Source organism: Salvelinus fontinalis, chromosome 29 (genome assembly GCF_029448725.1).
Source record: "Salvelinus fontinalis isolate EN_2023a chromosome 29, ASM2944872v1, whole genome shotgun sequence".
Taxonomy (NCBI): domain Eukaryota; kingdom Metazoa; phylum Chordata; class Actinopteri; order Salmoniformes; family Salmonidae; genus Salvelinus; species Salvelinus fontinalis.
The window spans coordinates 6,028,795-6,100,883 of record NC_074693.1 but is presented as its reverse complement, the minus strand read 5'-3'; the positions used below and the strand labels follow the sequence as shown (position 1 = coordinate 6,100,883).

At 46.1% G+C, this 72,089-nt stretch overlaps 2 protein-coding genes across 2 annotated transcripts; both read left to right on the top strand.

The window, feature by feature from the left end:
* Window positions 1-24,602: 24,602 nt before the first annotated feature.
* On the top strand, window positions 24,603-52,171 carry fhdc2 (FH2 domain containing 2). Its single transcript, XM_055888112.1, has 12 exons — window positions 24,603-24,773; window positions 27,747-28,769; window positions 29,584-29,645; window positions 36,683-36,785; window positions 37,786-37,871; window positions 38,117-38,217; window positions 38,882-38,952; window positions 39,187-39,294; window positions 40,362-40,432; window positions 46,622-46,739; window positions 46,966-47,130; window positions 48,735-52,171. The coding sequence occupies exons 2-12, from the start codon at window positions 28,302-28,304 to the stop codon at window positions 50,874-50,876; spliced, it is 3,495 nt and encodes a 1,164-aa protein (XP_055744087.1). The 5' UTR covers window positions 24,603-24,773; window positions 27,747-28,301; the 3' UTR covers window positions 50,877-52,171.
* Window positions 52,172-60,723: 8,552 nt separating this feature from the next.
* LOC129827347 (rho-related GTP-binding protein RhoG-like) lies at window positions 60,724-66,327 on the top strand. Its single transcript, XM_055888111.1, has 3 exons — window positions 60,724-60,800; window positions 63,959-64,128; window positions 64,220-66,327. Exons 2-3 carry the CDS (start codon window positions 64,000-64,002, stop codon window positions 64,664-64,666), a joined length of 576 nt encoding a protein of 191 aa, XP_055744086.1. The 5' UTR covers window positions 60,724-60,800; window positions 63,959-63,999; the 3' UTR covers window positions 64,667-66,327.
* Window positions 66,328-72,089: the final 5,762 nt, after the last annotated feature.

The following is a 72,089-nucleotide window of genomic DNA, read 5'->3' as shown; positions in this document are numbered from 1 at the left end:
GTGTGCATAAGTGTGTGTGTGTCTGAAACAACATTCAGGTGTGGGATCATCAACAACAGGATGACAGAGATCAACACCTCGACTCCCCACTGACTTCCTCTCCTCTACCACACCCAGAGCTGGGGGGCAGTGTGTGTGTGTGTGTATGTGTGTGACAGGAGGCATGCATTTGGTCTCCTCTTTTCGTTTTTATCCCCTGTATACCTGATGTTTGCTCTTTACTGATTAATCTGTCCGACAGCTGAAAGTATCCCACAGCTCCTATTAATACCCACAGCTCCTATTAATACCCACCCCTCCTATCCATACCCACAGCCCCTATTAATACCCACAGCCCCTATCCATACCCACAGCCCCTATCCATACCCACAGCCCCTATCCATACCCACAGCCCCTATCCATACCCACACCTCCTATTAATACCCACAGCTCCTATTAATACCCACAGCTCCTATCCATACCCACAGCTCCTATCCATACCCACAGCTCCTATTAATACCTACACCTCCTATCCATACCCACACCTCCTATTAATACCTACACCTCCTATCCATACCCACAGCTCCTATTAATACCTACACCTCCTATCCATACCCACACCTCCTATTAATACCTACACCTCCTATCCATACCTACAGCTCCTATTAATACCTACAGCTCCTATTAATACCTACACCTCCTATCCATACCCACACCTTCTATTAATACCCACAGCTCCTATTAATACCAACAGCTCCTATTAATACCTACACCTCCTATTAATACCTACAGTCCAATCCATACCCACACCTCCTATCCATACCCACACCTCCTATTAATACCCACAGCTCCTATTAATACCCACAGCTCCTATCCATACCCACAGCTCCTATTAATACCTACACCTCCTATCCATACCCACAGCTCCTATTAATACCTACACCTCCTATCCATACCTACAGCTCCTATTAATACCTACACCTCCTATCCATACCCACAGCTCCTATTAATACCCACAGCTCCTATCAATACCTACAGCTCCTATCAATACCTACAGCTCCTATCAATACCTACAGTCCAATCCATACCCACACCTCCTATCCATACCCACAGCTCCTATCAATACCTACAGCTCCTATCAATACCTACAGCTCCTATCAATACCTACAGCTCCTATTAATACCTACAGCTCCTATTAATACCCACAGCTCCTATTAATATCTACAGCTCCTATCAATACCTACAGCTCCTATCAATACCTACAGCTCCTATCAATACCCACAGCTCCTATTAATATCTACAGCTCCTATTAATACCCACAGCTCCTATTAATATCTACAGCTCCTATTAATACCTACAGCTCCTATTAATACCTACAGCTCCTATCAATACCTACAGCTCCTATTAATACCTACAGCTCCTATTAATACCTACACCTCCTATTAATACCCACACCTCCTATCCATACCCACAGCTCCTATTAATACCTACACCTCATATCCATACCCACACCTCCTATCCATACCCACACCTCATATCCATACCCACACCTCATATCCATACCCACAGCCCCTATCCATACCCACACCTCCTATTAATACCCACACCTCCTATTAATACCCACACCTCCTATTAATACCCACACCTCCTATCCATACCCACACTTCCTATCCATACCCACACCTCCTATCCATGCCCACACCTCCTATCCATACCCACACCTCCTATTAATACCCACAGTCTCTATCCATACCCACACCTCCTATCCATACCCACACCTCCTATCCATACCCACACCTCCTATCCATACCCACACCTCCTATCAATACCCACACCTCCTATTAATACCCACAGCCCCTATCCATACCCACACCTCCTATCCATACCCACACCTCCTATCCATACCTACACCTCCTATTAATACCCACAGTCTCTATCCATACCCACACCTCCTATTAATACCCACACCTCTTATCAATACCCACACCTCCTATTAATACCCACACCTCCTATCAATACCCACACCTCCTATTAATACCCACACCTCCTATCCATACCCACACCTCCTATTAATACCCACAGTCTCTATCCATACCCACACCTCCTATTAATACCCACAGCCCCTATCCATACCCACACCTCCTATCCATACCCACACCTCCTATTAATACCCACAGTCTCTATCCATACCCACACCTCCTATCCATACCCACACCTCCTATCCATACCCACAGCCCCTATCCATACCCACACCTCCTATCCATACCCACACCTCCTATCCATACCTACACCTCCTATTAATACCCACAGTCTCTATCCATACCCACACCTCCTATTAATACCCACACCTCCTATCCATACCCACACCTCCTATCAATACCCACACCTCCTATTAATACCCACACCTCCTATCCATACCTACACCTCCTATCCATACCCACACCTCCTATCCATACCCACACCTCCTATTAATACCCACAGTCTCTATCCATACCCACACCTCCTATTAATACCCACACCTCCTATCCATACCCACACCTCCTATCAATACCTACACCTCCTATCCATACCCACAGTCTCTATCCATACCCACACCTCCTATTAATACCTACACCTCCTATCAATACCTACACCTCCTATCCATACCCACAGTCTCTATCCATACCTACACCTCCTATCCATACCCACACCTCCTATTAATACCTACACCTCCTATCCATACCCACAGTCTCTATCCATACCTACACCTCCTATCCATACCCACACCTCCTATCAATACCCACACCTCCTATTAATACCCACACCTCCTATCAATACCCACACCTCCTATTAATACCCACACCTCCTATCAATACCCACACCTCCTATCAATACCCACACCTCCTATTAATACCCACAGCTCCTATCCATACCTACACCTCCTATCCATACCCACACCTCCTATCCATACCCACAGTCCCTATCCATACCCACAGCCACATATTACGAATCAGGTTTGAGGAGTTAGCAAGGTAACTTTGGTTGGTAAACTATGAGTTCAAATGACTGAGCCGCGAGTTGAGGACCAATGAATTGACTGAGCCGCGAGTTGAGGAGCAATGAAATGACTGAGCCGCGAGTTGAGGACCAATGAAATGACTGAGCCGCGAGTTGAGGACCAATGAAATGACTGAGCCGCGAGTTGAGGACCAATGAAATCAGATTCCTTCCCTGTGGCAAAGATTGCATCATCATCCCCTTCCTTTGAGGAAGACAACTGAATATTTTATTAATCAAATGTTGCTAAAAACATATTACAATATATTAAAATACCTATCACATTAAACATTTAGTAATGATAGGATGCATTTGAAAGTTAATGCGTATTAAACTGTCTTAATACAGTTATTTTATTGATAGGAGTGGGGGGGGGGGGGGGGTGTTTGTGCGTTGATCAGCACACCAGAGCACATCCTGTTGCTCACAGCTGCATTGGAGTCAGACAGGCTGTCTAGATGAAGACACCACGGTGTCATCACAACTGCTGTTTTCCTCCTCATGCTACCTAGCAGTAGTCACGAGCAGCCACTTTGGAATGGCATATCACATTGAACAACAAAGGAGCTGATTGGTTGACGCTGCCATTCCAAAATGGCTGCTGTAGCTTCTGCTAACTAGCATGAGGATGAAAAGGGCAGTTTCCTGGAAAATCTAGCAGTCGTTCAAATCTTCTTGATGTAACAGATAATGGGACATTTCTCATCCCTGGATTCAAGTTTTTCAAGCCATATCTTGCACCAGTGCCGTGGTGTCTTAATTGAAACAGAAAGCCTGTCCGATCACAGTGCAGATGTAAGATTAGGGTTGGAATCTATTCTGGCTAAATTTGCAAGATAACTTTAGCGGAAGCTGCATGATCAAATATCCACCGTAGTATTGACGAAGCCTGACCTGGAATGTGAAGCTAACTGAAGCTGGCTAAAATCCTGAGTAGATGTAGCTTCCATTGTAGTATACCCCTTAGGTTAAACCCTTTAACCCTAAACAGAGATAACCCTTGACCTCTAACCTTAACCTCGGGGCTCTTTAAATGGGACTTTGGCCTCCTGGGAATCTCACCTCATATCTCATAGAGGATATCTCTCTCTCTCTCTCTCTCTCTCTCTCTCTCTCTCTCTCTCTCTCTCTCTCTCTCTCTCTCTCTCTCTCTCTTTCTTACTTTCTATCTTTTCTATCTCTCTCTCTCTCTCTCCATCTCTTTCTTCCTTACTTTCTCTCTTTTTCTCTCTCTCTCTCTCTCTCTCTCTCCTTCTCTCTCTCTATTACCCCCCCCCCCCCCCCCTCTCTATCTCTCTCTCAATTCAATTCAATTGACTTTATTGACATGGTAAGTTCATTACAACTTACATTGTCAAAGTATACATATCGAAAAATACAAATCAAATATATATGTATAAATATTACAAAATATATATATATATTTATATATAAATAAATGGTGGGACCAACAGCAATAATAATAGTAGCAGTGGACATGGGATTACCATTAACAACAACTACAACAACAATATTAATCAGAACAACAAAACATTACAGCAACAGTAGTAGACCAGTGTCATCATGACTAAGAAGACACATGACCTGGTGTGATAGACAAGATGGGAAATATCTCTCTCTGTCTCCCTCTCATCTCTCTCTCTCTGCTATCACTGTTCTTAATCCTTTAACTCTGTGTCTCTGCTTTCCTTAGAGCCCATCTTGAGTTTTCACAACAAAGAGCCGAGGGGCCCGCTAGAATATACACGCGATGGCTAAACTGAGACACATGGATGTGTTTACCGGCCTGGTCTGAGCCAGGTGATACGTGTTGTTGACTTTATCACTTTGTTTATTTTCTTGGTCTCAAGCAGAGGAGGAAAAAGGATACTGTTTTGCTTTGACCAAACTATGTATTCTTTGACTTAATTCTGTCCTATTCCGGTCTCCTCGTGTCTTATAAATATATTATTTATATTTCATAGAAATTTAACAGATTATACTACACAACACTACACTACAAATGCACTACAAACACACCACACTCTAAAAACACTACACTACACCACAATACACTACACTACACTAGACTACACTACAAACACACTACACTACACTACACTACAAACACACTACACTACACTACACTACACTACAAACACACTACACTAGACCACACTACAAACACACTACACTACATAACAAACACACTACACCACACTACAAACACACTACACTACAAACACCCTACACTACAAACACACTACACTACACCACACTACACTACACTACACTACACTACAAACACCCTACACTACAAACACACTACACTACACCACACTACACTACACTACACTACACTACACTACACTACAAACACACTACACTACACTACACTACACTACAAACACACTACACTACACTACACTACACTACAAACACACTACACTACAAACACCCTACACTACAAACACACTACACTACACCACACTACACTACACTACAAACACACTACACTACAAACACACTACACTACAAACACACTACACTACAAACACACTACACTACACTACACTACACTACAAACACACTACACTACAAACACACTACACTACAAACACAATACAATACACTACACGACCAACACACTACACTACACACTGCACACTATACTACGCTACACTACAAACACAATACACTACACTACACTACACTACACTATAAACACACTACACTACAAACACACTACACTACAAACACATTACACTACACTACACACCACGCTACACTACACCACACTACACCACACTACACACTACACTACAAACACATAGCACTAAAAATACTACACTACACTACAAACACACTACACTATGAACACACTAAACTACACTACACTACAAACACACTACACTACACTACAAACACACTACACTACACTACACTACACTACAAACACACTACACTACACTACACTACACTACAAACACACTACACTACACTACACTACACTACAAACACACTACACTACAAACACACTACACTATGAACACACTACACTACAAACACACTACACTACAAACATACTACACTATGAACACACTACACTACAAACACACTACACTACAAACACACTACACTACAAACACACTACACTACACTACACTACACTACACTACAAACACACTACACTACACTACACTACACTACACTACACTACAAACACACTACACTACACTACACTACAAACACACTACACTACACTACACTACACTACACTACAAACACACTACACTACACTACACTACACTACACTACACTACACTACAAACACACTACACTACACTACACTACACTACACTACAAACACACTACACTACACTACACTACACTACAAACACACTACACTACACTACACTACACTACAAACACACTACACTACACTACACTACACTACAAACACACTACACTACACTACACTACACTACAAACACACTACACTAGACCACACTACAAACACACTACACTACATAACAAACACACTACACCACACTACAAACACACTACACTACAAACACCCTACACTACAAACACACTACACTACACCACACTACACTACACTACACTACACTACAAACACCCTACACTACAAACACACTACACTACACCACACTACACTACACTACACTACACTACACTACACTACAAACACACTACACTACACTACACTACACTACAAACACACTACACTACACTACACTACACTACAAACACACTACACTACAAACACCCTACACTACAAACACACTACACTACACCACACTACACTACACTACAAACACACTACACTACAAACACACTACACTACAAACACACTACACTACAAACACACTACACTACACTACACTACACTACAAACACACTACACTACAAACACACTACACTACAAACACAATACAATACACTACACGACCAACACACTACACTACACACTGCACACTATACTACGCTACACTACAAACACAATACACTACACTACACTACACTACACTATAAACACACTACACTACAAACACACTACACTACAAACACATTACACTACACTACACACCACGCTACACTACACCACACTACACCACACTACACACTACACTACAAACACATAGCACTAAAAATACTACACTACACTACAAACACACTACACTATGAACACACTAAACTACACTACACTACAAACACACTACACTACACTACAAACACACTACACTACACTACACTACACTACAAACACACTACACTACACTACACTACACTACAAACACACTACACTACACTACACTACACTACAAACACACTACACTACAAACACACTACACTATGAACACACTACACTACAAACACACTACACTACAAACATACTACACTATGAACACACTACACTACAAACACACTACACTACAAACACACTACACTACAAACACACTACACTACACTACACTACACTACACTACAAACACACTACACTACACTACACTACACTACACTACACTACAAACACACTACACTACACTACACTACAAACACACTACACTACACTACACTACACTACACTACAAACACACTACACTACACTACACTACACTACACTACACTACACTACAAACACACTACACTACACTACACTACACTACAAACACACTACACTACACTACACTACACTACAAACACACTACACTACACTACACTACACTACAAACACACTACACTACACTACACTACACTACAAACACACTACACTACACTACACTACACTACAAACACACTACACTACACTACACTACACTACAAACACACTACACTACACTACACTACACTACAAACACACTACACTACACTACACTACACTACAAACACACTACACTACACTACACTACACTACAAACACACTACACTACACTACACTACACTACAAACACACTACACTACACTACACTACACTACACTACAAACACACTACACTACAAACACACTACACTACACTACAAACACACTACACTACAAACACACTACACTACACTACAAACACACTACACTACACTACACTACACTACAAACACACTACACTACACTACACTACACTACAAACACACTACACTACAAACACACTACACTACACTACACTACACTACACTACACTACAAACACACTACACTACAAACACACTACACTACAAACACACTACACTACACTATAAACACACTACACTACAAACACACTACACTACACTATAAACACACTACACTACAAACACACTACACTACACTACAAACACACTACACTACACTACACTACACTACAAACACACTACACTACACTACAAACACACTACACTACACTACAAACACACTACACTACACTACAAACACACTACACTACAAACACACTACACTACAAACACACTACACTACAAACACACTACACTATGAACACACTACACTACACTACAAACACACTACACTACACTATAAACACACTACACTACAAACACACTACACTACACTACACTACACTACAAACACACTACACTACAAACACACTACACTACAAACACACTACACTACAAACACAATACACTACAAACACACTACACTATGAACACACTACACTACACACTGCACACTATACTACGCTACACTACAAACACACTACACACTACACTACACTACAATACACTACAAACACACTACACACTACACTACACTACAATACACTACAAACACACTACACTACACTACACTAAATCACACTACACTACACACTAAACTGCAATCACACTACACTACAATACACTACACTACAAACACATAACCCAAAAAACAAACTACACTACAAACACATTACACTACACTACACACCACGCTACACTACACCACACTACACCACACTACACACTACACTACAAACACATAGCACTAAAAACACTACACTACACCACACAACAGACTACACTACACTACACTACACTACACTATAAACACACTACACTACACAACAAACACACTACACTACAAAAACACTACACTACAAACACACTACACTACACCACACTACAAACACACTACACTACACAACAAACACACTACACTACACTACAATACACTACAAACACACTACACTACACAACAAACACACTACACTACACAACAAACACACTACACTACACTACAAACACACTACACTACAAACACACTACACTACAAAAACACTACACTACAAAAACACTACACTACAAACACACTACACTACACTACTCTACACTGCAAACACACTACACTACACTGCAAACACACTACACTATACTACCCTGCAAACACACTACACTACAAACACACACTACACTACACTACACTACAAACACACCACACTACACTACACATTACACTACACCACACTATACACACACTACACTACAAGCTACACTACAAACACGTTACACTACACACACTACACTATACACACACTACACTACAAACTACAGTACACATACACTACACTACACTACACACACACAGTAGAGGAGGAAACGCCCTTACTGTGAGGTAGGGTAGAGAAGGTGGACTGGAGACCCCCATACTGTGAGGTAGGGTAGAGAAGGTGGACTGGAGACCCCCATACTGTGAGGTAGGGTAGAGAAGGTGGAATGGAGACCCCCATACTGTGAGGTAGGGTAGAGAAGGTGGACTGGAGACCCCCATACTGTGAGGTAGGGTAGAGAAGGTGGAATGGAGACCCACATACTGTGAGGTAGGGTAGAGAAGATGGACTGGAGACCCCCATACTGTGAGGTTGGGTAGAGATATATAAATATCAACCAGCAGAGATATACTGTATAAATAACAACCAGCAGAGATATATAAATATCAACCATCAGAGATATACTGTATAAATAACAACCAGCAGAGATATACTGTATAAATAACAACCAGCAGAGATATATAAATAACAACCAGCAGAGATATACTGTATAAATAACAACCAGCAGAGATATACTGTATAAATAACAACCAGCAGAGATATATAAATAACAACCAGCAGAGATATACTGTATAAATAACAACCAGCAGAGATATACTGTATAAATAACAACCAGCAGAGATATATAAATATCAACCATCAGAGATATACTGTATAAATAACAACCAGCAGAGATATATAAATATCAACCATCAGAGATATACTGTATAAATAACAACCATCAGAGATATACTGTATAAATAACAACCAGCAGAGATATATAAATAACAACCAGCAGAGATATACTGTATAAATAACAACCAGCAGAGATATATAAATAACAACCAGCAGAGATATACTGTATAAATAACAACCAGCAGAGATATACTGTATAAATAACAACCAGCAGAGATATATAAATAACAACCAGCAGAGATATATAAATAACAACCAGCAGAGATATACTGTATAAATAACAACCAGCAGAGATATACTGTATAAATAACAACCAGCAGAGATATATAAATAACAACCAGCAGAGATATACTGTATAAATAACAACCAGCAGAGATATATAAATAACAACCAGCAGAGATATATAAATAACAACCAGCAGAGATATACTGTATAAATAACAACCAGCAGAGATATACTGTATAAATAACAACCAGCAGAGATATACTGTATAAATAACAACCAGCAGAGATATACTGTATAAATAACAACCAGCAGAGATATACTGTATAAATAACAACCAGCAGAGATATACTGTATAAATATCAACCAGCAGAGATATACTGTATAAATAACAACCAGCAGAGATATACTGTATAAATAACAACCAGCAGAGATATACTGTATAAATAACAACCAGCAGAGATATACTGTATAAATATCAACCAGCAGAGATATACTGTATAAATAACAACCATCAGAGATATACTGTATAAATAACAACCAGCAGAGATATACTGTATAAATAACAACCAGCAGAGATATACTGTATAAATATCAACCAGCAGAGATATACTGTATAAATAACAACCATCAGAGATATACTGTATAAATAACAACCAGCAGAGATATACTGTATAAATAACAACCAGCAGAGATATACTGTATAAATATCAACCAGCAGAGATATACTGTATAAATAACAACCATCAGAGATATACTGTATAAATAACAACCAGCAGAGATATACTGTATAAATAACAACCAGCAGAGATATACTGTATAAATAACAACCAGCAGAGATATATAAATATCAACCAGCAGAGATATATAAATATCAACCAGCAGAGATATATAAATAACAACCATCAGAGATATACTGTATAAATAACAACCAGCAGAGATATACTGTATAAATAACAACCATCAGAGATATACTGTATAAATAACAACCAGCAGAGATATACTGTATAAATAACAACCAGCAGAGATATATAAATAACAACCAGCAGAGATATATTGTCACGTTCCTGACCTGTTTTATGTTATTTTTGTATGTGTTTAGTTGGTCAGGGCGTGAGTTGGGGTGGGCATTCTATGTTTTGTGTTTCTATGTTTAGGTCACTTGTAATTAGCCTTATATGGTTCTCAATCAGGGACAGGTGTTTGACGTTTTCCTCTGATTGAGAACCATATATAGGTTGGCTGTTCACACTGTTTGTTTGTGGGTGATTGTCTTCCGTGTCTGTGTCTACGCACCACACGGGACTGTTTCGGTTTGTTCGTTCATGTATGTAGTCTGTTCCTGTTCGTGCGTTCTTCGTCTATTTGTAAGTTCTCAAGTCAGGTCTGTCTACATCGTTTATTTGTTTTGTAGTTGATTCAAGTGTTTTCCGTGTTTTCGTTTTCGTCTGTAAATAAATCATTATGGATTCCATATACGCTGCATTTTGGTCCTCCGATCCTTCTCTCCTCTCCTCGTCCGAGGAGGAGGAAGAACTAGACACCCGTTACATATATAAATAAAAACCAGCAGAGATATACTGTATAAATAACAACCAGCAGAGATATATAAATAACAACCAGCAGAGATATATAAATAACAACCATCAGAGATATACTGTATAAATAACAACCAGCAGAGATATACTATATAAATATCAACCAGCAGAGATACAGTACCAGTCAAAAGTTTGGACACACCAGGGTTTTTCTTTATTTTTACTATTTTCTACATTGTAGAATAATAGTGAAGACATCAAAACTATGAAATAACACATATGGAATCATGTAGTAACCAAAAAAGTATATATATATAAAAAAAAATATATATATATATTATATATTTGAGATTCTTCAAAGTAGCCACCCTTTGCCTTGATGACAGCTTTACACACTCTTGGCATTCTTTCAACCAGCTTCACCTGGAATGCTTTTCCAACAGTCTTGAAGGAGTTCCCACATATGCTGAGCACTTGTTGGCTGCTTTTCCTTCACTCTGCGGTCCAACTCATCCCAAACCATCTCAAATGGGTTGAGGTTGGGTGATTGTGGAGGCCAGGTCATCTGATGCAGCACTCCATCACTCTCCTTCTTGGTCAAATAGCCCTTACACAGCCTTGTTGGGTGTTTTGGGTCATTGTCCTTTTGAAAACAAATGATATTCCCACTAAGCGTAAACCAGATGGAATGGCGTATCGCTAGAGAATGCTGTGGTAGCCAAGCTGGTTAAGTGTCCCTTGAGTTCTAAATAAATCACAGACAGCGTCACCAGCAAAGCACTCATACACCATCACACCTCCTCCTCCATGCTTCACGGTGGGAACCACACATGCGGAGATCATCCGTTCAGCTACTCTGCGTCTCACAAAGACACGGCGGTTGGAACCAAAAGTCTCACATTTGAACTCATCAGACCAAAGGACAGATTTCCACCGGTATAATGTCCATTGCTTGTGTTTCTTGGCCCAAGCAAGTCTCTTCTTATTGATGTCCTTTAGTAGTGGTTTCTTTGCAGCAATTCAACCATGAATGCCGGATTCACGCAGTCTCCTCTGAACAGTTGATGTTGAGATGTCTGCTACTTGAACTCTGTGAAGCATTAATTTGCGTTGCAATTTCTGAGGCTGGTAACTCTAATGAACTTATCCTCTGCAGCAGAGGTAACTCTGGGTCTTCCTTTCCTGTGGAGGTCCCCATGAGAGACAGTTTCATCATAGCGCTTGATGGTTTTTGCGACTGCACTTGAGGAAACTTTCAAAGTTGTTGAAATTTTCCACATTGACTGACCTTCATGTCTTAAAGTTAGACATGCTTATTTGAGCTGTTCTTGCCAGAGTAGGACTTGGTCTCTAACCAAATAGGGCTATCTTCTGTGTACCACCCCTACCTTGTCACAACACAACTGATTGGCTCAAACGCATTAATAAGGAAATAAAATTAACTTTTAACAAGACAAATTAACTTTTAACAAGACAGACCTGTTAATTGAAATGTATTCCAGGTGACTACCTCATGAAGCTGGTTGAGAGAATGTCAAGAGTGTGCAAAGCTGTCATCAAGGCAAAGGGTGGCTACTTTGAAGAATCTCAAATATATTTTGATTTGTTAAAGACTTTTTTGGTTCCTACATGATTCCGTATGTGCTATTTCATAGTTTTGCTGTCTTCACTATTATTCTACAATGTAGAAAATTAGAAAAATAAAGAAAAACCCTTGAATGAGTGGGTGTGTCCAAACTTTTGACTGGTACTGTATATAAATATCACTTACCTAAATACCATCAGGCATATAAATACCATGTATTAATTTAGCAAATATGATACATTAGCCTTCAACAGCTCTGATCTTTATGGCAAAGTAGATCTCTAGTGTACTTGACCTACAATCACAGGGTTGAGTTTGTGTGTTGTGTGTTGTGTGTGTGTGTGTGTGTGTGACAAGCCTAGCAACAGGCCTAGCAACAGGCCTCCATACCCCTTCCATTTCCACAGGGGTTCTCCAAATAACTCAGCTGGCCATTGTGACCCTGCAGTGGCCACTCTTCCTTTTTATCCTCTCTTCTCTCTTAGCCATGCATGCCAGCTCTCTCTCTGTCAGAAGAGAAAAAAGGAGGGAGTGTTTTCACTCAAAGAAAACAACCACACAAACTCATATCCTGTGCTTTTGTAGACTTTAATTGACTCAATCTACAGTATGTCATCTCCTCTGTTACTTTCACTTTGTAAATATTTCTGAATATTGTGGTTGTCATCGACCTCACTAAGACAAGTGATAGGGAATCCATCACAGTGATAGGCATTCCATCACAGTGATAGGGAATCCATCACAGGCCCCATACATTGACTGTCTTTGACCCACCTAAACTGCCTGTTACTCAGGCCCAGAAGCTAGGATATGCATATAATTGGTAGATTTGGATAGACAACACTCTAAAGGTTCCAAGACTGTTAAATAAATATAAATAAATCATGTCTGTGAGTATAACAGAACTGATATGGCAGGCGAAAACCTGAGGAAAATCCATCCAGGAAGTGGGATTTTTTTTATGTGGGTATTTTCAATTGAATGCCTATAGAGAAGCTAATGGGTTGGCTTCCACTAGATGTCAACCGTCTTTAGACATTGTTTCAGGCTTGTTTTCTGAAAAATGAAGAAGAATGAGATCTTTCTGTCAGTGTACTGAGGATGCATGCAGTGCTGGTTTTGCGCGTGACCGAGTGCACGCCCTTCGTTGTTTTTCCTTTCTATTAAAAACGGTATTGTCCAGTTGAAATATTATCGATTATTTAGACAATTGACAACCTGAGGATTAATTCTAAACATCGTTTGACATGTTTCGACGAACTTTACCGGTACTATTAGGATGTATTCATCTGCATGTTTTGACCGCCTCTGAGCCAGTGAATTACTGAACAAAACACGCCAACAAACTGAGTTTTTGGGATTAAAAGAGGGACTTTATCGAACAAAACAAACATTTACTGTGTAGCTGGGACTCTTGTGACTGCAACCATATGAAGATCTTTAAAGGTAAGTGATTAATTTTATCGCTATTTCTGACTTTTGTAATTCTTTTACTTGGTTGTAAAATGATTGTATGCTTTTGTAAGCGGGACGCTTTCCTCAGATAATCGCATGGTATGCTTTCGCGGTAAAGCCTTTTTGAAATCTGACAATGCGGCTGGATTAACAAGAAGTTCATATTTAAGCCGATGTATAACACTTTTTTTATAACACATTTTTTATGAATGTTTATTATGACTATTTCTGTATTTTGAATTTGGTGCGCTGCAATTCCACCGGATGTTGTCGAGGTGGGTCGCTAGTGGACCGCCTGCGCCAGAAAGGTTCTCTTTAACTGATCGTTGATGAGGTCTGTCTCGTCACCCAATTGCCCTGCAGCCTCTACAGAAACTGGATTGTGGCTCATAGAATCACAGAAAATCACAGGGGCCCGAGAGTAGAAACTGGACCGTGGCTGAGCCAGAGAATCCCAGCCCAAGGGCCCGAGGGTAGAAACTGGACCGTGGCTGAGCCAGAGAATCCCAGCCCAAGGGCCCAAGAGCAGAAACTGGACCGTGGCTGAGTCAGAGAATCCCAGCCCAAGGGCAGAAACTGGACTGTGGCTGTGTCAGAGAATCCCAGCCCAAGGGCCCGAGGGTATAAACTGGACTGTGACTGTGTCAGAGAATCCCAGCCCAAGGGCCCGAGGGTATAAACTGGACTGTGACTGTGTCAGAGAATCCCAGCCCAAGGGCCCGAGGGTATAAACTGGACTGTGACTGTGTCAGAGAATCCCAGCCCAAGGGCCCGAGGGTATAAATTGGACTGTGACTGAGTCAGAGAGTGTCTTGTTTAACTAACATCTCAGATGCCTCAGCAAAAGGAAGGCTGTGTTGTTACGTAACAGTTTAGGTCGTAATAAATGGACCTCAGCACAGGTCTGCTGAATGGAAGTGAATGGGAGATGAATGGAAGTGAATGGGAGTGGAAGCAGAGGGGACAACGCTATAGGTTAATCCCCTAGGAGAAGGTCCCGGGCCCCCAGGGCCCTCCAGGGCCCAGTCCCTCACATCTCCCTGCGTGTTCTCCTTTCAGCATTAACCGAGTTCGCTTTTTCAGAGCTGGAAAGGGGAGAGTTGGGAGAAAAAGCGAGATGTTGGTTTGGATGTGAGCTGGATTGGGACGAGAGAGACAGGAGAGAGGGGGAGTTTGGTTTGCTGCTCCAGCGCTCAGCTGAAACTCTAATCCATTTGGCCCCTACGCAACGGCCAGCCAGAATCTCTCCTCCCCTCCTTTCCTCCCCGCCTCCCCTCCTCCTCTCCCCCCCTATCCTCTTCCTCCCCTCCTCCTTTCCTCTCCCCATCTCCCCCTCTTCTTCCCTCCTCTCCCCCTCTCCTCCTTTCCTCCCCCTCTCCTCCTCCTTCTCCTCCTCTTCCCTTCTTTTCCCCATCTCCTCCTCCTCTCCTCTCCCCCTCTTCTCTTCTCCTCCTCCTCTCCACCTCCTCCTCTCCTCTCCTCCTCTCCTCCTGCCAGTTTCCCATCGCTGGGCAGTGTGCCAACCCAACTGCCCCGCTGTCTGTCTATGGGTGACATCACTGCTTGGCACAGAGGGGAAGGGGGCGGGGAAGGGGGGATAATTAGGTTTAGCTGGTTGAAGTGTCCATGAGTGAGTGTGTGTGTGTGTGTGTGTGTGTGTGTGTGTGTGTGTGTGTGTGTGTGTGTGTGTGTGTGTGTGTGTGTGTGTGTGTGTGTGTGTGTGTGTGTGTGTGTGTGTGTGTGTGTGTGTGTGTGTGTGTGTGTGTGTGTGTGTGTGTGTGGGATGGGAACAAGGCTTTACGCAGTGTAGGGCACGTAGATGCTTGGCGCTGACGATGGAAGGAGAATCCGGTTAAGAAAGTGGCTATAAACAGTTTGTCAATAAGACTCACTACTGATACCACTTAACTCACGTTTAATTCACTTAGAAATATCTCTCAATAACTCACTACTGATACCATTTATCTCACGTTTAATTCACTTAGAAATATCTCTCAATAACTCACTACTGATACCATTTAACTCACGTTTAATTCACTTAGAAATATCTCTCAATAACTCACTACTGATACCATTTAACTCACGTTTAATTCACTTAGAAATATCTCTCAATAACTCACTACTGATACCATTTAACTCACGTTTAATTCACTTAGAAATATCTCTCAATAACTCACTACTGATACCACTTAACTCACGTTTAATTCACTTAGAAATATCTCTCAATAACTCACTACGGATACCATTTATCTCACGTTTAATTCACTTAGAAATATCTCTCAATAACTCACTACTGATACCACTTAACTCACATTTAATTCACTTAGAAATATCTCTCAATAACTCACTACTGATACCATTAACTCACCATTTAACTTGGTCATTTTATCTGACCATGGTTCTGTAATGTGTTAGAACACAGAAAATGGAACTGAAAGACAATCTGATCAAGGTTCTAGAATGTGAGCTGTGGGGTTAGTTTGTTTGCAGTGATGGGGGAGAGGGGAGGTGCAGTGTGAGACCTTGCTTTAATGACCCACTATAGACTCTATACATGATCACCCTAGCTCAGCCCTCCCTTAGGCCTCCACCCTTCCACCCCTCTGTACACAGCCCCAGTGCTCTTTCACCCCACCCTGCACCCCTCTGCTCTGCCTCTCTATACACAGCCCCAGCCCCCTTGCATCCCTCTGCTCTGCCTCACTATACACAGCCCCAGCCCCCTTGCATCCCTCTGCTCTGCCTCACTATACACAGCCCCAGCCCCCCTGCATCCCTCTACTCTGCCTCACTATACACAGCCCCAGTCCTCCACCTCCACCCCAACACCCCACTATACACACAGCCTATTTAAAGGCCAGGTCTTTGTGTATGCAACTCGCTTTGTCAGCCTCTATTTATGGCTTCCTTTACAAGGCCCCGGGTCCTTTGAATATGAACTATGTGAGTGGTCCTGCCACACAGACAGCCTCCTCCAGATACATGGACTACTGAATCCCAAATAGCACCCTATTCCCTACATAGTGCACTACTTTTGACCAGGGTGCACTATATAGGGAATAGGGTGCCATTTGGGATGCTCCCCTTCCAGAGAGACCCCCTGTAAACTCAGCACTCAGACTGGGGTCTTTGTGCTCCAAACTACTGCCTCCGTGGATGTCTCATTGCCATTCACTAATCCAACAAGCACTTGAGTTTAGTCAACAGCCAACTGGTAGGGAGAAGAGATTTCATTTGATTCAATTTCCACTGCTTACATTAATTGTACGGTCTGGAAGCACACATTGCACCAGACATTAGATATGACTGAGGAGTCTGTTTCAGTTTCAATCATTACAGGTCCTGAGAAGGAAACAGCCAAGTAAAGACAAGAGGGAGTGTGGAGAAACACAGGAATAGGATGAGAAGAGAGGAGATTTGTCTGTGTCATCGTGTGTCACCGTGTGTCACCGTGTGTCATTGTGTGTCATCGTGTGTCATCGTGTGTCATCGTGTATCATCGTGTGTCACCGTGTGTCACCGTGTGTCACCGTGTGTCACCGTGTGTCACCGTGTGTCACCGTGTGTCATCGTGTGTCACCGTGTGTCATTGTGTATCACCGTGCATCATCGTGCGTCACCGTGCATCATCGTGCGTCACCGTGTGTCACCGTGTGTCACCGTGTGTCATCGTGTATCATCGTGCGTCATCGTGTGTCATCGTGTGTCATCGTGTATCACCGTGTGTCACCGTGTGTCATCGTGGAGTTCTAGTGGAGTGATACTGAGTGTGACGATTGAGTCACAGAGCCTTTCATAAAAGACACACACACACACACACACACACCATACACTCACACACACACACAAACACACACACACACTATCTCTCTCTCTATTTTCTCTCTGGTCAGAGCACAGTGATCTGATCAATCACTTTAATTCCCAAAGTCTGCAGAGGAGGTGATACAGAGGCTATTAACACTCAGACACACTCAGACACACTCAGACACACTCTGACACACAAACACACACACACACACACACACACACACACACACACACACACACACACACACACACACACACACACACACACACACACACACACACACCAATAACATACACACACACCAATCACATACACACTCACACAGAAACACACACACACCCCAAGACAGTATAGTGTAGCATAGTGGGGACAGAGGAGCAGTAGTCCGTCTGGGCTGCTGGTTTCTCTCAGCCAATAAGCCCTTTTAATGAGTCTCAGGAAATCCTAATTGGAGTCGGAAGTGGCTCCGACAGCCAGATGTACAAAGACAAACAGACAGAATAGAGAGGGAGGCAGGGGGTAGTAGGACAGGGAGGGAGGGGGGGACAGGGAGGGAGGGGGTAGAATAGTGAGGAGGGAGGGAGAGGGGCGGGGAGGGAGGAATGGAGTGAGGGAGGGGGGTGTGAGCTGGGTAGTACCAGGAGTAGGGAGGGAGGGAGGTGGTAGGACAAGAGTGTGCAAAGCTGTCATCAAGGCAAAGGGTTGCTACTTTGAAGAGTCTCAAATATAAAATGTATTTTGATTTGTTTAACACTTTTTTGGTTACTACATGATTCCATAGTTTTGATGTCTTCACTATTATTCTATAATGTAGAAAATAGTAAAAATAAAGAAAAACCCTGGAATGAGTAGGTGTGTCCAAACTACTGTAGGGCCCAGAGTTGCCTATAGGGCCCTGAGTTTTCCTGAGATATACAATGAGCTCCAATGTAATTCGGACAGTGACACATTTTTTTCACACATATTTAACACATTTTTGAGGTAGGAACAAAACTACCTCAATTCTTCCATTCATTTGTACGTGTTACCTTCAGACGAGTCCCGTGACACTTGTGGGGGTTGTAGAGCGGAACGGAGACCACCATCATGTTTTTCATCTCTCCGTAGAGTGGTCAGATTATTTTTGTAGGACAAACCGTTTGGACGCTACAGCCGTTTTCGTGAGAACAGTGGTTATTCGGGATGTGTCATGGTCCGCTGTAGCTCGGCCACCTTCCACTGCAGATGCGGAAGGTCGCCATAGGAGGATGTGGTGGATTGAGACGCATCCCATGCAAAAAAAACAACAACAGATATCTTAAACTGACTGGTTGTTATGGAGATTTTTGTATTATTATGTCACTGAGATTGACGCACCGGTCGGCCAATAGACTCTAGGGGATATTAAGCTGACTGATAAAGAACTGTGAGGGGAATGTATTCTCCCCTCAGGACACATAGACCCTGAAGGAAATTTGCATCGGACCAGACAGCCCAGCAGAGGATTTATCAAGCCTGGATCACTGGTAGGTGCTGTGACCAAATGAACTGTAAAAAGCTCTGTGAAATTACTATTATTTGAAGACCAGGAGGTCCTCCTAACAAAAACTTTACATTGAGATGTTGACTGGCCTGTTTATTGGTGTACTCTACTGCATTGACTAGTATGTCTGTTATGTTTAGGAGGTTTTAACTCATGGGACATCATTGTACAGCTTTCCTTTCTGCGTGCATTATTTTGTGTGTGTGTCCATGAGTGAGTGTGTGTGTGTGTGTGTGTGTGTGTGTGTGTGTGTGTGTGTGTGTGTGTGTGTGTGTGTGTGTGTGTGTGTGTGTGTGTGTGTGTGTCCATGAGTGAGTGTGTGTGTGTGTGTGTGTCCATGAGTGTGTGTGTGTGTGTGTGTGTGTGTGTGTGTGTGTGTGTGTGTGTGTGTGTGTGTGTGTGTCCATGAGTGTGTGTGTGTGTGTGTGTGTGTGTGTGTGTGTGTGTGTGTGTGTGTGTGTGTGTGTGTGTGTGTGTGTGTGTGTGTGTGTGTGTGTGTGTCCATGAGTGTGTGTGTGTGTGTGTGTGTGTGTGTGTGTGTGTGTGTGTGTGTGTGTGTGTGTGTGTGTGTGTGTGTGTGTGTGTGTGTGTGACTGACTCATGGGAGGTGCTCACCTTTACTGTATGTAACCCTGAAGGACATCAAAGAGAGATTAGAGATTTCTAAAGGAGAGAGGTTAAACTCTCCCTGTACGGCTGTAACGGCCCCATCAACCTTTAATCTGAGTTTCTGGAGGGGGTCGGAGAGAGGGGTTCTGTAAGCATTAAGGGGCGGGGGGCAGTTCTCACGCTTATGGTCCCCCACTTACCAAACATTCACACAAATCACCCTCCTCAATCCTCCTTGATTTTAGCTTGATCAAACTGAGATCATTTTCTCACGCACCAAAAACATCCATAGTCTCTATCTGTATATATATATATGTATGTGTGTATATATATGTATGTATATATGGATGTATGTGTGTATATATATGTATGTATATATAGATGTATGTGTGTATATATGCATATATATTGATGTATGTGTGCATGTATATATATAGATGTATGTGTGTATATATATATGTATGTATATATAGATGTATGTGTGTATATATGTGTATGAATATATAGATGTATGTGTGTATATATATATATGCATATATATATAGATGTATGTGTGTATATATATGTATGTATATATAGATGTATGTGTGTATATATGTGTATATATATATAGATGTGTGTGTATATATATATATATATATATATATATATATATATATATATATATATATATATAGATGTATGTGTGTATATATATGTATGTATATATAGATGTATGTGTGTATATATATGTATGTATATATAGATGTATGTGTGTATATATATGTATGTATATATAGATGTATGTGTGTATATATATGTATGTATATATAGATGTATGTGTACATTTCAATGTGGAAATGTAGGTAATGTTTGGTTGAGATGTTGATCAATGAGATTTAAATCTTTATTCACCCACTCCAAAAGACAGCCAGAAGTTGGTTGAATTCCCAACGTGTTGTCACTATGCTTTCATCTGAAAGCTGTAAAAGCTCAACCAAAGTCCAGTAGAAAAACAATGTCAGGTTGTTGGCTTTAGTTGTCATCTAAATGTTATCACTTCGCTTTCATCCTTTTTTAAAAAGCTCAACACAGTTGAAATGGGAATACGCTGTCAAATATGTTGTATTTACACAACAGATGAATGTGCAACCACTGTGCTTCATCTTACATCACAACCAAACAACCTGGATTGTAGTTGAGATGGTATTAACAGTACATGGTTATCGTGATCAATGACGTTCAAGATACTACTCAGATTGTTACAGGCATTGTGAAGATGTCCACAGACCTGCGATGACCTTTGCATGCTATCTTGAACAAGGTACGCTTTCTATGATTACATTAGAAAAACGTTTTAGTTACAATAACCTCAATGTGGCCATGGATGTTTTACTCATTTTAAGTTTGAATAAATACTGTTACATTGGTTTGTAAGATATCTTTAACTTTAGGCTATTTAATGTATTGCAAAAGTGATATTGAATTGTGTTTAGTTGTCAACGAAATGTATCTTTTGTGCCGCAGACTTAGTCTGGCTTTAATTCCAGTTTGTCTACAAATTAATAAATGATATGTTGGATTCACATCTCTAGCTCAACCAAAAATCTAAGTTAAAGAATAGGACTAAATTAAATAAAATCAAATGTTAACTGCTATTTAAATAAAGCCTGAACTGACTGGACAGAAAGAGACATTTCCTGAGAGTTACTTTATTCTGGCACAGTCTCGCCATAATCATAACACACCCCGATGGATGGACGGAATCAGAGAGAACAATGTCTGGCTCTGAGAGGTCATAACCTCCTAATGAACTACTACTGCCTCTGATGTGTTGAGTTGTTTCTGTCACCGTGCCGTGTAAAGGAGGCTACCTACCTGAGAACACACAGGTGACATGGGTCCAGGAGCACCCCGGACGCCCAAGCACGTCCAATGAAAGGCCAGTGTTGTGGCTTCACACCCATGGGTCAACAGCCTGTCTGGACTTCTAGCTTCTTGGCTTTCAGGCTTCATCCCTTCATACACTCTCTCTCTCAAATGTTTCTCTCTATATAATTGTTTCTGTTGCCACTCTGCAGGCTCTTTCTCCCTGCTGCTCCTTCTCTTTCACTCATCCCCTGCTCCATCTCTCCCTCTCTAGTCTCATCTGGATCTGAACATAATCTCCATGTCTGTCTAATCCATGTGGTTTCTCAGGGTCTTGTTCCCCTACTCTCTCCCCTGATCAAGGCTCTCTACACCAGGCCGAGATCACAGCCCCACCCCCCTGTGATGATAACCCTGGAACAAGGACTTATCATCAAGATACTGTAACAATACATTATTATTGTTGTCATCAATGATCTCGTTGCAGCTTTTTACTGGCAATTTGGCCAAATTTTCAGCAGCAAACGGATCTAATTGTTCAATGTTTGAGGGGTGCCTTCCACCAACTGCTGTTTTCAGATTTCGCCATAGGTTTTGGATGTGATTCGGATACAGCCTCTCTGAACCGTTCCAGAGACACAGTCCAAAAACGGTATCTGTTGAAGGCCTTCCAGCAGAACAACACCCCAAGCACACATCAAGAGCACACTGGAATGGTTCAAGAAGAAACGCTGGACTATTCTGGAGTGGCAGAGTCCAGATCTGAACCATATCCATAAACTATGGAGAGAGCTGAAAACAGCAGATGGTGGAGGGCTTTGAGGAATCAGAGCAGTTGGCTGGTGAAGAGTGGGCCACATTGCCAGTAGAAAGGTGTAGCAAGCTCATTGATGGCTACAAGAAGAATTTGCCAGCGTTATCTTGGGAAAGGCTGTGCAACCAAGTACTAGCTCCGGGGTACCAATAATTGTCTTAATGCCATTTGTCTTTATTTTCAAATTAAATTGTAAACTTTAGTTTACAAAAATGTAATTGTTTCGGCAATGTTGAAAATACATAAACCGACTACAAAACCCCCCCAAAAAATTCAGTTTCAATTTATTTGAGAAGAAATAGGGAATTATTTAACAAAAATGCAAGGGTGCCAATATATTTGGCCACAACTGTATCTATACAGTATATCCTAATAATGGCACTTTCTATATAATTTCATAAGTACTCTTTTTATTCACCATTATGTGTTGGGGCGGCAGGTAGCCTAGTGGTATGAGCATTTGGCTAGTAAACGAAAGGTTGCTAGATCTGAATCCCTGAGCTGACAAGGTAAAAATCTGTTGTTCTGCCCCTGAACAAGGCAGTTAACCCACTGTTCCTAGGCTGTCATTGTAAATAAGAATTTGTTCTTAGCTGACTTGCCTAGGTAAATAAAAGTGTGTTAGCGTGTAAGCCTGTTATAAATGTGTCCAGGCATTGTAAATGTGCTCAGGTATGCAGGGGAAACCACTGGAGTGATTAGTGAAGTACCTGTTTGACCATCACATGGGAAAGTTGGGATGAAATAATGCAAGAAGGTCAGGGCCACGTTCAGTTGCCAAACGTATCGGACGTTGCAGATATAAATGCATGAATAGAGCCGCCGTGATTCCTTATTCTACATGTCAGAGTGGCATGTTTGGTCTACATAACATATTTCTATATGAACGTTCCAAAACGTTGAGTCCTGAGGTGCGCGATCCTGGGAAAATCGAAACGACGCGGCGGCGCGCCTGCGCGTTCCTTCAGCCCTAGGAAAGTTTTCCTGCAAATTGAGCGGAGTAGAGCACTTGAAACTGCGGAGCAGCACAATGCATTGGCTTGAGTGAGGAGGCATCAAGCAACAGAGAACGGATTAAAACAATACGTTGTTCATTGAAGTTTACAACAAGAAAGAAGGAATTGTAAAATAACTTTGGGAAGTTGGATATCGCATCATAACGCGCTGTAAGTGGAATGTGTTTTTGTTGTCAGTGATTTCTTTTGCAGGAAAAGCTGGAAATAACCACGATAAACCGACTACGATAAACCAGGGGATTGCTTTGTAAATTTAAGGCATTATTGCAAATTCGCTATAGCCTAAACAATTGTCTTTATAAGGTCATTTAGCCTACATTTAATTGAGAAAAAACATACAGAGATAATCAAATTATGAATATTCACGGTAGGCCCATGCTACCCAGGTGGCTGAGTGTTTTTAAATGAAAGAAAGTCTATTTTAGGAACTGACACCGTTTTAGACTAAATCTGTCAATTGAATGCGTTTGTTTTGGGGGTGTCCACACAATCTCTTCTTTCCTCCTTGAATTAAAACCATCAGGCTATGAACTATCTTCGCCTACTTCTCCCAAATTATGTTTTTATTTAACATTTTATGTTTACTTTTGAAGAATGACTGTCTTGGCTGTATAGTAGGACAAAATAGTAATTTACGGTTGTCCTAATCAGAGATGTAAGGTCTTTGGCTGTGTTTAGACAGGTAGCACAATAATGATATTTTTTTAAACTTATTGTTCTTTTGACCAATCAGATCAGCTCTAGAAAAAAAATCTGATGTTGAAGATCTGATATGATTGGTCGAAAATAGATCAGAATTGTGCAGCCTGTCTAAAAGCAGCCTCTGTAGCGCGCTCATGCCGTGCAAATTGAAACAACTAACTTGGCAGTGATTACTGGCCTCAGAGCGCCATTGTACCCGAGTGTTGTTATTCATGCAAAGAATATCACACGAGGAGGCCCACATGTTTCTATTATGATTGAATAACTTATATTTTCAATCAGATTAATTAGAACATGCACTTAAAACCTTGACTCATTTGTATAATTGCACGGACATGTCCTATCTGAATAGAATCGAGTCATATTAGACACAGACAATGTAGGGGCGTTTTCTGTAACACCTTTCCGTGTGTGAGAGAGAGTAGATCACCTCTTTCTCTATACCTCTCTCCCATTTGCAATAATTAGAAGGTAGAGCAGCAGTGTGTGTGTGGACTTGAGGCAGGCATCAGGGTGAAACAGTGCAGGATTACACATGCTGTCCTCTTGCTCCCTCTGCTCTCTGTGAGGGTGTAACCTGACTGAAGGTAACATGTTTCAGGCTGTGTAACAAACAGCCAGTTAGATCCGCTGTAGAGTGATGAACAGAGATATATAACAGGCATGACCATGCTGGTAATTAAAGGACTAGCCAGGTGTCAGGGAGTTAGTAGCTTGCGGGCCAGCACACTGGAATATTCCAAATGCTTCTTGAAAAACCTTAAATACCGGTGTTAGTCTGGTACAGAGTTTTACTCAAAGAATACAGACAGATAAGAAATATTTTATTATTTGAAAATGTGGTTTGTCAATCACAATCAACAGCATAAGTTACACTGATTCCAAATGACACAGGTTGATGTAGACTAAGGCTCAACCTTTAATGACACAGGTTGATGTAGACTAAGGCTCAACCTTTAATGACACAGGTTGATGTAGACTAAGGCTCAACCTTTAATGACACAGGTTGATGTAGACTAAGGCTCAACCTTTAATGACACAGGTTGATGTAGGCTAAGGCTCAACCTTTCTAATGACACAGGTTGATGTAGACTAAGGCTCAACCTTTCTAATGACACAGGTGATGTAGGCTAAGGCTCAACCTTTCTAATGACACAGGTTGGTGTAGGCTAAGGCTCAACCTTTAATGACACAGGTTGATGTAGACTAAGGCTCAACCTTTCTAATGACACAGGTTGATGTAGGCTAAGGCTCAACCTTTAATGACACAGGTTGATGTAGACTAAGGCTCAACCTTTCTAATGACACAGGTTGATGTAGACTAAGGCTCAACCTTTAATGACACAGGTTGATGTAGACTAAGGCTCAACCTTTAATGACACAGGTTGATGTAGGCTAAGGCTCAACCTTTCTAATGACACAGGTTGATGTAGACTAAGGCTCAACCTTTCTAATGACACAGGTGATGTAGGCTAAGGCTCAACCTTTCTAATGACACAGGTGATGTAGGCTAAGGCTCAACCTTTCTAATGACACAGGTTGGTGTAGACTAAGGCTCAACCTTTAATGACACAGGTTGATGTAGACTAAGGCTCAACCTTTAATGACACAGGTTGATGTAGACTAAGGCTCAACCTTTAATGACACAGGTTGATGTAGGCTAAGGCTCAACCTTTAATGACACAGGTTGATGTAGGCTAAGGCTCAACCTTTAATGACACAGGTTGATGTAGGCTAAGGCTCAACCTTTCTAATGACACAGGTTGATGTAGGCTAAGGCTCAACCTTTAATGACACAGGTTGATGTAGGCTAAGGCTCAACCTTTCTAATGACACAGGTTGATGTAGGCTAAGGCTCAACCTCTAATGACACAGGTTGATGTAGGCTAAGGCTCAACCTTTAATGACACAGGTTGATGTAGACTAAGGCTCAACCTTTCTAATGACACAGGTTGGTGTAGGCTAAGGCTCAACCTCTAATGACACAGGTTGATGTAGACTAAGGCTCAACCTTTAATGACACAGGTTGATGTAGGCTAAGGCTCAACCTTTAATGACACAGGTTGGTGTAGACTAAGGCTCAACAAGGAGTGACAATGGAACACTTTGCTTCTGAATCTCTGAGCATCTGATGTCATCTCAAACAATGTGTAGTAACTCAAATATATGAAGGTGTTAAAGTCAAGCCCAGGACCAGACTAGACACGGCCTGTATTTATAATGTATGTCTGTCTTTAAATAAGTAATGTGATCGTGGAGACTGGATGAAATGCTTCATTACATTGTCTGATACCCTACACTGCTGAATAGCCTATACTTCTATTGGTATAATAAAGATAGCATGAGCAGTATTCTGAGGTCTGTCTGTCTGTCTATTGAACCTTCCTGAGAGTTGATTTCATTGTGTTGTTGTTTTCCTAGATTGGAGAGACTGACTGAGACTCACACCACCGTGAGAAGAGAATAGAGAGTGGACACCTTGGTTGAGTAGAGACTGTTCTCGCCCGTTTGGGAGCACCCTAACAAGCATTAAAGCTACACCCTAACTAGCCCCTATATCCTACATTTCAATAGCCAGAGTTCAACATAGATAGATGGATATCTGCAATGCTAGTTCACAACCAGTCCCAGTCCTAAACCCTAGTTGAGCCCTATCCTAACTCCCAACTAGCCTCCATGCTCTTCAACCAGTCCTAAACCATAGTTGAGCCCTATCCTAACTCCCAACTAGCCTCTATGCTCTGCAACCAGTCCTAAACCCTAGTTGAGCCCTATCCTAACTCTCATCTAGCCTCTATGCTCTGCAACCAGTCCTAAACCCTAGTTGAGCCCTATCCTAACTCCCAACTAGCCTCCATGCTCTTCAACCAGTCCTAAACCCTAGTTGAGCCCTATCCTAACTCTCAACTAGCCTCTATGCTCTGCAACCAGTCCTAAATCCTAGTTGAGCCCTATCCTAACTCTCAACTAGTTTCTATGCTGATCAACCTCACCGTGTCCATCAAGGAATCCCGTGCCTTTCATGGAACGCCACCCGCCAGCCCTCGCGGTGTTGCGCCCCTCGTCTTGGAAGTGACAGCCATGGATACGCTCTCTCTCCTTCCTGGTGCTAAACCTGTTCCCCTACCCCTCATCCCTGCTCCTCCTCCTCCTCCCCCGCCTCCTCCCCCGCCTCCCTCCTCTCCTCTGACCCGTATGGACTCGGCCCGTCACAGCCGGCTAAGGAAGCTGAACTGGGAGCAGATCCCTAAGGAGAAAGTGGAGGGGAGGAAGAGTGTCTGGAGTGGAGCGGCTACGGAGGAGGAAGAGTTCCCTATAGACCTCCACTCTCTGGATGAGCTGTTTAGACAGAAGGACAGTAAACCTCAGGACAGACCTGGGAGTTTGAGACGGAGGTCTGTGCTGATGCGATGCAGTTCACCCCAGGACAACACCATGGATAAGGTAAGAGGATTGGAGATGAGTGGTAGAGAATGAGAGGACTGGAGATGGGTGGTGGAGACTGGGAGAGACGGCACCACAGACAAGGTATGAGTTGGTGCCAATATGTGTGCATTCAACAGTGGTATGTTGTTGCTGTGCCAAGACAACAGCATGCTGGCTAGAGGCAGACACTGAGTAGGTGTAGTTTAAACTGACACTGACTGGCACCGAGGCTAGGTGTAGTTTAGACTGGCACCGAGGCTAGGTGTAGTTTAGACTGGCACCGAGGCTAGGTGTAGTTTAGACTGGCACCGAGGCTAGGTGTAGTTTAGACTGGCACCGAGGCTAGGTGTAGTTTAGACTGGCACCGAGGCTAGGTGTAGTTTAGACTGGCACCGAGGCTAGGTGTAGTTTAGACTGGCACCGAGGCTAGGTGTAGTTTAGACTGGCACCGAGGCTAGGTGTAGTTTAGACTGGCACCGAGGCTAGGTGTAGTTTAGACTGGCACCGAGGCTAGGTGTAGTTAGGTAGCCTATATTGCCTGCCAGGTAGCCTATATTGATAGCATGTCTTGTCTGTAAAGTTGAAAGATACTGCATATACCACACAGGAGGTTGGTGGCACCTTAAATGGGGAGTAAGGGATCATGGTAATGGCTGGAGCGGAATCAGTGGAATGGTATCAAACACACTGTTTCCATGGTTTCCATTCTCTCCGTTCCAGCCATTATGATGAGCTGTCCTTCCCTCAGCAGCCTCCACTGAGATACCGGTATACAGCTGTTATTCCAGCTTGATCATAGTATCTGACATGTTCTCTGTGTCTGTGTTTGCAGGTCTCACTACTGGACTCCAAACGCAGTATGAATGTCGGAATATTTCTACGTCAGTTTAAGACGTAAGGATCAACTTCCCTTTCCTCATCACGCACTTTCATTTTTCAAAGTATTTATCTGTAAGGTCCTAGAGAGCATGTGCTGCTCTGGTATTAGAGGTCAAGCACCATGAATCAGAAAAGCTCTTAGAGTCTGTAGGAGGAAGTACAAGGGGCCGGGATAGTACCCAGGGGAACATCCCTTCACACTATCGAGGAGTGGGAAGTGAATGGGTGTGTGTGTGTGGGGGGGGGGGGGTCTTCTAAGTGTGAGGGGACAGGGACAGGGGGTGTCAAGAAGGTAACAGGTGCAGATGAAATGGCATCCTGCCTGAGCAACTGGTAGGGGGGCACAAAGTGGTAGGGGGTAAGATGGTGACCCGAGGGGTCAAAGTTGACACCTGCTCAGACTGTTATGGAGAGCTGCCCTTCAGTAAAGACGGTCGGACACAGGCTGTGTCCCAAATGGCACCCTATTCCCTTTACAGTGCACTACTTTTAACCAGGGCCCCCCTGTAGCGAATAGGGCACCATTTGGGACACACTAATAGACAGCTAGTCCTCCTCTACGCTGTAGCGTTTGAGTCTGGAAACGCAAGGTGAAAAGTCTTAATTTATTGTAAAACCAAGGGTTGCGCTTTTCTATAGCTTGATGTTTTCACATTTTATGTAGAGTGTAGATCGTAGGTTTAAAATCGGTGTACTGTTTGGAATGTCTTTGTTGATGCTGTGTCTGTGTGTTGGTCTGTCTGGGTCAGATATGGTTGCTCTCTGTGTGGGTCAGATATGGTTCCTCTCTGTGTGCGTCAGATATGGTTCCTCTCTGTGTGGGTCAGATATGGTTGCTCTCTGTCTGGGTCAGATATGGTTCCTCTCTGTGTGCGTCAGATATGGTTGCTCTCTGTGTGGGTCAGATATGGTTGGTCTCTGTGTGGGTCAGATATGGTTGGTCTCTGTGTGGGTCAGATATGGTTGGTCTCTGTGTGGGTCAGATATGGTTGGTCTCTGTGTGGGTCAGATATGGTTGCTCTCTGTGTGGGTCAGATATGGTTGCTCTCTGTGTGGGTCAGATATGGTTGCTCTCTGTGTGGGTCAGATATGGTTGCTCTCTGTGTGGGTCAGATATGGTTGCTCTCTGTGTGGGTCAGATATGGTTGCTCTCTGTGTGGGTCAGATATGGTTGGTCTCTGTGTGGGTCAGATATGGTTGGTCTCTGTGTGGGTCAGATATGGTTGCTCTCTGTGTGGGTCAGATGTGGTTGCTCTCTGTGTGGGTCAGATGTGGTTGCTCTCTGTGTGGGTCAGATGTGGTTGCTCTCTGTGTGGGTCAGATGTGGTTGCTCTCTGTGTGGGTCAGATATGGTTGCTCTCTGTGTGCGTCAGATATGGTTGCTCTCTGTGTGGGTCAGATATGGTTGCTCTCTGTGTGGGTCAGATGTGGTTGCTCTCTGTGTGGGTCAGATGTGGTTGCTCTCTGTGTGGGTCAGATGTGGTTGCTCTCTGTGTGGGTCAGATGTGGTTGCTCTCTGTGTGGGTCAGATGTGGTTGCTCTCTGTGTGGGTCAGATGTGGTTGCTCTCTGTGTGGGTCAGATGTGGTTGCTCTCTGTGTGGGTCAGATGTGGTTGCTCTCTGTGTGGGTCAGATATGGTTGCTCTCTGTGTGGGTCAGATATGGTTGCTCTCTGTGTGGGTCAGATATGGTTGCTCTCTGTCTGGGTCAGATATGGTTGCTCTCTGTGGGTTTTAGTATTGCACGGTATACCGACACTTTGGTACTTCTTCCGATACCAGAACATAAAAAACGGTTCAGTACTGAAATGTGTTACTTTTGGTACTTCTGTTAAATGTGTCTCACGTCGTCTACTGATTTAGAGAGGATGAAGTCTGTCAGTGCAGCCGGTTACCCTTACAGAGCGAGAGCACCGGGCCTGCTCCACAGCCTCCACTTACTCATTGCTAGCTCCTGCCTATCCTGAGGAACCAATGAACTCACTGGGCTGCATCATGTTAGCTCCCCTCTTATCTTGGCTCTACCCTGTCCTGAGGAACTACTGAACTAACTGGGAGTCTGGACTGTATAATGTTAGCTCCCCACTCATGCTGCACGGAAGTTAACATGTAGAAATGTTTAAGCTGCTAATTACTGTTCCCAAAACGATGTCCAATACAAGCTAGAACGCCACAGAAGTTAGCCTACAAGCTGGAAGCTACCACTAACTTTGCTGGCTAGCGGGCTAACTTTGCTGGCTAGCGGGCTAACTTTGCTGGCTAGCGGGCTAACTTTGCTGGCTAGCGGGCTAACTTTGCTGGCTAGCGGGCTAACTTTGCTGGCTAGCGGGCTAACTTTGCTGGCTAGCGGGCTAACTTTGCTGGCTAGCGGGCTAACTTTGCTGGCTAGCGGGCTAACTTTGCTGGCTAGCGGGCTAACTTTGCTGGCTAGCGGGCTAACTTTGCTGGCTAGCGGGCTAACTTTGCTGGCTAGCGGGCTAACTTTGCTGGCTAGCGGGCTAACTTTGCTGGCTAGCGGGCTAACTTTGCTGGCTAGCGGGCTAACTTTGCTGGCTAGCGGGCTAACTTTGCTGGCTAGCGTGCTCTGTGGGTCCTTGTTAGCTTTGCTGGCTAGCGGGCTCTGTGGGTCCTTGCCAGCAGGCTGACGCTCCTTGCTAGCAGGCTGACGCTCCTTGCTAGCAGGCTGACGCTCCTTGCTAGCAGGCTGACGCTCCTTGCTAGCAGGCTGACGCTCCTTGCTAGCAGGCTGACGCTCCTTGCTAGCAGGCTGACGCTCCTTGCTAGCAGGCTGACGCTCCTTGCTAGCAGGCTGACGCTCCTTGCTAGCAGGCTGACGCTCCTTGCTAGCAGGCTGACGCTCCTTGCTAGCAGGCTGACGCTCCTTGCTAGCAGGCTGACGCTCCTTGCTAGCAGGCTGACGCTCCTTGCTAGCAGGCTGACGCTCCTTGCTAGCTTACAGCTGAAGACCACATCAATTCACTATCCTAGTGTTTGTGATATATATATTTTTACAATGACTGCCTACCCCGGCAAAACTCTAACCCGGATGACGCTGGAACAATTGTGCGCCACCCTATGTGACTCCCAATCGCGGCCGGTTGTGATACAGCCCGGGATCGAGCCAGGGTCTGCAGTGACGCCTCTAGCACTGAGCTGCAGTGCCTTAGACCGCTGCGCCACTTGGGAGCCCCCCCCCCCAAAAAATATGCAAACCATAACGCTAAATATTGCTCATTGTCACCAAAAACGTTATTGATTCACTTTGTTTCCCCCGCCTGACGACTCTCTCAGTCAAGATCATCTTTGCGTGAATGATGTCATGGGTCTTAGAGACTGCTCACACATTTGTAGAAGAAGAGATTGCTTCTTCTATGCAATAAAATAAGTCCCACATGGAAGGATAAACAGAGTTTTTCATCTGTAGCTTCTTGAAATCAGCCAAAACAAGCTCAGTAACTCCTATTGAATATGCATTCATAGGCTACATCTTGATTTACCCAGTTTATAAATAGAAATGTACCATTCAAATAAATGATTACTGTTATGTGGTTAGATTGATTGTATAATTTATTCATTAATGCATACATTCAAACATTTCAACAGTAATGATACTGAACTTTACAGATCTGTCTGGATCAAGTGTCATTTCGTGTATTTGGCTAATATGATTTTTTTTTTTTTTTTTTTGCTGTGGTCTCGAGTATAGTGATGGTATCGAGTATCGAAGTCAAAATTCTGGTTTTGTGAGAACACTAGTGGGTATGACGGTAGTTACCAGGCGATGCCCTCTTGCAGAGTAGGTATGTTGTCATGCCCACGCGAGTACTGCACACAGAGTTCAGAGATTCAATTGTGTGCATCCTATATGAAGAGCGCTTTTCCCTCTCTCAACAGCATATGTCAGAACATGTAGTTGAAAGCCTTTATGACGGGAGAAGAGCCTCTCCTTTGGACAAAAACGTGTCTTCTTACATGGAGCTTGTTTGTCTTGTGAGTCACAAAGTACTTTTAGATTTGCGACATGGGTGGAAGTCATTTGAACAGATTGGTCCCTTCGTGAGACACTGTCATTAATACGTGTGCTACTTTCCTCTACCTTTTCATTATGCTCTATTTCAGCTGTGGCGACAATGATTGTATCCAGCATTCAGTTCTGCATAGAAATAACAGGCCGCAGGCTACAAAGGCAAAAACCTTTTATTGAACTCTTTTGAATCAGGATAATCCCAGTTGAGCCACGTGTATTTTCACTCCTCGACAAAGGTTAGTGTTACCTCTGATTCAGACAGGCAGAGCCATGGTATTAGTGAACACAGGGCCGACAGGCAGAGCCATGGTATTAGTGAACACGGGGCCGACAGGCAGAGCCATGGTATTAGTGAACACAGGGCCGACAGGCAGAGCCATGGTATTAGTGAACACGGGGCCGACAGGCAGAGCCATGGTATTGGTGAACACGGGGCCGACAGGCAGAGCCATGGTATTGGTGAGCACGGGGCCGACAGGCAGAGCCATGGTATTGGTGAGCACGGGGCCGACAGGCAGAGCCATGGTATTGGTGAACACGGGGCCGACAGGCAGAGCCATGGTATTGGTGAACACGGGGCCGACAGGCGAGCCATGGTATTGGTGAACACGGGGCCGACAGGCAGAGCCATGGTATTGGTGAACACGGGGCCGACAGGCAGAGCCATGGTATTGGTGAACACGGGGCCGACAGGCAGAGCCATGGTATTGGTGAACACGGGGCCGACAGGCAGAGCCATGGTATTGGTGAACACGGGGCCGACAGGCAGAGCCATGGTATTGGTGAACACGGGGCCGACAGGCAGAGCCATGGTATTGGTGAACACGGGGCCGACAGGCAGAGCCATGGTATTGGTGAACACGGGGCCGACAGGCAGAGCCATGGTATTGGTGAACACGGGGCCGACAGGCAGAGCCATGGTATTGGTGAACACGGGGCCGACAGGCAGAGCCATGGTATTGGTGAACACGGGGCCGACAGGCAGAGCCATGGTATTGGTGAACACGGGGCCGACAGGCAGAGCCATGGTATTGGTGAACACGGGGCCGACAGGCAGAGCCATGGTATTGGTGAACACGGGGCCGACAGGCAGAGCCATGGTATTGGTGAACACGGGGCCGACAGGCAGAGCCATGGTATTGGTGAACACGGGGCCGACAGGCAGAGCCATGGTATTGGTGAACACGGGGCCGACAGGCAGAGCCATGGTATTGGTGAACACGGGGCCGACAGGCAGAGCCATGGTATTGGTGAACACGGGGCCGACAGGCAGAGCCATGGTATTAGTGAACACGGGGCCGACAGGCAGAGCCATGGTATTGGTGAACACGGGGCCGACAGGCAGAGCCATGGTATTGGTGAACACGGGGCCGACAGGCAGAGCCATGGTATTGGTGAACACGGGGCCGACAGGCAGAGCCATAGTATTGGTGAACACGGGGCCGACAGGCAGAGCCATAGTATTGGTGAACACGGGGCCGACAGGCAGAGCCATGGTATTAGTGAACACGGGGCCGACAGGCAGAGCCATGGTATTGGTGAACACGGGGCCGACAGGCAGAGCCATGGTATTGGTGAACACGGGGCCGACAGGCAGAGCCATGGTATTGGTGAACACGGGGCCGACAGGCAGAGCCATAGTATTAGTGAACACGGGGCCGACAGGCAGAGCCATGGTATTGGTGAACACGGGGCCGACAGGCAGAGCCATGGTATTAGTGAACACGGGGTTGACAGGCAGAGAGGAGGAATGTAAGAGAAAGACCGAAAAAGGGGGGCATATAGGGGAGAGAGAAGCAAGGGAACGAGGGAGGAAACTAAGTATGTAATGAAGAAGAGAAGGGGGGAAAAGTAGGAAAGAGGAAAGTCAACAAAATAGTGGGGAGAGAGTGGAAAAGCCAGGGAAAGAGTGAAGGAATGGTGAAAGCTGTCTGTTTGTAGGTAGTGATGAAAGGAGAGATGAATCTCTAATGGACTCCTGGTTCCTGGGCGGGTTGAGCCGCAGACTTGTGTCATTTGGAGGAAGTTCTAGTCATGGAGAGATCATACGGTCAGGGACTGGCCAGTTTCTGCTCTCTCTCTCTCTCTCTTTCTGTCTGGTGGTACCTCAACCTCTAAGGACCGCTGTGTGTGGGTGTCTACATATGTGTTTGCCGAAGTGTCTGTGTTGAGCGCCTGTGTGTGTGTTTTATCTCTGTATGTGTATTTGCTCAGGGCACATGTCATGCAGTGTGTCGCCAATGTGGCGTCAAAGGCCTTTTTCCAAACAGTCAGTCAGATAAGAGGAGATAAGCTTGACCACGTGTGTTTCTGCACCTAGCAGAGTAATCAGAGAATATCAAACCCATGTCGCCGTTCCACACCCCTGCATGATACCCCCTCCGCCGTTCCACACCCCTGCATGATACCCCCTCCGCCGTTCCACACCCCTGCATGATACCCCCTCTGCTATTCCACACCCCTGCATGATACCCCCTCTGCTATTCCACACCCCTGCATGATACCCCCTCCGCCGTTCCACACCCCTGCATGATACCCCCTCCGCCGTTCCACACCCCTGCATGATACCCCCTCTGCTATTCCACACCCCTGCATGATACCCCCTCTGCTATTCCACACCCCTGCATGATACCCCCTCCGCCATTCCACACCCCTGAATGATACCCCCTCTGCCGTTCCACACCCCTGAATGATACCCCCTCCGCTATTCCACACCCCTGAATGATACCCCCTCCGCCATTCCACACCCCTGAATGATACCCCCTCTGCCGTTCCACACCCCTGCATGATACCCCCTCCGCCGTTCCACACCCCTGCATGATACCCCCTCCGCCGTTCCACACCCCTGCATGATACCCCTTTGTTTATTCATTTCGTAAATAATTGGTGTCATCTTGAATCACCTCAGTATATCAGTAACTTCCATCCTCTGTGACTGAAACCAAATTTCCCTAAACCCCACAGAGTGTGTGTGAGTGAGAAGTACGGTCACCATAGAGCTGATGTGTGTTGTCATGTTTCTACAGGGCTGTCCAGGAGATAGTTAAGGATATCCGGCAGGGGGTTGGGACCCGCTACGGGGCCGAGAAACTGTCTGAGCTCTGCAAACTGCTGCCTGACGCCGACGAGGTAAAGACTTTGCTCTGTGTCCTCTCCGACACACCATAGCTCCTACTGCAACAACACTGACTAGCCTGTAGCCCCCCCCCCCCCCACCCCTCTATTCATCTAGTTCTCATTATCCAGATCAACAGTTTGCCATTACACCGTCTCAGACTTGTGAAAGGCTTACTGACAATGCTTCTGGTAAAATATGTTCCCAATGGCTGCACGTGATGTTGTATACGGACATGGTTATAGAAATGTAAAATACATAAGAATGAGTTATCCTGGGCGATGGGGGTTCTACCACTGGACTCATCCTGGGTGATGTGGGTTCTACCACTGGACTCATCCTGGGTGATGGGGGTTCTACACTGGACTCACCCTGGGCGATGGGGGTTCTACACTGGACTCACCCTGGGCGATGGGGGTTCTACCACTGGACTCACCCTGGGCGATGGGGGTTCTACCACTGGACTCACCCTGGGCGATGGGGGTTCTACCACTGGACTCACCCTGGGCGATGGGGGTTCTACCACTGGACTCACCCTGGGCGATGGGGGTTCTACACTGGACTCACCCTGGGCGATGGGGGTTCTACCACTGGACTCACCCTGGGCGATGGGGGTTCTACCACTGGACTCACCCTGGGCGATGGGGGTTCTACCACTGGACTCACCCTGGGCGATGGGGGTTCTACCACTGGACTCACCCTGGGCGATGGGGGTTCTACCACTGGACTCACCCTGGGCGTTGGGGGTTCTACCACTGGACTCACCCTGGGCGATGGGGGTTCTACCACTGGACTCACCCTGGGCGATGGGGGTTCTACCACTGGACTCATCCTGGGCGATGGGGGTTCTACCACTGGACTCGAAAGCAAAGCTTTAAATTCTAAACATTATTTCGGGAGATTCTATTAAATGAAACCCAGGTGGAATTCCCAGTAAAAGGAATGAGGTTTGTAGACTGTAACAGGAAAGCTAACTGATAATATCTCTAAGCTGTCCGTCTGGTGTTTATACAGGAGGCTCGCCTGAAGAGGTTCAAGGAAGAACGCAGTGGGCTTGGGGAGTCTGACCTCTTCATGATTCTGCTAGTGGACGTCCCCAGGTATACCACACAGCACTGTTATCACTTCACTGTGATAACAACTATTACAAACACCTAACCTTGAAGTTCAAACTATGTTGCGAAATATGCCAGTTTATCTGCTGTTCTCATTTTTGCAGTGACTCCCACCCTCAACACACTATAATGTTTGATTCCCTGACTTTCCACTCTGTGCTGATGTGTGTCTGATGATCGATAAGGCTCTGACCACTTTCATCCTCTCCTCCCCTTTTCTACACCGTTAGCTTTCGTCTGCGTCTGGACGCCATGATCCTGCAGGAGGAGTTTGACCCTGCTGTGACCTCTCTCTGTCTGGCAGCCAGATGTCTGAGGGAGGCGGCCAGAGGTAAACCATCAACAGGGGCTTTTTAGTAAATGGATATGTCCCAAATGGTGCCCTATCCCCTATGTAGTGTACTACTTTTGACCAGGTTCCATAGGGCTCTCCCATAGGGAATAGGGTGCCATTTGGGTCTACTCTACCCCCTATCACCGCCCCTTCAAACTCTTTTGTGGCCGTTCCCTTCCGTACCGTTCACTTCCCCTTTTTAGTGCTCTTGTCTTGTTGGCGCTCAGTATGAAATGGTGGAAGTTATTTAGTTGAGTTAGTTTTACTCTACACTACTACTCATCACCGTCCCTTTAATTGTGGCCCATATACTTCCCCTTTTTAGATACTACCAATACATCCCAAATGGCACCCTATTCCCTACATAGGGCACTACTTTTGTCCAGATCCCTATGGGCCCTGGTAAAAAGTAGAGCACTATAAAAGGTACAGGGAGCCATTTGGGACACAAACATGGCCTACTGCTATTCATCAGCGCCCCCACCCCTTTAATCAGTTTCCCCTTTAATCAGCGGGGGGGTTTAGTTTCCGCTTTAATCACCAGCAAGGGGGGGGGGGGGTTAGGTTCTCCTTTAATCACCTGTCTGTCTGTATCTCTGTCTCTCTGTCTCTTTCTCTCTCTCTGTGTCTCTCTCTCTGTCTCTCTGTGTCTCTCTCTTAGAGCTGTTGAGCTGTCCTGAGCTGCACTCCATCCTCCGTCTGGTTCTGAAGGCAGGAAACTACATGAACGCTGTGAGTATTATACCTTTTCTTCTCCTCCTTTCTTTTTACCTTTCAGTTGAAAGAGAGAGACGTCCTTTATCTGTGTGCACAATGCTCCCGGTGTAGGACTAGGGTCTGCACTGGGGTGTGTTCCAGAGCGTCACTCTGGCTGCACCTGGGTTTTGTAATGTTGTGTTTGTTTAAGATGTCAGGTGTGTGTGTGTGTGTGACCTCTTTTCACTGACCTACTGTATTTGACCTCAGGGTGGGTACGCAGGCAACGCAGCGGGGTTCCGAATACCTTCCCTTCTCAAACTGGCCGACACTAAAGCCAACAAGCCAGGCATGAACCTCCTGCACTTCGTGGCCATGGTAAGACCTGATCTAGAATCAGGTACTTCTTGTGCATAATAGCTGTATTCCTTGTCATCTAAAATGCAAAACTGATCCTACTGTAGTACTGTACTCCTACCCTGACGTAGTCCAATATACACCTTCCTAATATTGAGTTGTACCCGCTTTTGACCTCAGAACAGCATCAATTCGTCGGGGCATGGACTCTATACAAGGTGTTGAAAGCGTTCCACAGGGATGCTGACCCATGTTGACTCCAATGCTTCCCACTGTTGTGTCAAGTTGACTGGATGTCCTTTGGGTGGTGGGCTATTCCTGATACACACAGGAAACTGTTGAGTGTAAAAATAAAAAATAAACAGCAACATTGTAGTTTGACACTCAAAGCGGTGCACCAGACACCTACTACCCTGTTCAAAAGCACTTCAATCTTTTGTCTTGGCCATTCACACACTGAATGGCACATATACACAATCAGTCTCAAGGCTTAAAAATCATTCTTTAACCTGTCTACTTCCCTTCATCTACACTGATTGAAGTGGATTAAACTGGTGACGCCAATAAGGGATCATAGCTTTCACCTGGATTCACCTGGTCAGTCTGTCATGGAAAGAGCAGGTGTTCATAATGTTTTGTACACTCAGTGTAAGTCACACTGCAGTGAAGAGGAGACCCTTGAAGTGCTTGACTTGAATGTATCTTTCAGTGAAGACTTAAGCTAAAGCATTAATATGCCACTTCTAAAGAACCTCTCTAGATGCAGTTCAATGATGACAGAATGAATCCCAAACTACTATTTACTGAAGACTAACAACCATCTGACAGACTGCACATTTTAGTTTCCTTTTAAAAACTTGACACTTGTTATATCGCAGAATTGTTCAATTGGCACAGATGAAACGGGGCTTCAGAATCTCTTTCAAACTTTATGTTGGGTATTTGTTGTATTTGACCAACCATGAATTATTACATTCACAATAACCATATCAACACACTGAATCGTGACAATGCAATGATTCATCCAGAATTATGACGGCTCGCTGTGTGAAACAATAACTGGATCAGCTCTGTCTCTGTCTCCACAGGAAGCGGTGAAAAAGGACCAAAGTTTACTGTCGTTTCCTGGCCAACTAGGACATGTCGGGCCCGCCTCCAGGTTAGTAAGGGACAATAATACATGCCCTCCTCCCTCAAAGAGACTGGGCCACGTTCAGCTGCCAAAAATTGTTGTTGCAGATAGAATTGCCATGAATAGAGCCAACATGATTCCTTGGTCTACACATATTTTTTCTCTATGTTACCTATTTCTATCCGAACGTTCCAAAACGTTGTCCTGCTGACCGCGTCCTTGTTCTAATAGTTAGTGGACCTCGGGACAAACACAGATCTCTACGTGAGCTGCTTGTAAAGCAAGGTTTCCATTTCCTTGCTTTTAACCAGTCCAGCAGATCTGTAATTAATTAAAGAGAGGAAGGAAGGAATCTGAAGTGTTTGAACGTGGCCCGTGGTGTTTTGGATGCTTCTGGGAGATCCGTCCTATAAAATCAATACGCCCCAGCAGGCTGCTATCTCACACAGACACACACACTACGCCCAAAAAGACCCGTTTCAACAGGACTGTATTGTGTTACAGTACTGGAGCACTGTCCAGCTGTTAGTGATATAGCTATCCCCTTGTTTTAATATGGCTCATGACAACATTTCTGTTTCAATCCAGTATTACGGTTCTGTTGGGGTTTTGGGGTTTGGTTAGCTATGTAGGACACTTAGATTGAGTCCCAAAATGGCACCTAGTACTTTTTGTCAATGCACTATATTGGGAATAGGGTGCCATTTGCGACGCACCATTACTGTCAGTTACTCTGTGGGTATCGGTGTTACTGTAAGTCAGTCAGGACCTAGTAATGAGCGACAGCCTCACTCCTGCTGGGGTGGAGCCAAAGGGGACATTTTGGATTTATTAAGATGTCTGTCAGAGGAAAATAACAGCTTTGTGTAGGTCACAGCTTAGGAACCACTGCTTTGAGTTAAAATAACAGCTTTATGTAGGTCACAGCTTGGGAACCACTGCTTTGAGTTAGAATAACAGCTTGATGTAGGTCACAGCTTAGGAACCACTGCTTTGAGTTAGAATAACAGCTTTATGTAGGTCACAGCTTGGGAACCACTGCTTTGAGTTAGAATAACAGCTTTATGTAGGTCACAGCTTGGGAACCACTGCTTTGAGTTAGAATACCAGCTTTATGTAGGGCACAGCTTGGGAACCACTGCTTTGAGTTAGAATACCAGCTTTATGTAGGGCACAGCTAAGGACCACTGCTTTAAGTTAGAATCTAAGTAACAGCATCTTCTGAAACACAGATTCCCATATGGTTTACTTTGTCTCGTAGTCTCTCATGGATCGCAGAAACGGGTTGGATTGTGGTTAAAAACACAAGGTTTTATCCAGAGCCGTACATTTGCAGTTAGGTCAACTTTTTTTTTTTTTTTTGGGGTCCCAGAATCTCGCAGCAATCACTTTACTATCATCTATAAAGGTAAACTCTGCGAAATGACGTTGCCACAAAGCAGCACCGGAGATATTGACATAAGTGAGATCAGGGGCGAAAATCTGATATCAACCTTGGAGGGGACAATTACATGAAATTTTCTCAGGAGCAATTCCTGAGGGGGACAGCAAAAGTAGTGCTGTAACACAGCCTACGTTGTAATATGTTAAATGTATATTGAGGAACCATAATTACTACTACTGGATAATTGATAGGTACAGTAGTTAACTGAAGGGTTGTCCCAACTTGTTTAAATCATTATAATACTACTACTAATAATAGTTATAGCAGTGTTCCTTATCAGTCCAGTATGTATGCAGGTATTCGTACTTACAACCAGCAATATCAAGAAAGGCCAGTAGGCGGCAATGGTACTGTACACTGTATGGGTGTAGTTTTCATAAATACAATGAACATGGTGTGATCTCATCTAAAAGAATCTCCATTGAGAACCATCACAAAGTTGGTCTGCGTATAGAATTGACCTTTTAATTTGACTTTGTGATATATTTATATAGTCATTAAATATGTGCACCTGGCCTGAGTCTACAATATCTTTACAAGAACAAAAAGCTTAAAATAAGTACAGTTCTAAAAGCAAAATAACTACTTCAATGAAAAACCCAAATAAATCAAACAAAATATCCTTCAGTCAGTGTCTCAACTCTTCAAACAGCAGCTATGGAAAAGTATGTCACACAAATTATGCAATTTTAAATAAAATAACATGAAATAAATAATTTGTAAGTGTACTGTCATGTACTAAAAACTGAAAACTACTAAACAAAAGAACAATTATCAATTACACCAGGGGTTCTCAAACAGGGATCCATGGACTAATTGCAAGGGGTCCGTGAAATAAAAAAGTGTAATGAATGTAGTCAGTACCACAAGGTTTCCAGTAAGTTTACATATAATATAGAGGGGGTGGTGGTCCCTGAGGACCGCTGAAAACCTTGCCTGCCTTGCCTCAAAATATGCAGGGGTTCCAGTACCCAAAAAAGGTTGAGAACCACTGCTATACACACTACTGAACAAAAGAACCGAACATATGTTTGCGGGTTTCAATGGATCCAACAAATTGCTGGCAGATATTTTCCCTCTTGAGACTGTCCAGCCTGTCTCTATGTACATTACAGACAACTACACCGTTCAGTCTCTCTTGGCCCATGCTAGCCCGTGGCCAAGTCTTTAACCTGCGGAGTGCACTGAAACTCCTCTCAGCCTCACATGAAGACACTGGCACCACAAACAAAATTCTGATCAGCACCTCAACTTGGTCAAACAACCCCCGTACCTCCACTGGAAGCCTCCTAAGGACCTCTGCTGCCTCTCCACTGCTGCTACAGGGGTATTTGTTGTGAAAGAGAGGGATCTGCACTGAAAGAGAATCTATGTTCAGCTCAGGGTACTGATCTAGAGACTCATCCAACTCCCCCGTGAGAAGCGCTCTTTCCAACTTTTGCAGGACGTTTAGACTGTCCTGGTCAAAACGGTCGCCAAACTGAACCTCCACACCATCCAACACTTAAAGAAATTCTGCCCTATAGTGATCCACTGCTTTGCCAGCAAATCGTCTTGAGTGCGTCTCAATGGATTCAATGGATTCAATAGAGTCAATCAAAGTTTTTGCTTTCTCATACAGTGCAAGGTAGCTTTCGTCATTTCTCTTGCCCCTAAGAGATGACCGCACACACTCGACTGCAGCCTGCATACCAGAGACAGTCTGAGTTTTCTTCTGCAGTGAAATGTTTAGACATTCAAGCTCTCCAAGAACAGCAGAGGCAAGTGTGAGGCCCAACACAGTCTTGCCTTTGCTGAAGTGCTCGAATAAGCCACTGGCAGTTGAAGCTGTCTTGGATGCAGTTTTTGCCATCTCCTCTAGGCTGCTGAGTACCCGCTCATACTGCCCTAGCACAGCTCTAATAGCAGTATTCCGCACAGTCCACTTTGTTGGACATAGGGGTTTCAGGGTGGTCAGATTTGTATCTTTGGACGTGGCAATTGATTCAAACATGCTCTTAAACTTTCCTGACTGGCCATAGAGGACACCTAACTGATGGACCCAAGAAAGGGAATCCCGGATCAGTGGGGGGGCTGAGCAGCCAGCCTGTGTAATCAGATTTACACAGTGTGCTCCACAATGGACATAGAGGGCTAATGTCTGCTGCCTCTTCACAATTGCCTTTGCACCTGTGTATTTTCCTGCCATGTTTGAGGCACCATCGTAACTCTGCCCACATAAGCCAGACATGGGCAAATTGAGCCTCAACAACACATCAGTTGCCACTTTCGCAATGCCCTCGCCTGTTGTCTCCGACACCCTGTATAGCCCAATAAACTCCTTGTGAGGGACACGGTCATGGTCAACATAACGCAGACAGACACTCTCCTGTTCAGCACCAGAGACATCTTGAGTACCATCAAAAATTACTGAAAATTGTACAATCGGAAGAGACCTAATCTCAGCTGCAATGCCTCGAATGACTGTATTGGCCATGATGTTCAGAATTTCATTCTGTGCTTTGGGGCCTGTGTACATTGTGGTACGCTCTGTTAACCACTTCAGTAAAATGGGATCATCCTCTTCTGCCCTGAGTTTCAAAAGCTGGTATAAATTCCCACTGTCATCCGTGTGGCCTCTAAAGGCTTGTCCCTGTCTTACTACATGCCGCACCGAACTAACAATTTTCATCAAGCAATGCCTTGCGTCCTCCTGCTGTTTACCCCACGCGCTGGATAACTGGACACTGATTGGATTTAGCTGGTGTGCTGTTAGTGGTGGTGGGTTTGGCAGTTTGGTGGTGGGTTTGGCAGTTTTGATGTGCTGTGAATTTTTCAATGGCTTTTCTCCAGTTCCTAAATCCTGCACTAATGAAGGCAGCATCTGCTCTTTGGCCAAAAGATGGCTGGCTTGAAAACCCTTGGCTACAGTGAAAACACAACACTCCTTTTATTGATGGATTATAATGTAGCCAGGGAAAATCGCAAAACCATCTCTCTTGAAACGTCAACAATCTGTTGGCAAGAGTTTGCGGTTCTATAAATTGTGGGTGTGGCTGATATGGTTTTGTGCCATCACTGAGGTAACTGGACGATGCTGTGCCACTGTCCCCTATACTGGTGCTGCTGGCAACAAGGGTGACACCTGGTCCTGCCGTGGCTGTGACACGGTCCTCTGAAGTCTCTCTCCTTGGCTCTTTCCCTTTCACCACCCTCACTGACTCACAGTCTGTCTCCTAGAAAATAAATAAGGTGTTTGCTGTACTCCTAACTACCGGTACCCAAAACTACACAATTAATCACAACAGCAATACCATTACCTTAAACAAATCTAAGTTTAGTCACCAGTTTAAGTTGAGTGGGGGTATCCATGGCATTTTCCAATTATGTCCCTATTTTACAAATCAAAAAAATTGAGAACCTTTCATAATGTTGCCAAACAAAGACTCAACAAACTTACCTGAGACTCCCTGTCTCTGCCAATCTGTTCCTGCATATCTGTCTCCAGCTCTGCTGTCTGTGTGCCATCTGTTGCCTGCTCTGCCGAATGACATCCTTGTGAAACATTTCCATTAGCATTTCACTTCTTTCTTATGAACATTTTATCAACTCGTCTTTGAGATATTAGGCTACTAGAGTTCTTACTTTGCGTTTTGGTGTACTGAAAAATACTCTGATGTCCGTCTTTTAACTTTTTTCTGACATGTTTCTACCTGGCTGGCTGGCTGACCGGTCTAGCTGCACACACACACATTTACACAACACATGCTGCAACGTTTTGAAATTTTAACATAGTTTGTTTAATATTGGCAGGTTTCCAACAAAAGCTGAATTTGCAAAGCTAGCGAGCACCAATTCCGTTTCTGTGGTGTTTGCTATAATCTTTGCTACCTGGTTAAATAAAGGTGAGAAAAAAAAATTCACTAGCGACAATTTAGCTTTTGCAACGAGACCATTAAATATATTTAAGACAATGGTATAAGAGAGTGTAGTTCTGTTCAGTTTGGACTTCAGTTTATCGCTAACCTTATCACAGGGACTTTGAAGCACTACAGCTGCATGCTAATCTTGGAATAAACTGACGATAGCAAATATTTCATTTTTGACGACGCCACATGAATGGAATAGGTACTAGCTAGCTTGATAGTTAATGTTTGCTTTAGTTTCGCGCTAGCTCTGCAAATTCAGCTAGTGTGTGAACCCTGCAACATTAAAAAAATATATACATTGCTATGGCGCGATTGACTGGATTACCTCACGTCAGTTACGTACATTGAGTGCCTTTCGGACAGTAGATACGAACCCTCTATTACCTTGCCAGCTAAAGAACTGGCAGTGGATCAAACCATTGTGAGGCAAAGGGTGGGGGGGTCGCAATCTTGTGAAACTTAAAAACGCGCTATTAAGTGTCTATAATCAGCACAAGTGCTTTCATTGCGTATTATTAATATTATTGAAATTACATAGTTATCTTTACAGTGATATATTGGGGGGGACAAATCATATTTTTTCCAGGATGGGGGGGTCGTGTCCCCCCCGTCCCCCCTGGGATTTCCGCCTATGAGTGAGATGCAACACAGTCACAAACAGTATCTGCGCATGTGTACGGATTTGCTTCATTCAGCCTGTTCAGTGTGATAGTCAGGGAGTAGTTGAGCCTCGCGCTTCAATGTTCTTAGTTACGGAAATTGACCCACTTATGCTGTTTACTTTCTGCGTCTATCTCATATCACTGAATCTACCTTTTAAATGTCATGTCAAGTAATGCATCTATTGTCTCTGTCTTCCTATAGGTTGTGTGAGGAGTTGGTAGTAGAGGATCTATCCAGGCTCCACAGTCGTCTGGTATCTCTCAGGATCAGTGTCCAGACGGAGGCAGAGATCCAGCAGCTCACACGGTCTTTCCTGGAGGTACTGAACTAGATTCTAGAACATGGATTTAGAACACACACTGATCTAGAACATACATCATTATTTAACACTGATCTATGGTGTCTAATGAAGTGAGAATTTATGAACTCACAAAGAACAACATCGAAACTCACATGGCTTTGCTTAACTTTGAGTCTCTTATCATATTCTTCCTCCTTGGTCAAAACAGTGAGTCTAATCTCCCTTTCTCTCTCTCTCTCTCTAGGTGGCAGAGGAGCGTCTGAAGGAAGCAGAGGATGAGGTGGAGGGGATGAGGATGTCCAGTCAGGCTCTGGTTGAATTCTTCTGTGAGGATGACAGCATCTTTAAACTGGAGGAGGCCTGCAGGGTCTTCCACTCCTTCTGCCTTCGCTTCCAAAGAGCCGTACAGGTGAGACCGACTGATTTACATCAAACTGTCTCTATGGGTTCACACTACATGGCCAAAGTCCACATTGTAAACATTTATGAAAAGTAAAATGAGCCTTTTGGTCTTAATTCAAGGTTTGGGTTAGACTTTGGGTTGGGTTTAAAATCTGATTTTAAGAAGAGGACTGGGTTGGGCTTCTGACTTTGTAGCTTGGGCAGATAGTTATGAAGAAATCAAAACTATGGAATCATGTAGTGACCAAAAAAGTGTTAAACAAATCAAAATATATTTGAGATTCTTCAAAGTAGCCACCCTTTGCCTTGATGACAGCTTTGCACACTCGGCATTCTATCAACCTGCTTCCTGAGGAAGTCATCTGGAATGCATTTCAATTAACAAATATGACTTGTTAATTTGTGAAAGAGAGAAACGACAGTCCATTATTACTTTAAGACATGAAGGTCAGTCAATCCGGAAAATTTGCATTTGCAAAAACCATCAAGCGCTATGATTAAACTGGCTCTCATGAGGACCGCCACAGGAAAGGGAGACCCAGAGTTACCTCTACTGCATAGGATAAGTTCATTAGAGTTAACTGCCCCACAGATTGCAGCCCAAATAAATGCTTCACAGAGTTCAAGTAACAGACACATCTCAACATCAACTGTTCAGAGGAGACTGAGTAAGTCATGCCTTCATGGTCAAATTGCTGCAAAGAAAACCACTACTAAAGGACACCAACAATAAAAAGAGACTTGCTTGGGCCAAGAAACACGAGCAATGGACATTAGACCGGCGGAAATCTGTCCTTTGGTCTAATGAGACCAAATTGGAGATTTTTGGTTCCAACTGCCGTGTCTTTGTGAGACGCAGGGTAGGTGAAGGATGATCTCCGCATGTGTGGTTCCCACCGTGAAGCATGGAGGAGGAGGTGTGATGGTGTGGGGGTGCTTTGCTGGTGATACTGTCAGTGATTGATTTAGAATTCAAGGCACACTTAACCAGCATGGCTACTACAGCATTCTGCAGCGATACGCCATCCCATCTGGTTTGCTCTTAGTGGGACAATCATTTGTTTTCAACAGGACAATGACCCAACACAGCTCCAGGCTGTTTAAGGGCTATTTGACCAAGAAGGAGAGTGATGGAGTGCTGCATCAGATGACCTGGCCTCCACAATCACCCGATTTCAACCCAATTGAGGTGGTTAGGGATGAGTTGGACAACAGAGTGAAGGAAAATCAGCCAACAAGTGCTCAGCATATGTGGAACCTCCTTCAAGACTGTAGGAAAAGCATTCCTCATGAAGCTGGTTCAGAGAACGCCAAGAGTGTGCAAAGCAAATGGTGGCTACTTTGAAGAATCTAAAATAGATTTTGATTTGTTTAACACGTTTTTTGGTTACTACATGATTTCATGTGTTATTGCATGGTTTTGATGTCTTCGGTATTCTACAATGTATAAAATAGTAAAAATATAGTGTGTGTGTATATATAAGACAGGAGTTATAGACTGATGAGGACAAAAAGACAGAGAAGATAGAGGCGTAGATGCTGTGCTGATAAATGTATACTTGATGTTTCTTCTTCTACCATAAACTAATGTAACTCATCCTGTTCCCTCAGGAAAACGCAGAGCGGGAACAGAAAGAGCAGAAGCGGATGGAGCGAGAGCGTGAGATGGTGGAGAAGCGTCGCTCCGTGGCCGTGTGTACAGGGCTGGACCTGGGTGTGGTTCTGGATCGGGTGTCCCCACTGGGAACCCAGAAGAACCAGGATGACCTGGAGAGAACCCTTGAGAACCTGAGCCACACCTGGAGCCAGCGCAGCCTTAGAAGCCAGGAGAACCGCAGGCACTCCCACCACCTCCAGAACTACAACTCCCATCTCCTCCAGAACACCACCTCCGCTCCTCTTCAGACAAATCCCCACCTCAACAACTCCTCCAACCTCCGTAATACCTCCATCCACCCCCAGACCTCCCCAGGGCTTCCCTGCCCCACCTACCCCAGCCAGGAGAGGCCGTCCCTGGGGACAGAGACCGGGACAGAGACCCTGGTCCGTCAGCACCAACCAGTCCTGGAGACTAAGAGACCAAATCATGAGGGGACAACTCCGACCCAAGTCTCACAAACTCAACATGAACTGACTTCTAACGTCACTCAAACCCAGTGTGGACGTAGATTCAATGTCCCCCAAAACAGGCAGGACATTATTGCATATGTCACCCAAACCCAACATGGAATTGCTACTAACATCATTGAAAGCCGACTCGCACCAACGGCTCAAGTGACTGAAACTCACCATGAACGGACAGTTGATGCCAGCCCTGACCAGTATGTACTGACCACTAAGTCTATGGCCAGTCCTCACAGACACTCCTCCACTACCACTACTGCCATCCCCAGTGTGAGAAGAAATACCATTGGTCTTAGACACAGGTATGACCTAGAGGGGACTGACCCTACCCCTGTTTCTCAGGCGAAACACACAGACACCTCAGTCAGAGACGCAGCGCATCAGGACCCTGACCTCGCGCCTCTCACAGGGTCAACGGTCACTGAGGTGACTGAGCAGCCCTTTGAGAGCCAATCAAAATCATCCATGGCCACTGACGCCCCAGACGGTGTCCAATTGCAGGAGTCTAAGGGAGCCAAGGAGACCACACAAGGAAGTGGTGGTGCCTTGGAGCTGAGGCTTTCACCTGAGGGGGGAACAACCCAGCAGAGGGAAACAGAATCTCGCTCTACACCAGTGGAACAGAGATGGCTGCCTCTCAGCCTGCCAGAGTTGAGCCCACAGCGGGCACATCAATGCCCAGAGGTCTGCAGCCCTGACAGGGAGAGGGACCGGTCATACCCACGTGTGGGCGAAACCCTGGAGTGCCACACCCTGGTCCGAGGCCTGCGTTCCTATGACAACCTATCCCCTCCTCCCACCACACCCCTTCCCAAAGCCCCACCCAGCCTCTGCTCCAAGTGGAGGAAAGAGAGGCAGGCGGAGACTCCAGGGGCTGGTGCCGGACTTCCAATGGGGAAAGAGGACTCTCGGAGCGGGGGGAACACCCCTGTTGTCCGAGGAGGGGCTAAGAGGGGCTTGGTACCCCGTGCACGTCTGCCTAACGATACAGGCATCCATAGAGCCCGTTTAATTTCCAAACCAGAGACACAGACACCCACTGGCCCTGTCCCAAATCCTAATTTACAGACTACACCCCGTTCCACTCGTCTGGCGTCCCCGTCCATACGCAGCGCCTCCATACGCTCCTCCCCCATCACACGCCCTACTACTACCCAGACAGAGGTGAAGCGGAGCAGTAGCACCAGGAGTGAGAGGAGCCAGGCTGGGGGTGAGAACCAGCAGCTGGTCCCAGGGAAACCCACCTTGACCCGCCGGGCATCAGAGAGAGCTGGGCTGGGGCTTGGACCAGAGAGGGAGAGGACTTCTAGCACCAGCACCACTAGTAGTACATCTACTACCCAGCCATCCTTTGTCAGGGGCTCCCCTCTCAGGGTGACCAAACGTCTCGCCCCCACCTCCAACTCTGAGACCCAACACCCCTCTCAACCCCGCTCCACACACAGCCCCTCTGCTACAGCTAAAACCATTCGTACAGCTATTATAGCTGCGGCCAGGACTAAAACGGCCAAGACCAACCCCGGCACAGAGCCCTCTAGAGCTGCTGTTTCTGCCTGCAAAACCCCCACGGCAACACGGATACCTGGGCCTAAAATGGACCGTCCTGCATCCTCACCCATGTGGAAGTGATCATGGCAGATCATACCACTTTTTCAACTTTATACAGTAGTCTTACTTACACACATACATGTACCTATGTGTGTTTGGGTCCATTGTACATGTACATGTATGTGGGAATCAATAAATGACTTGGTGAATTGTATCAGACCTCTCTGTTCTGGCGGAGTAGGTAGTTACTGGTCCATTCAGACTCTATTCAGCTTGTCCAGAATCGATGGGGGGTTTTCACTTTGGTCTCTCCCATACACGTTCTTGTCTGCTGGGAAGATAACAAAGGACTGCAACTCCAACAAAATGCCTGCCACTACACCACTCTACAGCGGTTCTATTTTGCATATGGGCTGTACTGTCACTGTAGATAGAAATGTCTTCTGTTCTACACACTCCTCCATCCACTAGTGTCCTGTGCAGTCAACAGGGCACTTCAGGGAGAGACTACCCCCCCCCCCCCCCCCCCCCACACACACACACACACCCAACCTGGACTTTGTCAAGCTCCTGAAATGTGTTTCTCTGACCTTGTTCATTTGTAGAAAATCCTTAATTTAGAATTATGTGGCACTGCGGCCTCCTCTGTGCCTTGGTCGTCCAACAGATCATTCTCATCAACTTGTTTTTTTAGGCTGTATGTTGAAAATGGCATATTTTTTTCAAGTGGTTAATTTATTTAACTATAGGTGTGTCTTAAATGGCACCCTATTCCCTATACATTGAGTATACCAAATATCCTAATATTAAGTTGCACCACCTCCCTTTTACCCTCAGAACAGCCTCAATTTGTCAGGGCATAGTGCACTACTTTTGACAGGAGCCAATAGCGCTCTGGTCAAAGGTAGTGCACCATGTAGGGAATAGGAAGCCATTGGGGACCACCATACTTGTTCAGTCCAGCTCCTATGTGGATTGTCATTTCTGAGTCCTCAATGATTTGAGTGTGTAGTCTTAGAAGTGTATTTCTATATGATTAGATGCATGGACCAGACTCCTCAGACTGTGACCCTTCTTTCTCTTTCGTTGCTTTCTCACCTCGGCTTATTTGTTTGCCCAATCAGCAATCAATCAGTATGATATTGAATTGATTATTGGTAATCTATCGATTTTGTTGGTTATCTTGAATGTGCTCTTCATTCTGATGCACTTTAACAAGTGAAGAGGAGACCTGTTGCTAGGATACTCACTGTAATATTCTACTGCTGATGTTTATATCAAAAAAGAGATGTTAACTTAAATTGAACGACATGAATTGTGATCCATGGCGACAATGAGTGCATTTGTAAAAAAAAATAAAGATGCTAATCACTCTGGGTGTGTGTTGTTGTTTTACCTCATTAAAGGACTGTTTTTGTTTAAACACAATAAGGAACTGCAGGGCAGGTGTTCTTTAGAGCGTATGCACAGCTGTTCTTTTGTCTTGCGGTCGCTGGCCGTCTCCACAATCACTTTCCCCATACATCGGGATGGTCACAGTATGGTTGATTGCATCCCAAATTACACTCTATTCCCTATATAGTGCACTACTTTTAATCAGATACCTATGTGCCCTGGTCATGAGTAGTGCACTATATAGTGAATAGTCTGCCACTGGTCACAGTATTTTAGACTAGAGAGCTGTCTTAATAACCAAACACCTCGTTATCAGCATCATGAGACGTCGTCCTCCAGATACAAAGCTGTCCTGCTCTACTAACACACCATTGTCCTCTTTTTCTCACTCCTTTCCCTCCCTCCCTCCCTCCCTCCACTGCCCCTCAGCTTCACTCCTTTCCCTCCCTCCCTCTCTCCACTGCCCCTCAGCTTCACTCCTTTTCCCTCCCTCCCTCTCTCCACTGCCCCTCAGCTTCACTCCTTTTACCTCCCTCCCTCTCTCCACTGCCCCTCAGCTTCACTCCTTTTCCCTCCCTCCCTCTGTCCACTGCCCCTCAGCTTCACTCATTTCCCTCCCTCCCTCTCTCCACTGCCCCTCAGCTTCACTCCTTTCCCTCCCTCTCTCCACTGCCCCTCAGCTTCACTCCTTTCCCTCCCTCCCTCTCTCCACTGCCCCTCAGCTTCACTCCTTTCCCTCCCTCCCTCTCTCCACTGCCCCTCAGCTTCACTCCTTTCCCTCCCTCCCTCTCTCCACTGCCCCTCAACTTCACTCCTTTCCCTCCCTCCCTCTCTCCACTGCCCCTCAGCTTCACTCCTTTCCCTCCCTCCCTCTCTCCACTGCCCCTCAGCTTCACTCCTTTCCCTCCCTCCCTCTCTCCACTGCCCCTCAGCTTCACTCCTTTTCCCTCCCTCCCTTCCTCTCTCCACTGCCCCTCAGCTTCACTCCTTTCCCTCCCTCCCTCTCTCCACTGCCCCTCAACTTCACTCCTTTCCCTCCCTCCCTCTCTCCACTGCCCCTCAGCTTCACTCCTTTTCCCTCCCTCCCTCTCTCCACTGCCCCTCAGCTTCACTCCTTTTCCCTCCCTCCCTCTCTCCACTGCCCCTCAGCTTCACTCCTTTTCCCTCCCTCCCTCTCTCCACTGCCCCTCAGCTTCACTCCTTTCCCTCCCTCCCTCTCTCCACTGCCCCTCAACTTCACTCCTTTCCCTCCCTCCCTCTATCCACTGCCCCTCAACTTCACTCCTTTCCCTCCCTCCCTCTCTCCACTGCCCCTCAACTTCACTCCTTTCCCTCTCTCCACTGCCCCTCAACTTCACTCCTTTCCCTCCCTCCCTCTCTCCACTGCCCCTCAGCTTCACTCCTTTTCCCTCCCTCCCTCCCTCTCCACTGCCCCTCAGCTTCACTCCTTTCCCTCCCTCTCTCCACTGCCCCTCAACTTCACTCATTTTCCCTCCCTCCCTCTCTCCACTGCCCCTCAGCTTCACTCCTTTCCCTCCCTCCCTCTCTCCACTGCCCCTCAGCTTCACTCCTTTCCCTCCCTCCCTCTCTCCGCTGCCCCTCAACTTCACTCCTTTCCCTCCCTCCCTCTCTCCACTGCCCCTCAGCGTCACTCCTTTTCCCTCCCTCCCTCCCTCCCTCTCTCCACTGCCCCTCAGCGTCACTCCTTTTACCTCCCTCCCTCCCTCTCTCCACTGCCCCTCAGCTTCACTCCTTTTACCTCCCTCCCTCCCTCTCTCCACTGCCCCTCAGCGTCACTCCTTTTACCTCCCTCCCTCTCTCCACTGCCCCTCAGCGTCACTCCTTTTCCCTCCCTCCCTCTCTCCACTGCCCCTCAACTTCACTCCTTTCCCTCCCTCCCTCTCTCCACTGCCCCTCAACTTCACTCCTTTCCCTCCCTCCCTCCCTCTCTCCACTGCCCCTCAGCTTCACTCCTTTTCCCTCCCTCCCTCTCTCCACTGCCCCTCAGCTTCACTCCTTTCCCTCCCTCCCTCTCTCCACTGCCCCTCAGCTTCACTCCTTTCCCTCCCTCCCTCTCTCCACTGCCCCTCAACTTCACTCCTTTCCCTCTCTCCACTGCCCCTCAACTTCACTCCTTTCCCTCTCTCCACTGCCCCTCAACTTCACTCCTTTCCCTCTCTCCACTGCCCCTCAACTTCACTCCTTTCCCTCTCTCCACTGCCCCTCAACTTCACTCCTTTCCCTCTCTCCACTGCCCCTCAACTTCACTCCTTTCCCTCTCTCCACTGCCCCTCAACTTCACTCCTTTCCCTCTCTCCACTGCCCCTCAACTTCACTCCTTTCCCTCTCTCCACTGCCCCTCAGCTTCACTCCTTTTCCCTCCCTCCCTCCCTCCCTCTCTCCACTGCCCCTCAACTTCACTCCTTTCCCTCCCTCCCTCTCTCCACTGCCCCTCAACTTCACTCCTTTTCCCTCCCTCCCTCCCTCTCCACTGCCCCTCAGCTTCACTCCTTTCCCTCCCTCTCTCCACTGCCCCTCAACTTCACTCATTTTCCCTCCCTCCCTCTCTCCACTGCCCCTCAGCTTCACTCCTTTCCCTCCCTCCCTCTCTCCGCTGCCCCTCAACTTCACTCCTTTCCCTCCCTCCCTCTCTCCACTGCCCCTCAGCGTCACTCCTTTTCCCTCCCTCCCTCCCTCCCTCTCTCCACTGCCCCTCAGCGTCACTCCTTTTACCTCCCTCCCTCCCTCTCTCCACTGCCCCTCAGCTTCACTCCTTTTACCTCCCTCCCTCCCTCTCTCCACTGCCCCTCAGCGTCACTCCTTTTACCTCCCTCCCTCTCTCCACTGCCCCTCAGCGTCACTCCTTTTCCCTCCCTCCCTCTCTCCACTGCCCCTCAACTTCACTCCTTTCCCTCCCTCCCTCTCTCCACTGCCCCTCAACTTCACTCCTTTCCCTCCCTCCCTCCCTCTCTCCACTGCCCCTCAGCTTCACTCCTTTTCCCTCCCTCCCTCTCTCCACTGCCCCTCAGCTTCACTCCTTTCCCTCCCTCCCTCTCTCCACTGCCCCTCAACTTCACTCCTTTCCCTCCCTCCCTCTCTCCACTGCCCCTCAACTTCACTCCTTTCCCTCTCTCCACTGCCCCTCAACTTCACTCCTTTCCCTCTCTCCACTGCCCCTCAACTTCACTCCTTTCCCTCTCTCCACTGCCCCTCAACTTCACTCCTTTCCCTCTCTCCACTGCCCCTCAACTTCACTCCTTTCCCTCTCTCCACTGCCCCTCAACTTCACTCCTTTCCCTCTCTCCACTGCCCCTCAGCTTCACTCCTTTCCCTCTCTCCACTGCCCCTCAGCTTCACTCCTTTTCCCTCCCTCCCTCCCTCCCTCTCTCCACTGCCCCTCAGCTTCACTCCTTTCCCTCCCTCCCTCTCTCCACTGCCCCTCAGCTTCACTCCTTTCCCTCCCTCCCTCTCTCCACTGCCCCTCAGCTTCACTCCTTTCCCTCCCTCCCTCCCTCTCTCCACTGCCCCTCAGCTTCACTCCTTTCCCTCCCTCCCTCCCTCTCTCCACTGCCCCTCAACTTCACTCCTTTCCCTCTCTCCACTGCCCCTCAGCTTCACTCCTTTCCCTCCCTCCCTCTCTCCACTGCCCCTCAGCTTCACTCCTTTCCCTCCCTCCCTCTCTCCACTGCCCCTCAGCTTCACTCCTTTCCCTCCCTCCCTCCCTCTCTCCACTGCCCCTCAGCTTCACTCCTTTCCCTCCCTCCCTCCCTCTCTCCACTGCCCCTCAGCTTCACTCCTTTCCCTCCCTCCCTCCCTCTCTCCACTGCCCCTCAACTTCACTCCTTTCCCTCTCTCCACTGCCCCTCAACTTCACTCCTTTCCCTCTCTCCACTGCCCCTCAACTTCACTCCTTTCCCTCTCTCCACTGCCCCTCAACTTCACTCCTTTCCCTCTCTCCACTGCCCCTCAACTTCACTCCTTTCCCTCTCTCCACTGCCCCTCAACTTCACTCCTTTCCCTCTCTCCACTGCCCCTCAACTTCACTCCTTTTCCCTCCCTCCCTCCCTCCCTCTCTCCACTGCCCCTCAGCGTCACTCCTTTTACCTCCCTCCCTCCCTCCCTCTCTCCACTGCCCCTCAGCGTCACTCCTTTCCCTCCCTCCCTCTCTCCACTGCCCCTCAGCTTCACTCCTTTCCCTCCCTCCCTCTCTCCACTGCCCCTCAACTTCACTCCTTTCCCTCCCTCCCTCCCTCCCTCTCTCCACTGCCCCTCAGCGTCACTCCTTTTACCTCCCTCCCTCCCTCTCTCCACTGCCCCTCAGCGTCACTCCTTTTCCCTCCCTCCCTCTCTCCACTGCCCCTCAGCTTCACTCCTTTTCCCTCCCTCCCTCTCTCCACTGCCCCTCAGCTTCACTCCTTTCCCTCCCTCCCTCTCTCCACTGCCCCTCAGCTTCACTCCTTTCCCTCCCTCCCTCTCTCCACTGCCCCTCAGCTTCACTCCTTTCCCTCCCTCCCTCTCTCCACTGCCCCTCAGCTTCACTCCTTTCCCTCCCTCCCTCTCTCCACTGCCCCTCAGCTTCACTCCTTTCCCTCCCTCCCTCTCTCCACTGCCCCTCAGCTTCACTCCTTTCCCTCCCTCCCTCTCTCCACTGCCCCTCAGCTTCACTCCTTTCCCTCCCTCCCTCTCTCCACTGCCCCTCAGCTTCACTCCTTTCCCTCCCTCCCTCTCTCCACTGCCCCTCAGCTTCACTCCTTTCCCTCCCTCCCTCTCTCCACTGCCCCTCAGCTTCACTCCTTTCCCTCCCTCCCTCTCTCCACTGCCCCTCAGCTTCACTCCTTTCCCTCCCTCCCTCTCTCCACTGCCCCTCAGCTTCACTCCTTTCCCTCCCTCCCTCTCTCCACTGCCCCTCAGCTTCACTCCTTTCCCTCCCTCCCTCTCTCCACTGCCCCTCAGCTTCACTCCTTTCCCTCCCTCCCTCTCTCCACTGCCCCTCAGCTTCACTCCTTTCCCTCCCTCCCTCTCTCCACTGCCCCTCAGCTTCACTCCTTTCCCTCCCTCCCTCTCTCCACTGCCCCTCAGCTTCACTCCTTTCCCTCCCTCCCTCTCTCCACTGCCCCTCAGCTTCACTCCTTTCCCTCCCTCCCTCTCTCCACTGCCCCTCAGCTTCACTCCTTTCCCTCCCTCCCTCTCTCCACTGCCCCTCAGCTTCACTCCTTTCCCTCCCTCCCTCTCTCCACTGCCCCTCAGCTTCACTCCTTTCCCTCCCTCCCTCTCTCCACTGCCCCTCAGCTTCACTCCTTTCCCTCCCTCCCTCTCTCCACTGCCCCTCAGCTTCACTCCTTTCCCTCCCTCCCTCTCTCCACTGCCCCTCAGCTTCACTCCTTTCCCTCCCTCCCTCTCTCCACTGCCCCTCAGCTTCACTCCTTTCCCTCCCTCCCTCTCTCCACTGCCCCTCAGCTTCACCCCTTTCCCTCTCTCCACTGCCCCTCAGCTTCACTCCTTTCCCTCTCTCCACTGCCCCTCAGCTTCACTCCTTTCCCTCTCTCCACTGCCCCTCAGCTTCACTCCTTTCCCTCTCTCCACTGCCCCTCAACTTCACTCCTTTCCCTCTCTCCACTGCCCCTCAACTTCACTCCTTTCCCTCTCTCCACTGCCCCTCAGCTTCACTCCTTTCCCTCTCTCCACTGCCCCTCAGCTTCACTCCTTTCCCTCTCTCCACTGCCCCTCAGCTTCACTCCTTTTCCCTCCCTCCCTCTCTCCACTGCCCCTCAGCGTCACTCCTTTTACCTCCCTCCCTCTCTCCACTGCCCCTCAGCGTCACTCCTTTTCCCTCCCTCCCTCTCTCCACTGCCCCTCAGCGTCACTCCTTTTCCCTCCCTCCCTCTCTCCACTGCCCCTCAGCGTCACTCCATTTCCCTCCCTCCCTCTCTCCACTGCCCCTCAGCTTCACTCCTTTCCCTCTCTCCACTGCCCCTCAGCGTCACTCCTTTCCCTCTCTCCACTGCCCCTCAGCGTCACTCCTTTCCCTCTCTCCACTGCCCCTCAGCGTCACTCCTTTCCCTCTCTCCACTGCCCCTCAGCGTCACTCCTTTCCCTCTCTCCACTGCCCCTCAGCGTCACTCCTTTCCCTCTCTCCACTGCCCCTCAGCGTCACTCCTTTCCCTCTCTCCACTGCCCCTCAGCGTCACTCCTTTCCCTCTCTCCACTGCCCCTCAGCGTCACTCCTTTCCCTCTCTCCACTGCCCCTCAGCGTCACTCCTTTCCCTCTCTCCACTGCCCCTCAGCGTCACTCCTTTCCCTCTCTCCACTGCCCCTCAGCGTCACTCCTTTCCCTCTCTCCACTGCCCCTCAGCGTCACTCCTTTCCCTCTCTCCACTGCCCCTCAGCGTCACTCCTTTCCCTCTCTCCACTGCCCCTCAGCGTCACTCCTTTCCCTCTCTCCACTGCCCCTCAGCGTCACTCCTTTCCCTCTCTCCACTGCCCCTCAGCGTCACTCCTTTCCCTCTCTCCACTGCCCCTCAGCGTCACTCCTTTCCCTCTCTCCACTGCCCCTCAGCGTCACTCCTTTCCCTCTCTCCACTGCCCCTCAGCGTCACTCCTTTCCCTCTCTCCACTGCCCCTCAGCGTCACTCCTTTCCCTCTCTCCACTGCCCCTCAGCGTCACTCCTTTCCCTCTCTCCACTGCCCCTCAGCGTCACTCCTTTCCCTCTCTCCACTGCCCCTCAGCGTCACTCCTTTCCCTCTCTCCACTGCCCCTCAGCGTCACTCCTTTCCCTCTCTCCACTGCCCCTCAGCGTCACTCCTTTCCCTCTCTCCACTGCCCCTCAGCGTCACTCCTTTCCCTCTCTCCACTGCCCCTCAGCGTCACTCCTTTCCCTCTCTCCACTGCCCCTCAGCGTCACTCCTTTCCCTCTCTCCACTGCCCCTCAGCGTCACTCCTTTCCCTCTCTCCACTGCCCCTCAGCGTCACTCCTTTCCCTCTCTCCACTGCCCCTCAGCGTCACTCCTTTCCCTCTCTCCACTGCCCCTCAGCGTCACTCCTTTTCCCTCTCTCCACTGCCCCTCAGCGTCACTCCTTTTCCCTCTCTCCACTGCCCCTCAGCGTCACTCCTTTTCCCTCCCTCCCTCCCTCTCTCCACTGCCCCTCAGCGTCACTCCTTTTCCCTCCCTCCCTCCCTCTCTCCACTGCCCCTCAGCGTCACTCCTTTTCCCTCCCTCCCTCCCTCTCTCCACTGCCCCTCAGCGTCACTCCTTTTCCCTCCCTCCCTCCCTCTCTCCACTGCCCCTCAGCTTCACTCCTTTTCCCTCCCTCCCTCTCTCCACTGCCCCTCAGCTTCACTCCTTCTCCATGTCTTGACATAATCAGCCTCCCCCTCAGGCCTGTAACCATTGCCATGGTGACACTGCAGGCAATCTAGGGGATCTCCTTGGAGAATAGGGGTGAGAGTGGTGTGTGGGTGTAGGAGTTCAGTGGGAGAGTTCTGTTTACAGGCCACAGTGATGCGGCTGACACCAGAACCCCTTGGAGGGTAGAGCAATAAACTGGTGCCTCTTTGCGTTCCAATGTTGTCTGGTGGTTGGTCAGCACTGACCTCTTAACCACTCTCTGCATACCAAATTACACCCTAATCCCTTTATAGTGCACTACTATTGACCAGGGTACTGTGCTACAAAGTGAAAAGGGTGCCATTTGGGACGCATCCATTGCTTTACCTGGATCAGTGTATAGATGGGAGATGTGATGACATCAATGAGTCTGCCAGCAGGGGCAGACTGGCCATCGGGGAAATGCCAGATGGGATGGGCCTGTTTAGCCATCGATAAAATGCAATTGTGTTAACATAGTGTCCCCACCATGGTGCACTCTGTTTACAACGCCATACACGCTGCCATCTGCCTGGTACAGTTGAAACCGGGATTCATCTGTGCCAGTGGCCATCGAAGGTGAGCATTTGCCCACTGAAGTTGGTTACGATTCCAAACTGCAGTCAGGTGCGTACGGAACATTTCTGGGACCTTTTATTTCAGTTCATGAAACATGGGACCAACACTTTACATATTGCATTTCCCCCCAAAATTCTGTGTAGTTACACAATACACATGAATGGAAGTTAAAACAGTGCAAAGTGCATAAGAGAGAAAGAGATTAAAAGAGCAGGTTTAAAAACACGTGCAGTCAGTCAGTGGTGAGCAGCCCTCCAATCCTGAATTTAAACTGATCAATCAGAATTAAATGATCTAATTTTGTGATTATAACCTAATGACTTGTTTACATTTTGGCATGGTGTTACTGTTGCTTTAGTCATGGTTAATTTGAGAACTATGCATACCGGATTATAAAACAATTAAATATATGTTTAATTTAACGCATGTTTAAGGTAATGAGGTAGGTCCTTTTCTGGGATAAATTATTATCTATAAAGCGTTATGGTTTATAGTGCCATCTAGCGTCCGAATGACCTCTTAACAACGAAGTAAGACAAGAAGAAAAACTACAACTACCATGATCACGTAACCCACGTCGTACGTGGTGGGCGTTTAAGAAGGTTCCCCGGATGAAGTTGTGATTGACGCTACACGGCTAGAAAGTTGAGCTCTAGTCGAGAGGTGGTAAGATAACAACACTTTTAAAAAATATAGATCATTCTGGCAAACTATTGTTATACCTATATGTATGCTAACAATGTGCTGATTGTGGCTAATAACCACTTTAATTGTTTTTAGGAAGTATAAACTATGAGAAACTCCACATGCTTGCTTGCTAGCACGCTAGCTAACGTTAGGTCCTTAGCGTTCCATCCAGCTGGCTGGCTAGTATGGGTGCGCCCAAAAGTTGACTACCTAGGATAGCAATTTATTGTTGCCTAACTTACTCAGGCTTTACATTTTATCATAGTCAAATCATTGTACTTAACTAGTACCTTGTTAATTAAAAGGAAAGATTTGATCATTTAAAAAATAATACTAATCAAAACAAACTACAGTCAATGCGCTGCTAATGTTTCTGTTTCGCCTGTGGACTTTGATTTAGAGTCAATTCGGTTAGAGGATACAAACAACTTTCCCTTTCTCTCTCTCCCCCCTTCCCCCCTCCCATTTCTTTCCCCCCCTCTCTCCCCCTCCTTCCCTCTCTCTCCCTCCTTCCCTCTATCTCCCCCCTCCTTGCTGTGACTCTTATGTGGATGATGTAAAAAAATATTTGTTGGTGTGACGTAATTCATGAGGAGTATCCAGACGCTGCACTTGATGAATTTATGTAATTGCTTCTTCCAATTATTAATAAACATGCACCTGTTAATTAATAATTGGAAGAAGAACTGTTAAGGCTGTTCATTAAAAACTGTTAAGGCACCATGGATTGACGAGGAATTGAAATGGTTGACAGAGATGGGGCAAAAGGAGTGACTAATAAGTCTGGCTATATATCTGACTGACTGACTTACTGTAAATTGAGAAATTATGTGAATAAACTCAACAAAAAGGAAACTGTATTATGAAGCCAAGATCAACGACATAAAGAATGATGGAAAAAAACTTAGGAGTACGTTAAATGAAATTATCGGCAAAAAGACATTCAACTCCATCTTTCATCGAATCAGATGGCTTATTCATCACAAAACCTTTTGATGTTGCCATTGGCAAACTTAGGCAGGAAGTGCCAACGAACAGTAAGCCATCGTATTCATGCAAAAAAAAGAAAAAAGAAAGAAAAGCATTGCAAGTTTGAATTTTGTAAAGTTAGTGTGGGGGAGGTGGAGAACTGGTTCCAACAGCAGACCAATCAGCTTGCTGCCAGCTCTTGGCAAACTTATGGAACAAATTATGTTTGACCAAATACAATGCTGTTTCTCTGTAAACAAATGAACAACAGACTTTCAGCATGCTTACAGAGAAAGGCTCTCAGCATGTACTGCACTGACACAAAGGACTGATGATTGATTGAAAGAAATTGATAAGAAGAAGATTGTGGGAGCTGTACTGTTAGATTTCAGTGCAGCCTTTGATATTATTGACCATAACCTGTTGTTGAAAAAACCTGTTATGGCTTTTCAACTTCTGCCATATCGTAGATTCAGAGCCATCTATCTAATAGAACTCAAAGGGTTTTCTTTAATGGAAGCTTCTCTAATGTCAAACATGTAAAGTGTGGTGTACCGCAGGGCAGCTCTCTAGGCCCTCTGCTCTTTTCCATTTTTAGCAATGACCTGCCACTGGCATTAAACAAAGCCTGTGTCCATGTATGCTGATGATTCAACCATATACACATCAGAAACCACAGCTAATGAAGTCACTGAAACCCTTAACAAAGAGTTGCAGTCTGTTTTGGAATGGGTGGCCAGTAATAAACTGGTCCTGAACATCTCTAAAACTAAGAGCATTGTATTTTGTACAAATCATTCCCTAAGTTCTAGACCTCAGCTGAATCTGGTAATGAATGGTGTGGCTGATGAACAAGTTGAGATTAAATTACTTGGCGTTACCTTTAGATAGTAAACTGTCATGGTCAAAACATATAGATTCAATGGTTGTAAAGATGGGGGAAAGGTCTGTCTGTAATAAAGAGATGCTCAGCTTTTTTGACACCACACTCCAAAAAGCAAGTCCTGCAGACTCTAGTTTTGTCTTATCTTGTTTTCTAGTCATGTGGTTGAATGCTAATAAGATAAGACCTAGTTAAGCTGCAGCCCGCCCAGAACAGCAGATAAGACCTGGTTTAGCTGCAGCCGGCCCAGAACAGAGCAGCGTGTCTTGCTCTTCATTGTAATCGGAGGGCTGATATACCGTGATATACAGGGATAAACTGTGATATACAGGGAAATACAGGGCATTCGGAAAGTATTCACTCCTTCCTTTGTTCCACATCTTGTTATGTTTGTCTTATTCTAAAATTGATTAAATTGTTTCCCCCCCTCATCAATATACACTACCCCATAACAACAAAGCGAAAACCGGTTAGTTGTGCAAATTTATATACCCCCCCCCCCCCCCCAAAAAAAAATAAATAAACATACCTTGTTTACATAAGTATTCAGACCTTTCGCTATGAGACTCAAAATTGAGCTCGGGTGCATCCTGTTTCCATTGATCATCTTTGAAATGTTTCTACCTGTGTTAATTGAATTGATTGGACATGATTTGGAAAGGCACACACCTGTCTATATAAGACAGTTGACAGTGCATGTCAGAGAAAAAACCAAGCCATGAGGTCAAAGGACTTGTCCGTAGAGCTCCGAGACAGGATTGCGTCGAGGCACAGATCTGGGGAAGGGGACCAAAACATTTCTGCAGCATTGAAGGTCCCCAAGAACACAGTGACCCCCATCATTCTTAAATGGAAGAAGATTGGAATCACCAAGACTCTTCCTAGAGCTGGCCACCCGGACAAACTGAGCAGTCTGCCTACTCTCTCAATAGCGAGGCCATGCTCACTAAGTCTGTACATAATCAAACCTTTCCTTAATTGTGGTTCAGTCAGTGGTCAGGTATTCTGCCACTGTGTACTTTCTGTTTAGGGTCAAATAGCATTCTAGTTTGCTTAGTTTTCTTCGATTTTCTTTCTCCAATTTGTCAAGTCATTATTTTTGTTTTCTCATGATTTGGTTGGGTCTAATTGTGTTCTCTCTCTCTCTCTCCTCACTTTTCTCCTCACTTCTCACTCTCTCGCTCTCCCCACTTCTCTCTCTCTCTCTCTCTCTCTCTCTCTCTCTCTCTCTCTCTCCTCACTTCTCACTCTCTCTCCTCACTTCTCTCACTCTCTCTCCCCCCAGGTTCTGCAGCCCGTGTGGTAGGTTGGTCTTAGGAAGGCAGAATGCAGACTATGAAGTGTGTAGTGGTGGGGGACGGTGCCGTGGGTAAAACATGTCTCCTCATCTCCTACACCACCAACGCTTTCCCCGAGGAGTACATCCCCACCGTGTTTGACAACTACAGCGCCCAGGTACACCTGTGTTTTCCCCTGTATGTGTGTTTGTCTGCCTGTATGTGTTTTTTACAGCTGGGTTTTACATCTGTGTGTGTGTGTGTCGCAGATGACGGTAGACGGTCGCAGCATCAGCCTCAACCTGTGGGACACAGCCGGACAAGAGGAGTACGACCGCCTCCGTACTCTCTCATACCCCCAATCCAACGTCTTCGTCATCTGTTTCTCCATCGGGAGTCCTTCATCCCACGCCAACGTCCGCCACAAGTGGCACCCGGAGGTGTCTCACCACTGCCCCAGCGTGCCCATCCTCCTAGTGGGGACCAAGAGGGACTTGAGGAATGATGGGGAGACTGTGAAGAAGCTGAAGGAGCAGGGTTTAGCTCCCACCACACAGCAACAGGGGAACAGCATGGCTAAGCAGATAGGAGCGGTGAAGTACATGGAGTGTTCTGCTCTGACGCAGGAAGGGGTCAGGGAAGTGTTTACCGAGGCAGTACGGGCCGTGTTGTATCCCGTTACCAAAAAGAATGCCAAGAAGTGTGTACTGTTGTAATGAAATGGGTTGGTGACTGGGACTTCGGGAGGAGGGGACTAAGGGAGGGACACGGATGGAGAGAGTAAGGAGAAAAGAAGGGACAGAGACTATGACGGGGAGCAAGTTTGAGTTTGTTGGAGGAGATGGACTCAGGCCCCTCTGCCTGTAAAAACTCTTGATTCAGCTCACTTCTCTCCTTCCTCCAGTAGCCTCAAAATCACATCAGGACCTCAAAGCCAGTTCCACTGCATTTATTTTGTTCCTTCTTACTCTCTAATCAGGGACTGCTTTAGACCTGGGACACCAGGTGGGAGCAATTAATTATCAGGTAGAACTGAAAACCAGTTGTAGTCTGGACCTCGTAGGGTCAGAGTTGAATCCACTTCTAATTGTATCACCAAAGTGACTATGCCAACAGAGCTGCAGGGGAGCATCTAGTCGCTCTCCTCCCAGTCTGCTCAAACTCCTGTTAACATTATCTCTTGATATCACTTGATTTTTGTAGCAATGTTCGAAAAGATGCTTTTGCCTTAGAAACCAGAGCTGGAAATAGCCTATAGGTTTTGGGCATCTTGTTTTGTGCAGCTCTCGCCTTTAGCTAGGTGTCCAGTTTGCCTTCTTAATTTACCTTCAAATGACCCTTCTTAATTTACCTTCAAATGGACATTAGCCTAATCCAATTATGATGCAAGGGCCAAATCAACGGGTTTGTGAGCAGACGTTTTATAATCAATGAATCGATTGGTTGGCTGAATGTTGTGAGTTTTTATGATTAATGCTGACAAGAATGATGGAACGACAGAGATATCAGATTGTTGGTTCCTGTTAGTTTTGCCAATTACATTTTATGTGCCTTATTGTATGATATCTCAATTTTTAATTTACCTTTTTTATCTAGATGTATATGCTTTAGATCCCAAAACGATTGTATTAGAAATATGTTGAATAGCTGGTGTGTGTGTGACACTACTCTCTGGGAGTAACTCAACATTACATCCTATCAGAAGAACCAAAGCTTCTTTCTGAAAGTGCCATGAAACAAACGTTTTGATTTTACACGATGTTTCTTCCCTTTCGGGCCTACTCGGAAACGGATGTAGCCCTATAACTGACATCAGAGAAGTGGTGTGGGTGTTGTGGTGTGAGCTTGTGTTCACAGTCTTTAGCGTTTGCCACTAGAATGTGATTTATGCTACAACCTATATGATGCTGGTAAATGGACGATGGGGTTTACAGGCTATGTGATAACTGACAACTACAGCAGGAAGTAGGGCTCAGATTCCGGTAACTGTACATTATCTAGGCTTCTCTTTTTATTTCTGCATGGCTTTATTAAATGAATGGGTGGTTTTATAGTCTGGATAGGGTATCATATTGAAGATGTACAGCGCCAAACCTTCTGAAGATCTATTTCAGGGTGCGTCACAAATGGCACACTACTCCCTTTCTAGTGCATTAAATAAGTAATCAGGGTGCCATTTGGGACTCATTATGAAAGCCTAAACCAAGAGAGCAATAAACCTCATTCCTGTTTTATTTAACAAATATATATTTTTAAATCAATTTATTCAGGTGATCAGCTGTTAGTTTGAATGTAAACTAAATCGTAACCGGTCATGGAACTTCTCTTCTAGGTAAGGAGAGAGATGGAAATTATTACTTGTGTGGGGGGGGGGGGGGGGGGAAACAAAAAAACTCTTGAGTGGAAGAACCATGTCATTCCAGCTCTCAAGTTACAGAGGGAGTTTGCTTCATTCTGTCAAGAAAACTGACGTAGAGGTCCTTCAGGGCTTTGTGGAAACAGATGTGTTAGTTTGACAGATGGCTGTGTTGTGTAGAGGATTGAATGTAAGAGAATGAAAGCGTCTGTCAGTGTAAATCCTGTTACCGTGTCCTGATTTCACTCTGAACATGCTGTCAAAACAGAACACAGACCTGGGGCCGTTCCGTCTTACAGCTCTGTGTGTGTGTATGTCACAGTGTGTGTGTGTGTGTATGCCACAGTGTGTGTGTGTGTGTATGCCACAGTGTGTGTGTGTGTGTATGCCACAGTGTGTGTGTGTGTGTATGCCACAGTGTGTGTGTGTGTGTATGCCACAGTGTGTGTGTGTGTGTATGCCACAGTGTGTGTGTGTGTGTATGCCACAGTGTGTGTGTGTGTGTATGCCACAGTGTGTGTGTGTGTGTATGCCACAGTGTGTGTGTGTGTGTATGCCACAGTGTGTGTGTGTGTGTATGCCACAGTGTGTGTGTGTGTGTATGCCACAGTGTGTGTGTGTGTGTATGCCACAGTGTGTGTGTGTGTGTATGCCACAGTGTGTGTGTGTGTGTATGCCACAGTGTGTGTGTGTGTGTATGCCACAGTGTGTGTGTGTGTGTATGCCACAGTGTGTGTGTGTGTGTATGCCACAGTGTGTGTGTGTGTGTATGCCACAGTGTGTGTGTGTGTGTATGCCACAGTGTGTGTGTGTGTGTATGCCACAGTGTGTGTGTGTGTGTATGCCACAGTGTGTGTGTGTGTGTATGCCACAGTGTGTGTGTGTGTGTATGCCACAGTGTGTGTGTGTGTGTATGCCACAGTGTGTGTGTGTGTGTATGCCACAGTGTGTGTGTGTGTGTATGCCACAGTGTGTGTGTGTGTGTATGCCACAGTGTGTGTGTGTGTGTGTATGCCACAGTGTGTGTGTGTGTGTGTATGCCACAGTGTGTGTGTGTGTGTGTATGCCACAGTGTGTGTGTGTGTGTATGCCACAGTGTGTGTGTGTGTGTATGCCACAGTGTGTGTGTGTGTATGCCACAGTGTGTGTGTGTGTGTATGCCACAGTGTGTGTGTGTGTGTATGCCACAGTGTGTGTGTGTGTGTATGCCACAGTGTGTGTGTGTGTGTATGCCACAGTGTGTGTGTGTGTGTATGCCACAGTGTGTGTGTGTGTGTATGCCACAGTGTGTGTGTGTGTGTATGCCACAGTGTGTGTGTGTGTGTATGCCACAGTGTGTGTGTGTGTGTATGCCACAGTGTGTGTGTGTGTGTATGCCACAGTGTGTGTGTGTGTATGCCACAGTGTGTGTGTGTGTGTGTATGCCACAGTGTGTGTGTGTGTATGCCACAGTGTGTGTGTGTGCCACAGTGTGTGTGTGTGTGTGCCACAGTGTGTGTGTGTGTGTGCCACAGTGTGTGTGTGTGTGTGCCACAGTGTGTGTGTGTGTGTGCCACAGTGTGTGTGTGTGTGTGCCACAGTGTGTGTGTGTGTGTGTGTGTGTGCCACAGTGTGTGTGTGTGTGCCACAGTGTGTGTGTGTGTGTGTGTATGCCACAGTGTATGCCACAGTGTGTGTGTGTGTGTGTATGCCACAGTGTGTGTGTGTGTGTGTGTATGCCACAGTGTGTGTGTATGCCACAGTGTGTGTGTGTGCCACAGTGTGTGTGTGTGTATGCCACAGTGTATGCCACAGTGTGTGTGTGTGTGTGTATGCCACTGTGTGTGTGTGTGTGTAGTCCAGTGTTTCCCAAATTCCAGGGGACCCCAAGGGGTGTGTATTTTGGTTGTTGCCATGGCACTGCACAGTTGATTCAGATAATCTAAGCTTGATGATTAGTTGGTTATTTGAATCAACTGTGAAGGGCCAAACCCCCGGGGGGGTTACTCCATCTATTATACACTGGGAACTTGATTTATTTGTAGAATTTTTGTAATTTATATCAAAAGTGTATTTGTATAAATTAACTAACAATGAGATTATTTTTAACTATGCTAAATAAAGTTCTTATAGTTAAATAGTGATGTGTTATTTCCTGTGTGATGTTCTCTGCTTCTGCAGATGGTGAGCTTGTGGGTGACAAAACACATCACGGCAAGACAGACAACACAACATAAAGAGAGACCTAAGACGACAACATAGCAAGGCAACACAGCATGGGGCGGCAGGTAGCCTAGTGGTTAGAGCGTTAGACTAGTATGACACGGTAGACCTAGAACACAGCTCTAAGCACCAGGTCATGACACGGTAGACCTAGAACACAGCTGTAAGCACCAGGTCATGACACGGTAGACCTAGAACACAGCTCTAAGCACCAGGTCATGACACGGTAGACCTAGAACACAGCTGTAAGCACCAGGTCATGACACGGTAGACCTAGAACACAGCTGTAAGCACCAGGTCATGACACGGTAGACCTAGAACACAGCTGTAAGCACCAGGTCATGACACGGTAGACCTAGAACACAGCTGTAAGCACCAGGTCATGACACGGTAGACCTAGAACACAGCTGTAAGCACCAGGTCATGACACGGTAGACCTAGAACACAGCTGTAAGCACCAGGTCATGACACGGTAGACCTAGAACACAGCTGTAAGCACCAGGTCATGACACGGTAGACCTAGAACACAGCTGTAAGCACCAGGTCATGACACGGTAGACCTAGAACACAGCTCTAAGCACCAGGTCATGACACGGTAGACCTAGAACACAGCTCTAAGCACCAGGTCATGACACGGTAGACCTAGAACACAGCTGTAAGCACCAGGTCATGACACGGTAGACCTAGAACACAGCTGTAAGCACCAGGTCATGACACGGTAGACCTAGAACACAGCTGTAAGCACCAGGTCATGACACGGTAGACCTAGAACACAGCTCTAAGCACCAGGTCATGACACGGTAGACCTAGAACACAGCTCTAAGCACCAGGTCATGACAGTAGACCTAGAACACAGCTGTAAGCACCAGGTCCCAAGTGGCTACAATTTGTAAGTCGCTCTGGATAAGAGCGTCTGCTAAATGACTTAAATGTAAATGTACATGTACTGTATGTATTCAGCCCCTTTTAAAAGATACATTGAAGACTACTGTGGCATATTTATCAGCACAGACTTTGATGGAAATAAAAATTTGCAGTACTAAAATACATATCTCTATACATATTTATATTTTGTAGTTCGTATTGAATACATAACCATTCTTCAACACAAGATGGCGACAAAGCCCCTCTGTTTTATTCCACATTCCCAGATTGACTCTCTTCCCTGGTTTACACACTGGTGTTAACCTTCTACATTCAGAGGCAACGTCCCAAATGGCATTCTAGTCTTGTTATAGTCCACTACCTTTGACCGGGGCCCGCATAGGGCTCTGTTGAAAAGCAGTGCACTACAAGCAATAGGGCTCTGTTCAAAAGCAGTGCACTACAGGCAATAGGGCTCTGTTCAAAAGCAGTGCACTACAGGCAATAGGGCTCTGTTCAAAAGCAGTGCACTCCAAGCAATAGGGCTCTGTTCAAAAGCAGTGCACTACAGGCAATAGGGCTCTGTTCAAAAGCAGTGCACTACAGGCAATAGGGCTCTGGTCAAAGGTAGTGCACTATATAGGGAATAGTGCCATTTGGGACACAGGCTCAGGGTTAATGTTCCACCCTCGTCTCCTCTTCTCTCTGAGTCATCCTTCAACTCAGCAGACACCTACAAGTTCCATCCATTCTTCCTGCTCTAGAATATCGAAGTGTTGCTAACTCTGAAAAATGGCTGTGACCTTCGTGGGCGTCGTCTCTAAACACATGATAGATGTGTTGAACTTCACCAGCAAACATTACGCATATTCTCTGTCCCGAAATGTTTTATTCTGTTCATGTTTGAGTTTTATTCAAGAGGTTGACATTGTTGGCGCAGAATAGTAAGAAGGCCTATTTCACATTTAGTAGATACAAAATGGACATAAAACTGCTTAGACGACATACCGGACATTAGAGCTGTGACGATGAACCGGAAATGATCAACAATGACCATACCAATCACTTATCGCAGGAATTTTGCTCATATCGTTCATTTGGATAAGTAGCCTGTACCAGACAAATGTGAAGTTTGAAATGAACTGTTTGCTAATATGGGAGAATGTTAATGGGACACTTGATGGCTTCAACCATCAGAATAGTAGTAGGAGTAGTAGTCGAATAGTTTAAAGGATTATTTTAAACTGTGGTTCACATTTATATGATTAATTTATGGTTCTATTGATCAGTATTGGATCAATTTAGACAATTTATCGCAATATGTATTTTGGTTGATATCGCCCAGCTCTACAAGACTAGCTAGACGTAATTGATTAAGACCAATGTCTTGATCGATATCCAACCCAGCTGAAATCAGGGAGGTTTGAAGTCTGGACCACCTTCGTCGATAGGACTACAAACATGCATGCATTAAAGTTACTCTGTTTTTTTAATATATTTTTTTATTTTACCGTTATTTTACCAGGTAAGTTGACTGAGAACACGTTCTCATTTGCAGCAACGACCTGGGGAATAGTTACAGGGGAGAGGAGGGGGATGAATGAGCCAATTGTAAACTGGGGATTATTAGGTGACCATGATGGTTTGAGGGCCAGATTGGGAATTTAGCCAGGACACCGGGGTTAACACCCCTACTCTTACGATAAGTGCCATGGGATCTTTAATGACCTCAGAGAGTCAGGACACCCGTTTAACGTCCCATCCGAAAGACGGCACCCTACACACAGGGCAGTGTCCCCAATCACTGCCCTGGGGCATTGGGATATTTTTAATTTTTTTTTAGACCAGAGGAAAGAGTGCCTCCTACTGGCCCTCCAACACCACTTCCAGCAGCATCTGGTCTCCCATCCAGGGACTGACCAGGACCAACCCTGCTTAGCTTCAGAAGCAAGCCAGCAGTGGTATGCTCTGGTGCAGAGCTGAGGACAGCTAAGTTACTCTGGAGCAGAGCTGAGGACAGCTAAGTTACTCTGATGCAGAGCGGAGGACAGCTAAGTTACTCTGGAGCAGAGCTGAGGACAGCTAAGTTACTCTGGTGCAGAGCTGAGGACAGCTAAGTTACTCTGATGCAGAGCGGAGGACAGCTAAGTTACTCTAGTACAGAGCTGAGGACAGCTAAGTTACTCTGGTGCAGAGCTGAGGACAGCTAAGTTACTCTGATGCAGAGCTGAGGACAGCTAAGTTACTCTGGTGCAGAGCTGAGGACAGCTAAGTTACTCTGGTGCAGAGCGGAGGACAGCTAAGTTACTCTGGTGCAGAGCTGAGGACAGCTAAGTTACTCTGGTGCAGAGCTGAGCACAGCTAAGTTACTCTGATGCAGAGTGGAAGACATCCACTGTAAAGCCTGGATAGAGAACTGAGGAGAGGAGAAGATATACCAAGGTCTTTACACAATACACACAGAATATTTCCATGACAGATTTCTCTCCCTTACTCACTCGCTCTGTCTTTCTCCCTCTAACGTTCATTTCCCTCCAGTTCCATTAAAGAGCTAGGCCTATGTAACTGTGCTGCAAACAGTATCGCTTCCTCCACTCCCTGTCGGTACCATGGATTAAACTAGTGACCCTCTGCTGGCCAACACACGTGACCGTCGGCTTGAAAACAGACTGAGCAGCGGACCAGTCAAAAGATCTGAATCTAGGGGCCAACTGGCT

Excerpts from the sequence above, each read along its gene's own strand:
- fhdc2 (XM_055888112.1), top strand. The coding sequence starts at position 28,302 with ATGCTGATCAACCTCACCGTGTCCATCAAGGAATCCCGTGCCTTTCAT. Across the intron at positions 28,770-29,583 it reads AGGACAACACCATGGATAAG|GTCTCACTACTGGACTCCAA; the intron begins GTAAGAGGATTG and ends CTGTGTTTGCAG. Across the intron at positions 37,872-38,116 it reads CTGCTAGTGGACGTCCCCAG|CTTTCGTCTGCGTCTGGACG; the intron begins GTATACCACACA and ends CTACACCGTTAG.
- LOC129827347 (XM_055888111.1), top strand. The coding sequence starts at position 64,000 with ATGCAGACTATGAAGTGTGTAGTGGTGGGGGACGGTGCCGTGGGTAAA. Across the intron at positions 64,129-64,219 it reads TTGACAACTACAGCGCCCAG|ATGACGGTAGACGGTCGCAG; the intron begins GTACACCTGTGT and ends TGTGTGTCGCAG.